This window comes from Juglans microcarpa x Juglans regia, chromosome 5D (assembly GCF_004785595.1).
Source record: "Juglans microcarpa x Juglans regia isolate MS1-56 chromosome 5D, Jm3101_v1.0, whole genome shotgun sequence".
Classification (NCBI taxonomy): domain Eukaryota; kingdom Viridiplantae; phylum Streptophyta; class Magnoliopsida; order Fagales; family Juglandaceae; genus Juglans; species Juglans microcarpa x Juglans regia.
In genome coordinates this window covers 13,445,522-13,517,610 of record NC_054602.1, presented here as the reverse complement: position 1 = coordinate 13,517,610, position 72,089 = coordinate 13,445,522, and the positions used below count along the sequence as shown (strand labels likewise).

The 72,089-nt window shown below is 40.1% G+C and overlaps 3 protein-coding genes and 1 pseudogene across 22 annotated transcripts in view; 3 read left to right on the top strand and 1 right to left on the bottom strand.

The window, feature by feature from the left end:
- Nucleotides 1-10,607, top strand: part of LOC121265699 — a 10,972-nt pseudogene extending 365 nt beyond the window's left edge.
- A 27,859-nt stretch (nt 10,608-38,466) lies between these two features.
- LOC121264570 (alpha,alpha-trehalose-phosphate synthase [UDP-forming] 1-like) lies at nt 38,467-61,342 on the top strand. 13 transcript variants are annotated; one of them, XM_041167812.1, is made up of 21 exons: nt 38,471-38,835; nt 39,316-39,495; nt 39,650-40,043; nt 40,225-40,322; nt 40,454-40,842; nt 42,643-42,757; nt 42,923-43,024; nt 43,698-43,848; nt 45,697-45,785; nt 46,851-46,899; nt 53,282-53,382; nt 54,297-54,484; nt 54,569-54,673; nt 55,274-55,391; nt 58,160-58,333; nt 58,411-58,533; nt 58,640-58,727; nt 58,856-58,986; nt 59,074-59,172; nt 60,423-61,095; nt 61,246-61,342. In XM_041167812.1, the coding sequence occupies exons 3-20, from the start codon at nt 39,659-39,661 to the stop codon at nt 60,810-60,812; spliced, it is 2,895 nt and encodes a 964-aa protein (XP_041023746.1). In that variant the 5' UTR covers nt 38,471-38,835; nt 39,316-39,495; nt 39,650-39,658; the 3' UTR covers nt 60,813-61,095; nt 61,246-61,342. The 13 variants fall into 13 exon arrangements, with proteins under 13 accessions (XP_041023753.1, XP_041023752.1, XP_041023754.1 ...); XM_041167815.1 differs by having other exon boundaries at nt 39,638-40,043; XM_041167816.1 differs by having other exon boundaries at nt 39,316-39,557.
- Nucleotides 61,343-64,246: 2,904 nt separating this feature from the next.
- On the top strand, nt 64,247-69,587 carry LOC121265698 (subtilisin-like protease SBT5.6). Its single transcript, XM_041169386.1, has 9 exons — nt 64,247-64,315; nt 64,458-64,650; nt 64,782-64,970; nt 65,215-65,326; nt 66,808-67,369; nt 67,593-67,690; nt 67,818-68,175; nt 68,351-68,564; nt 68,800-69,587. Exons 1-9 carry the CDS (start codon nt 64,247-64,249, stop codon nt 69,339-69,341), a joined length of 2,337 nt encoding a protein of 778 aa, XP_041025320.1. The 3' UTR covers nt 69,342-69,587.
- Nucleotides 69,588-71,139: 1,552 nt separating this feature from the next.
- The window catches only part of LOC121265527 (pentatricopeptide repeat-containing protein At4g18975, chloroplastic), an 8,021-nt gene continuing 7,071 nt past the window's right edge, over nt 71,140-72,089 (bottom strand). For all 8 annotated transcript variants that reach the window (XM_041169190.1, XM_041169187.1, XM_041169185.1 and 5 more), the window contains exons 8-9: nt 71,882-72,089; nt 71,140-71,719 (exon numbers count right to left, since the gene is read on the bottom strand). The exon at nt 71,882-72,089 is cut by the window's right edge and continues 5 nt beyond it. In XM_041169190.1, the coding sequence (XP_041025124.1) occupies nt 71,519-71,719; nt 71,882-72,089 (409 nt within the window). In that variant the 3' untranslated portion in view covers nt 71,140-71,518. The remainder of the gene's footprint in view (nt 71,720-71,881) is intronic.

The window sequence follows — 72,089 nt, the reverse complement described above, 5'->3', positions numbered from 1 at the left end:
CTACAACAACTTTGAAGGTATTCTTAGTCTTATTTGAAACAATTTACATAGATAAGGCTATTGATTTAGTAGACATGTTTTCTGATCGTACTTTGAAGGTATACTTATATATTCTTATATGAGTCAATTACATCGATACCATTATTGATTTAGTATACATGTCTATGATCATCTCTGATTGAACAATTAATTTCAATTTGAAGTACAAAATACTTTGTTCAAAATATATTGAAACTAGAAGATTTCAACAAGTCTAGTAACAAAATCGCAAGAGGACCCAGAAACATTCATAGCTATTTGTGACACCTCCATGGTATAATTTGAACTGGGAGAGGTGCAAGAATTCAACCTGAAATGTGCCAGCCCAGCCCCATGATATCATGAGGCCATGGTTATTTTCTTACTGCTAATGAGTATTCTAGGTTCATTATATCTTCTTTATCATCTTGAATAGAAAATACCAATGACTATTCATATTGTGACAAGTTTAATACCAAATCAAATTGGTAATCTGCAAAATCTAGAGGCTTTCGAAATTGGAATCAATGATTTTTTTGGCACAATTCCATTTGGGATCTTCAATATCTCAACAATAAGATCGATTGGAATGGGGGTAAATAACCTATCAGGCCATCTTCCATCAAATATGGGTCTCTTCCTTCCAAATCTTCAACAACTTTTGCTTGGGGGAAATAAATTAAGCGGAACAATTCCCAACTCTATCTCTAATGCTTCACAGCTCGCTCTCGTAGACTTATCTTGGAACTCATTCTCGGGCTTAATTCCAAAATCGCTAGGAAATTTAAGATTCCTCCAAGTGCTTGACCTAGAATTCAATGATTTGACAGTTGAATCTCAAGAATTGAGTATTTTCTCCTATTTGTCCAATTGTATAAATCTCGTTTATTTAGCTTTGAGCAAAAATCACTTGAATGGCTTCCTTCCCAAGTCCATTGGAAACCTCTCTCTTTCTCTTCAAACACTTCACCTAGATAATTGCAAACTTAAGGGTAGCATTCCAATAGAGATCGGGAATTTAAGTGGTTTGACTACGTTGAACTTATCCAGCAATGAATTGAGAGGACTTGTTCCAACCACAATAGGAAGTTTGCGCATGCTTCAAAGTTTGGGCCTTGATGGTAATAGAAGACTAAAAGGAACCATACCACCAGAACTATGTTATCTAAGGAGCTTGTTTGAATTATTTTTAGTTGGTAATGATCTATCTGGACGCATTCCTAGATGCATAGATAATATGACTTCGCTAAGAGCTCTCTACTTAGCCTTCAATCGATTAACTTCTGTGATTCCATTGAGCTTGTGGAGGCTTACAGATCTCTTGGAGGTTGACTTCTCATCCAATTCTTTAAGTGGCTCTCTTTCATCTGAGATTGAGAAAATGAAGGTCTTGAGGATATTGAATTTGTCAAGAAATCAACTATCAGGTGATATCCCCAAAACAATTGGTGCTCTCAAAGATTTGACAAATCTCTCCTTGGCAATAAATCAACTAGAAGGCTCAATTCCTATATCTTTTGGTGAATTGGTAAGTTTAGAGTTCTTGGATCTTTCTGATAACAAATTATCTGGAGAGATTCCCAAGTCCTTAGAAGGACTCTATTACCTCAAATATCTAAATCTCTCATTCAATAAACTACAAGGAGAAATTCCTACAAGAGGATCATTTCTAAACTTCTCAGCTGCATCATTTATGTCAAACAATGCACTTTGTGGTGCAGCTCGATTGAAAGTTCCCCCATGTAAAGAAGGTGATCCTCGCAAAAATAAGACAACATGGCCACATATGCTAAGGTATGTATTGCCAGCAATTGGGTTTATAATGCTTGCAGTGACCCTTGCATTTGCTTGGAAAAGATGGAAAAAGAGGAATCCAAAATCTCCTGCAGCAGACTTGTACCCTCTAGTTACATGGAGAAGAATTTCTTACCAACAACTTGTACAAGCAACGAATGGATTCAGCTCTAATAATTTACTTGGTGAAGGGAGTTTTGGGTCGGTATATACCAAGGAACACTTTCAGATGGGATGGATATTGCAATAAAAATTATGAACTTGCAAGTTAAAGGGGCATTTAAAAGTTTTGATGTAGAGTGTGAGGTTCTACGAAATATTCGTCACCGAAATCTTGTCAAAATCATCAGCATTTGCAATAATATTGACTTCAAAGCCCTAGTATTGGAATACATGCCTAATGGAAACTTAGAGAAATGGTTGCACTCTCAAGATCACTATCTAAATATCTTACGAAGGCTAAATATAATGATTGATATCGCATCAGCATTAGAATACCTTCATCATGGTTATTCAACAACAATTATTCATTGTGACCTAAAACCTAGTAATGTCTTATTAGATGAAGAAATGGTTGCACATGTTGCCGATTTTGGCATGGCTAAACTCTTAGATGATAGCGACTCTGTGATGCATACCATGACTCTTGCTACTTTCGGGTACATGGCACCAGGTAAATTTTCAAACTTTTCCATTTCAAATTGCATGTTCATCGTTCTACTCATTCACATGCAATTAAATGTCTTTTGAGTTCGGAGCAATATATATATATATATATATATATATATATATATATATATCCTTCTTTATTTTTGAGTTTGATCTACAAGTAGTTTTTTTTCAAATTTGTTTGTTCACTATTATAAAATAAGAAAGTATATATGATGAGTTAGAATGTTATCCACAGAGTATGGATTAGAAGGAGTTGTTTCTACAAGAGGCGATGTGTATAGTTATGGCATTCTACTAATGGAAACTTTTACAAGAAAGAAGCCTACGGATGGAATGTTTATTGGAGAAATGACCTTGAAACATTGGGTAGATGAATCACTACTCACTTCAATACTCAATATTGTTGATGCCAATTTGTTGAGAAATGAAAAAGAACATGCTGCCATGGAGGACTGCATATCTTCAGTTATGAGATTGGCTTTGGATTGTTGTGCAGAGTCACCTACACAAAGAATTGACATAAAAAATGTTTCAGCGACACTGAATAAGGTCAAATTAAAGTTTGTACTAGATAGTAGTAGAAGCTAAGTTGAGTGTCAAGTTTGATTACAACTCCCTCATGTTTGTGCCTCTTATGTTTGGGATTTAGGCGTTATGCTTCATTGTTTTTAGACAAAATTACAATTTACACCTTAAAGTATTAGTTCTTTTGCAATATTATCGTGGGACTATCCAAGTTGTCATTTTATCCTCAAACTACAACTTCTGCCAATTAATGTTATGAATGTATCATATCACCTATTTCTCGTATGTATAGGTGCTAGACAAACTAGATCAGAATATACAAAGGAAACGATATTACCTCGTCGGCAAATCGTAGATCTAGTGCAGTTGTTTTACAAACTTCTCCATCGTAGTTGTTCACCTGAAATCGTCATCATCGATGGTGAAACGTGTCACGTGGTAAAACCAGAACAACACTCACATATTTCACTGCCCAAATACCGTGATTAGAGAGATACACACATTTGAGAGAGATTCTATTTGTATCAATCATCTAAGGGGAGAAAGGCCTCCATTACACTAGGCAGCCAAGTCTTAAAAATGGTACAAACCCAAAAATTCTAATTTCTCCTCTATTAGTGGAGGTCACGCATGGCCTTAAGCATCAGATCTTCACTAGACTGATGTTTGGCATTGGGGTTGGATTTGGAACAACCATTTATCCTTCCATAAAGCTAGTTTAAACATAAATTAACCTCATACATACACGGCCGGCCTCAGTGATGGAGATACATTTTTACACAATAAAGCTACTTTAAACGTAATTTCGGCTTCATTATCATCAACCTGAAACGCCGACCTATCATTAATAATCTTCATCAAGTTTCTAGCTAGTTTGTTGCAATAATGTAAATGTTCCTAGCAATAGTTGAAGCATGGGCAATAGATGCGATAAATAGTTTGGATCAAACTGGATAAAAATTCGTACTCATCTAAAACATAAATAAAGTCGACACTTAGGCCTAGTTTAGACACTTATAATATTTCAAAATATCTCTAAATAGTAGTAAAATTGTTTATAAATAGTAATTAATTGGTCTGAGTTAAGATGTTGGGAAGGGAGAAAAAATTTTGAAAAAAAATAATATAAAATTAAAATATTTTTTTAATATTATTATTGTTTTGAAATTTGAAAAAACAATATTTCATTTTGTATTTTGTTTGAAAGTTTTTTAAAATTGTAATGATTAGGTAATGATTAGATGAAAAAGTTAAAAATTTGAAATTAAAAAGTATTTTACATTTGAGTGATGTTTGAGAGCAAATATTTGAGAATACATGTGTTCCCAAACTAGCTCTTAGCATAGTCTTATAATAGTGAGGGATTTTTTCCAATGCACTCTTACACATTTATACAGTCTTTCGTAAACTAGTTTGGATTATTTTTTTTGTTACCAAGTTTTTTTGTTATGAAAAATACTTGATTTATAAGAAAATCTTATAACACTATAAAATTTTATAAAATGAAATAGTTTATATAATATGTTATATTATAAAATATTGTGTATTATAAAATAGATATGACATATCACATTAAACCAGATAAATAAATTTCTTTATAGATCTAACACTCTTGGTATTATACCCTCCATCTTGTAGTTGTGTCTCTTTCATGTAGCAATCTCAGTAGTCTGTCGTTGCTTAAATCCTCTACTTTCTAATTTTTATGGTCTTTTTCCTTTCAGAAGAATAGAATGTGTTCTCTCCTTTCATTGGTTGGGCTTTATTACACTTATCTGGGCTTCAAAAATCTCGCATTGAGTTGCGGTCATTATTTGGCCCAATCCATCCTCAATATAGTCATTTTGGGTTAGCTAGAGGGAGACCGACGAAATTCTCCTTCTCGCTCTCCAAAAATCTATATTTTGAAAGTTTTTCCTCCTCTTTTAAATGAGAGAGTACATCTTTCATGTGTTAGACAAAATTTCTTATAAATAAAAATCTCTTTTATCGCATTTCATGCGCCAACAAAAACATAATAATGTCAAAAATAGTGAACTTTTTAGTGAGCCACGAGTGTCTTTTCAACTTTGATCAAAGTAATGATTTCGTCACTATTCTATTAGTCAACTGTAAAAAGCATCGTATCAACACCAATAAATGTTTGACACCAGTGCATCATATTGCTAGTCAGAGAATGACTCACTGGAACCTATCTTAAAAGAAAAAATCTATACAATCTTTTACTGTTTACGTAATCTCCACATACCATATTTTTTTTAATTTTTATTATTTTTTTCTTTTATCAATAATAAATAGAATAATTGAATTTATTTACCTAAAAACTTTTACTATTAAATTGAATTATTTAATATATGAACTGAAACAGATGCATGTAGACTTACTTAGAAACTTCCCATGCAAGTTTATTTAAATTGGTATACTCTCTTCTTTAATTTGTGATTAATTTGTCATGTTTGGTTAAAAGGCTTCCCATGCAAGCTTTATTTCCCATTTCATTTGGTAAGTAAACTCATTTCAACTTATCATTATTATTTTTTTAAATCTCAACACAAAATATAATAAATAATTTAACTTTTTCAAATTTCAAAATAATAATAATATTAAAAAATATTATTCTAACAATATTTTATCATCTCAACTAAACTCAACTCAATTCAACATCCAAACTCAACTTGTTGAGAAAGCACTGATAATTTACTGTCCAATTTTGTTACGTGTTTGTAATTGACAAAGAGTTTTGTCAAAATTTGTATTTATTTGCTAACTTTGGAGGGTTGGGTGCAAAATTAAAAGAAAAAGTCAAGGGCAAAAGTAAATTTATACAAAATTTTCTTTATAGAAATACCTCAATAAGTTTTTCCTATAAGTTTGAAAAAGTGTTTGGTGATATTTGAGAATTTCGGCAATATGTTTGAGATTAGCTTTTGGGAAAGAATGGATCAGAAAGTTTTGAATAAAAGTATGTTTTAAAATATTTATTGTATTAAAGTTTGTGAGAATGTTTGAATATAACTCTTTAAGATTATTTTTTGTTTTAGAATTTATAAAAGTTATAATGTTTTTTTTTGTTTGAGTAATAATTAGATAAAAAATTAAAATTTATAAATAGAAAACTTTTTTGTGTTGGAACAATATTTGGAAATGATGTTACGAGAAAAGTTAAGAAATGTTAAAAAATACTTGGTTGCCAAACAATGCGAAACCACAAACACCACAGGCGAAACCAACCAACTCGAAACCCACAACATAATACAGTTAGTCGGTCAGCACTCACAAGAAAAGTTTTATATATATATATATATATATATATATAGGTGCGGATGTTTATGGCGGGCGAGAGTTTATAAAACTTGCATTATGAGATCCCATTCACTATCAAGTAGTGTGCCTCGAACAGATCATGATGTGGCTTTAATTTCCCTCGAAACGTTGAATTTTCTTAAAACGTTATTAATGATATCAGAATTAATTGTGCCACGTATATAAAAATTATGCGTGTTGATATCGTGTTTCGCAAGCCTAGATAACTTCACACCTCGGTATCCGAGCGCTTGCCTGCATAGCAACAATGGGGGGACCTCGGGATCCGTTAATCCTCCGATGCCTAAGTCAGTATAGTGAAGAAGATAATAAACTAAAGCAAAATAATAATGTGTATGGAGGGTGTTAGATTTTTCTCATTACCTTATTTGCTGCTGGTTGACCCTTATTTATAGTTACCGACCAGGATCCCACCGTAGTGGCCTGTTGCGTAGCATAAGATAATACGCTCGTTCTCGCAATTGATTCACCGTGTAGCTTCTATGTCATCATCTTGCCGAACAGCGATGGTCTCAGGCCTTTTCTGTGCACTGCTCAGGTCTTGGGCCACATTGAATGCAACACACTCTACGCTAAGGGGCGCATTGAATGCAGCATGGCCTCTATTCTAGACCGCATTGAATGCGACGTGGCCTCTGTTCTGGGCCGCATTAAATGTAGTGTGCTTCCTATCCCGTATCCCTTCCATCTGGTGATATACGTCACGTCTCCCCCCCTCCCCTTTTCCTAGTCTTCACCCAAATCTTTTGTCCCGTTATCAAAGCCCGACCCGAGTTCCCTATCCGTACCCTGATCTGGGCATTTACCTTTCTTGCCCAGACTTAGGTGATAGGGATGGGCCTTACTTTCGGCCCAACTCCCCACAATGTATTCTTCCTGCAACCCGGGCCTAATGTAATAGATTTTCTCCCATCACAGTACCCAGCGAATTTTTAGCACACTTGTGGGTTGGAAATTCAAAAACTCTCTCTTTCTTCTCTTTTTTTTTTTTTTTTTTTTTTTTTTTTTTTTTTTTACCGTAATCGTAAGTGCCGATTCATTAATGAACGGGGCTTTATGGCATGCCAACATCACTCGGCATCGGTTCGTTCCGTGTGCGCGTGCAGTAGGTAAATGTCGCACCGTCTTTCCACTATCAAGGCGTCTCTTCGAATCTCGTGCCATCACTTTAATTGGGTGACTGTTTTATCACGCCGTCCTCACTTATACTCGCTTTTCGTTTCTTCCTTTTTCTCCTTCTCTGCTGCCTTCATCTTTCTCTTCCCACCGTCCTGAATTCCTGACTATCCTTCCGGTTTCTCCTATTCGCTCTTCATCATGACTAAGCAGAGTGCTAACGAAGCTCGCTTCAACTATTTTGCAAGACATTGATGGACGTTGACCATGACTAAAACAGAACTCCGTGCTTTTTGCAGGGAGTTAAAGGGACCTCAGTTGAAGTCCCTTCATCTCGCGTCACTATGGTGGACGAGCAAGGCCTGGCGACGGCCGTGGCGCTTTACCTCCATATGTTTTCCATTGGGCTACGTTTTCTATTCTGTTGCCCAATACGCGACGTCCTAGACTTTCTAAAGTTTGCCCCTACACAACTCAACCCCAATGCCTGGCGCTTACTCCTGGCCAGTTGCGTGGCCTTTCGAGTTGTTCTGAGCGGTTCTAAAGACTACCCAGACCTGACTGCCCGCAAGTTTCTAAGTGTGTACCAAATCAATCGGCTTGACAGGAGTTGCTGTAGCTTCCAGTCTTATACTGCCGAAAGACGATTTGCCACCTTGGAGAGGCGCTATTCTTCAATAAAGGAATGGCACCGGCGATTCTTCTTCGTAAGCGGTTCCAGTTGAGAATGTCCCGAGGGGGAGAAGGACTACAGCGAGTTCCCAGTCCGATCCGTTTGGGGTAAAGTCCCGACCACCAAATCTCTCGCAATCACATTATCGGAGAGGGAGGAATTTTGAGTTGCTTCTGTAGTATCCTGGGTACTGGCACATCCCGACCTATCTGAGACTGACGCATTATTGAACGACGACTTCATTCGTCGTTACCTCGTTCTCCAGCCCCACAATCATGTATTGGGTCGGGATTTCTTGTCGGGTCCACTTTCCTCAACAAGGAAAAAACGTCGCACAACTTCCCCTCCCGAAGGGAACTGTCCCAAGCGCTCGCGCATGAAGAAGGAGGTGCCTACTCCCCCTCGGTCCATCCCCGCCGAGGAAGTCCCAACCGCCTTGCCACGCACCTCTAAACCTGAGGCTGTTCGGCGAGGGGGGAAAGACTCTCAGCGAGTGGTCCCCGAAGGCGAGTCTAGCCGGGTTGCTCCCAAGGATGACTTGGTCAGAATCGCTCCTAGAGACGGCTTCCACTGAGCCGTTAGCAAGGATAGCTCTCACCGTGCCGCAGAGAGATCCCATCGATCCATTCAAGATGTCGGTCCTTCCAGTGGTAAACCATTGCGAATTTTCAAGTTTTTTCCTTTTGCTTAAATCTGTTTGAGTCGTGGGTGATGGCGTTTATCCTTCCCGAACAGGCCCTGCGGTGGAAGGAGATGCAGAAACTGTTGTTGCCTCTCTTTTTGCTTCGGCTTTTGAAGGCTCAGAGCCTTGGGGGTCAGCGCATGTACCGAGCGCCTTTACCTCTTTTGAGGAGGCTCTTCTCGAGGAAGAAGACCTTTTGCGCAAGCGGCCAACCTCCTTTAAGGAGATGCTTGCCAAGTACGAAGCATCTTTTGAGGGGTGTTTTCCTTATCCCCCATGCTAACTTCGGAGCCTACTAGCTCAGCTCATTCTAGTGGCTCCCCGATCCCCATTCCTGCAATCCTAACTTTGGATGCAAAAGTTTCATCCAGCGTAGGGCCAGATTTCCCAAAGGCTACGGAGCTGCGCCCCGAAGGGGTTGCCCATAGGTCGGAGGCCATGGAGCCACGCTCCCCGGGGATTACAGATTCCATTCCTCCTGAGATCTCGGTACCTATACCAGTATCGTATCCACTTGCCGAGCCAGGCCCCTCGACGACCCCAGGACAAACTCTTCCTTCGGAGTAGGTCGTTTAGGTATTTGTTCTCCCTTTTCTGTTTTTGTTCTTGTTGTATGTTTTTTTTTTTTTTTTTTTTTGTCTTACCTCATGCTAGGTCGAGTGTTCGACTTAGGAGTGACAAGTTCCTCAAGCTATGACCTCTCCTCCACAACAAGGCGTCACTATAGTGGAGGTGGAGGATGATGCTTCCCCGAGCTGCAGCCCCCTCCGCTCGGGCGCTCTACAGGGTGAGAGCTTGGCCCAAGCCGGGGGTTCGCCAGGCTCTTAATTCATCCCTCCACGAAGATCCCCCCATTGAGGTTTCTTTTCTAAGTAAGGGGGAAAAAGCTCCACCTCCTACACATCAAGAGATTATTCTACCATTGATGCATGCCGAGCCCTCTTCTTCTTCTGAGCCAGAGGTATCACAGGGCCCCGGGTCCGATCACGGGAAGGCCCAAGCAGCTTCTTTTGAATCATACTCCCAGAGGTTCAAACCCCTTTTTGCCAATGTAAGTGTTCTTCCGTACAGCCATTTCTCTTTCCATTCTACTTTCCCCCTCCGTTTTTTTCCTAACAAAATGGGTTGATGTTGATTTCCCAGGCTGCCGAGCAGTTTACCGATCTGGTCTCCAGAGAGCAAGAGGCTCTGGAAGAGGATCTCAAGACTCAGAGGGCGTTAAACAAGTTGCTGAATCTCCACGGGGAGAAGTTGTTGAGTGAGAAATAGTCTCTAGAAATGAAGAACGACTCCCTGAGAGAGAGCAACGCGCTCCGTCTTGAGAAGATCCGCGACCAGAGGAAGCTAAATAAGGAGATGGGAGAGTTGATGAAGATCATGGGCCTGGAGCATGATCTTAAGCGCAAGGAGCTCCAGCTGAAGGGCTTAGAGATAGACACACTCCAGGCTAAAATGGCCTCAGCGGTCGCAGATTTGGAGTCTGCACAAAAGGATCTTGAAGTCCTTCGAGCCCGATCTTGTCTCCTTTTGGCTAAGGGGGAGAGTGCCCGTGTCAAGATTCAGAGGCTGGAGCGTGAGCTAGAGTCTGCTCAGGAAGCTCTGGAAAGGAGCATTGGAGTTGCCGATGCCTTGGCGGATGAAGAAAGACGCGCAGCCGAGCTAGAGCGTGACTTGGAGTTCTCTCAGGAGGCGTTAAAGCAAAGTGAGGGAACAATACGCTGGCGGCTCAGAAGAAGCGCTCTACCCAGATTCGGGTTCGCATGTTCCATCGGTACATGGGACTTGTCAAATATGTGGACGTAACCAAGGCTTTACCCCGTGCCTCTGTTTCCCGCATGGAGTCCTCTTTGAAGGCAGCTCGGGACCGTGCAAACCAGCTGGAATCCCAACTCAGGAGGGCCCTCGCCCTCCGTAACCAGGCCTGGATCAACGGGCACATGGAAGGCCTTGAGAGCCTCCGGGGACTGCTCTTTCAGAACCCCGAGACCGATCTTAGTACTTTGAATCTTCGGGAGATTGCGCCGAATGTGAAAGCCTATGAGAAGATGTTGACATGGGGCGTAAAGGAGATGCCATTGGCTTTTCACAACACTCCCCCTTAGTTCCTCTTTTTTTTTTTTTTTTTTTTTTTTCCTTAAACATCCACGTGTAAATCTGCCTATAGTAATGAAAATGATCCCTTTATTCTGGCCTGCCCCTTTCATTTATTTTTGTACTGCGCATCGCAATCCATTGATATTGAGCCCTATCAAACCGAGTAGAGAGCAAGGCTCTCCTAGGCGGGTAAGCACCCCACAGGACAATCACCGAGCCGTGGTCTTTCGCAACGATCTTGATGGCGTGGGTGTTACCTCACCGTTTTTAACCCCATATGAGACCTTCGGCGTAGTTCTGTCTACTTGACACAAAGTAATGCACCCCTAGCTCTACTCGGGTCTGACTAGCCTCTAACTTTGGCGTAATCCAAACCACCCCACCTTCTCCGCGCGGCAGCCCTTCGCGGCGTACCGCACATGTACCGTGGTGTAGTTGCTCACTTGGAGGGCACTTCCACATTTCGGTCTAACTTTCCATTGCGTTTTTGCGTAAGCGTGGGTGCATGACGTCAACTCGTATTCTGTGGTTCTTTAAATGTGAACCCTGCCCGGGGGTTCTATCTTGCAACAACCATATTTGTCCAAGTGCTCACTGAGCCATACGTCATAATATTCAAGCACGTCAGCATCTTGACTTACTGTCGATCTCATGTTTATCCTAGAGCTGTTTTTTACCGACACCTCTTCCTTCCTTGTTTGATCTGAGTGTCGTTCCGCTTCTGTCAGTCGTGCCAGCTGTCATTATCATACCCGTGACTTAAGTCTTGCATTTAACCTTTTCCTTAGTCGCCCTTTAAACTCCCTTTTATGTGTCGGCTGGGATTTCCCACAATCAATTCTCCTTATTAACTGCACCCCGGGATCTGTGTAGCACGCCTGTCGAGGCTCCCCGTAATCAATTTCACTATTAACTGCATTATCATGAGGGACGCGTGGACAACCTAGGAGGCCCTACGGACACATGGGAGCCGAGGGAGCTCTTAGGAGTCGTGGAGCCCTGGGGACGCCCCGAGTCGTTCCCACCTATAAAAAGGGACTTTTCCATCTTCCACTGGAATGTATCCGGCCCCACCTTCTCTCTTCTTTCTCAACTTTGCCAACCTTCCATTGCCTTTTTCTTCCCTCCTGTAGTTTACGGGAGATGGACGCCTTCTGTCTCGGTGCTCAGGATGCCGTCGGTTGTGGTTTGGATGTTGCGAGTGCGACAAACTTCACACATCTCTTGTCCTTGCCCTCTTGCTTATGATGCCTCACTTGTTCTTGCCCCTTGCTTACGGAGGTCAACCTCTGTGAGCATTTGAACCAGAACTTGCATCCCACAAGTTATGGACGGTGCTCGATTGAGATAGTGGCACGGCACCCACGGCTGAGAAGGGTGGGAACAGTCAATCCAGGGGGGCAATTAAATCTTAGTAGTTGCTTACCCATCGATCTTCTGTTACCCGAGACGCTGACGCCTCCTGGCCCAACCTTGAATCCCAGTTCGCCACTCGAAGATTCTTGGCAGGGTGCCGCCGGACTTCTCGCCTGCAGAAAGAGCGATATGTGTTGTTAAATCTTCGGGGCGTCCATCTTTACTTGGGGAGGTTTTAGTCGTTTTCCTTATTTCGCCTAGCCAGGGCGGGGCTTCCACTCAACGTCTTCCAGCCTGATAGAGAAAAAAAAAAGGGGGGCCCATCTTTCCCCAGTGCCGCCGTTCTACCTTTGTAGTAGCTTTATATACTTTTTTTTTTTGTACTGCTCTTCGCCTTTATCCCACCCTGGTCGTTGTAAAATTTTCCTTATTGCTCTGCTTGTAACCCCGTTCGGGATATAAAGGATTTTGTTTATCTTCTTTTCTGTGGACTTTCTATATTGTATTTTGATCTCGCTTTCGCTCTGAGGATAGCTGCTAGCAGGTCAGAGCTCATGGCTCGGTTCCTGTGCTTTATACTTCATGGATTGACACTTATAGCTTGGTAGAGCCCGAGGGCCCTGCTCCCTCACCAATGTGTTCCTTTCTTTCTTTTTGCACGAAGCTCGGCAAGTCATTTAGACTGCGTTGAGAATAGCTATCAGCAGGTCTGAGCTCATGGCTCGGTTCTTGTACTATATACTACATGGATTGACACTTATAGGTTGGCAGAACCTAAGGGCCCTGGTCCCTCACCAATGTGTTCCTTTCTTTCTTTTTGCACGAAGCTCGGCAAGTCATTTAAACTGCGTTGAGAATAACTGTTAACAGGTCAGAGCTCATGGCTCGGTTCCTGTGCTTTATACTTCGTGGCCGATCTTGAGACCGGGCTTATTTGATTTAGGCTGTTTCAAGGAGACATAGTAACGCAACATTCGAAATTAGTTCATAAAATTTTAACCAGCAATAGTCTTACATTCGTTCGAGCTCGGCTCGGATTTTTTTTATACAAAATAATTTATTAAGTGTTCCGCGTTCCATGGGTGTGGCAGCTAGTTCCCTTCGTGGTCCTTCAGCCGGTACGAGCCAGGCCTTCCGGTCGCTGTTACTAGGTACGACCCTTCCCACTTGGGACCCAGTTTGCCTTCATCCTGAGTTATAACTCCTGTTTGCTTCAGGACCATATCTCCTACTTTGAAGTTACGAGGTCGGACTCGTTTGTTAAAGTACAGTTCAACTCTCCGTTTGTTGGTTGTCGTTCGGCTTACAGCTTCCTCCCTTCTTTCTTCCAGGAAGTCTAGACTCTCTCTCAACCGCTCGCTATTCTGATCCGGGTCATATTGTTGCACCCTATACGTGGGTATGGCAACTTCTGCTGGTATCACGACTTCAGCTCCATAGACCAGGGAGAAAGGAGTTTCCACAGTTGGGGTTCTTACTGACATCCGATATGCCCACAGCCTGCTTGGATGTTCTTCAGCCCATTCCCCTTTCTGCGTCCCCAACTTCTTCTTTAAGATGTTGAGTAATGTCTTATTGGTTGCTTCTACTTGACCGTTGGCTTGCGGGTGTCCTGGAGAAGAGTACTTAGCTTTGATCCTGAGCTCTGAGCACCACTCTCGATAATGAGAACAATCGAATTGTCTCTCATTATCAGAGATGAGGCTTTGGGGAATCTCAAAACGGCAGATTATGGATTTCCAAAGGAAATTTGTTATTGCCCGAGCTGTGATTGTTGCAGAGATTCCACCTATACCCATTTGGTAAAATAATCTACTGCTATCACGACAAATTTTACCCCTCCTTTGCCTACTAGGAGGGGACCAATGAGATCCAACCTCCATTGTGCGAAGGGCCACGGGGAAGTGACAGAAGTGAGTTTTTCGCCGGGGGGGGGGGGGGGGGGGGGGGGGGGCGATGAGGTATAGAGGCATTTTTCTAGCATTTATGACATTTTCGGGCGAACTCATCGGCAGGCATCCCTGTGAGCATTAGGTCAGTAGTATCCTGCCCGAGCAGTTCATAATGCTAATGCCGCACTCGCATGATTCCTATAAACTCCTTCATAGATTTCCGCCAATACGTACTCAGCCTGCTCAGAAGAGATGCACCTTAATAAAGGCTTGGCGTAGCCTCTTTTGTACAAAACTCCCTCCACCAAAGTGAACCTGGCCGCTCGATTTCTAATCTTTTGCGCTTCCTCCCGATCTTCCGGAAGGATTCCCTCTTGAAGGAATTTCAAAATATCTGTGGCCCATTCTGGGGGCTATAGAACCTCGATAGCTAACACCCGAATTCCCACCACAGCCATGTCAATAGTTTGGACAACCACATGGTCTGGGAGAGGGACCTCTTCTTACCCTGAGGCTGCCTTGGCTAGCCGATCCGCTTCCTGGTTTTCTCCTCTAGGAATCTGATGGATGGTAGAATACTGGAAGAGATCCTGCTCTTCTCCAACCCATTGAAGGTATTTTTTCAGATTTTCTCCCTTCGTGAGGAATTGTTTGGTTACCTGTCCCACCACTATCTGAAAGTCGGCTTTCACTTCAACTTCAGTTGCACCAAAGGACCTGGCAATCGTTAGACCTGACAAGAGCACCTCATACTCGGCTTCGTTGTTGGTGACTTTGAATCCAAATTTGAGCGCATAGTCAAGTTTTTCACCTGAGTCCGTTACTATGTGCACTCCCACTCCACCCCCCATCCGACAGGACGAGCCGTCGATGTAGATCTGTCACCGCTTGCCTTGGGGAGTGACGATCATTTCTTCCGGGAAGTTTGAGAATTCAACTACAAAGTCTGCTAGTACTTGTCCTTTTATTGACGTCCATGGAAGATATTCGACCTCAAACTCACTTAGCTCGATCGCCCAGTTAGTCATCCGACCCGAAGTGTCAGGTTTCTACAATATTTTCCTCAGGGGGACATCGGTTTGGACCTTTATTGGGTGAGCCTGAAAGTAATGCCTCAACCACCTGGCAGTGATTACTAACGCGAAAGCCAGCATTTCCGTTCAGGGATATCTGGCTTCTGCGCCTCGACAAGCTCTGCTCAAGTAATAAACTGGGCGTTAAACTCCCACCTCCATTCGGGTTTACACAGAGGACACAACATTGGGTGACATTGCCAGGTATACGGTCAGGTCTTCTCCGGGCGTGGTTTGGCCGAGTAGTGATGGGTGAGCCAAATACTCCATCAGCTCGTCAAAAGCTCTACCACAATCTTCATCCCATTCTCGAGCTTTTTGGACGACGCCGAAGAAAGGGAGAGGCACCGGTCAATTGACCTTGCGATGAAGCGACCCAGGGTGGCTATCCTTCTTGTCAGCTTCTGGACATCGTTGATATTCCTCGACAGAGGCATAACCATGATGGCCTTAATCTTTTCAGGATTAGCCTCAATTCCTCTTTTAGAGACCATGAAACCCAGGAACTTCTCCGATTCCACCCCAAAGGCACATTTTTGCGGGTTGAGCTTCATTTTGTATTTTCTCAGTACCGTGAAGGTTTCGCGGAGGTCGTCAAGATGCTATTCAGTCTTCTTGCTCTTAACCAGCAGATCGTCTACATAGACTTCCATGTTTTTTCCGATCTAGTTCTTGAACATTCGGTTAACCAGGCTCTGGTATGTTGCTCCCGCATTCTTGAGACCGAACGGCATTGCCGTATAGCAATAAAGTCCTCGATCGGTGATAAATTTCATTTTCGCTTCGTCATCGGGACTTATTCTGATCTGATTGTAGCCAGAGTATGCGTCCATGAAGCTGAGTAAGGGATGCCCGGCCGTTGAATCTACAAGTCAATCCTTGGAAGAGGAAAACTATCTTTAGGACAAGCTTTGTTTAAGTCGGTGAAGTCGACACACATCCTTCATTTCCCACTCGCATTCTTGACTAGTACAACGTTAGAGAGCCATTCGGGATAGTAAACTTCCTGAATGAAACCCGCAGCGAGGAGGCGTTCCACTGCTTCAGCAATAGCCGCGTACTTCTCTGCACTAAAACTGTAGCATTTTTGCTTGACCCTTTTGGCCTCAAGATTTACACTGAGTTGGTGCTCTATTACTGATCCATTGATACCTGGCATTTCTTCATGGCACCAAGCAAAGACATCACGATGCTCCAGGAGTAGCTGCTTCATGGACTGGCTTAGATCGTCGGACATTTTGGATCCCATTCGTACAATCCGCTCTAGGTTTCTAGGATCTATTGGTACCAAGAGTAGGGGTTCGTCGGGTTCTGCCTGCCTTAGCGCTTCTTCATCCCTTACTTCGTGGTCTAGCTCGGTCACTGCGGGAGGTGGAGGCAGGGCTGCCTTTTCAAGTCTCGCCTGTCTTGGCACCCCTTCGTTTCTCACTTCATGCTCTGGTTCGGTCCAAGTAGGAGGTGTAGGTTCGGCAGCCTCCTCATGGTTCCGCTCTAGAGTCTCTATGGTTATCGCCTTTGACTTCATCTGCCTGGTGTAGCAGTCTTTCGCGGTCTGCTGTTCACCCAGCATTTCTCCCATCCCGAATGTGGTTGGGAATTTTACTTTTAGGTGATACGTGGAAGTCACAGTCTTCATTTGGTTCAAGGATGTTCGCCTAAGTATCACATTGTACGAAGAAGGGGCCTTGACCACCAAGAAGTCTACCACGAGGGATGTGGTTCTGGGAGCCATGCCTACAAGTACAGACAGAGCGATCGCACCAACTGGTTGGATGGTATCCCCTATGAAGCCTTTAAGGGGCGTTGGTGCTGGTCGTAACCTGTCGGGAGCAATCCTCATTCTACTGAAAGCTTCCCAAAAAAGGATGTCTGCAAAACTATCGTTGTCAATCAATACCCTTATGGTCCGACAGTTGGCTATTCGTGCTGTTACTACCAGCACATCGTCATGAGGTCGTAACAATCCCTCCCCATCTTCATCACTAAACGTTACCAGATGTTCCCTGGAAGGGTCCTTACGGTATGGCCGTTGGGTGGAGAATACTTCTTCGTACCTGGTCTTCCTTGCATGGGCCTTTCAAGCTGAGAAAGTCGCTCCCCCTGCATATCTCCCAACTATGGTATTGATTTCCCCTATGGGGGGTTCTTCCCTTCTCGAGTTTCCCTAGTGCAGGTTCTCTTTATGAGGGTTTGTAGTTCTTCTTCTTTCGGGGCTTACATTATTCCTCCGAGCATAGCCCTGGTCATTATAAATTGGGCTATAGCTTCTGCGGACTGGATCCTGACTTCTCCAAATGGGACTTCGGTCCCGGCCCCTCCGAACGGGGCTTCGGTCTTAGTTTCTTCGAACAGGGCTCCTGTCTTGGTTTCTGCAGGAGTAGGGGCAGTATTCTCGCCGTGACTTACTTCTTTCATTATTGTGTCAGTCGGTTCGGGTCTCCGGGTAGTTAGATCTTCCCCATTTCGTATAGCAATCTTGGGTGTTGTGCCCGCTGCTCTTGTGAAAGGAACAATATTTGGGTCACGACGAACCCTGTCTCCGTTCTCCTTGTCAACTCAGGTCCTCTTCGACTTCTACTGCCAAGCTAGAGTGCAAGTGTGGACCATGCTTTCCCTTGCCTTTGACTTCGTAAGCCCCTTTCTGGCGGGCTCCTCGGTCTGACCCTTGATGTCATTCTGTCGTTTTCTTGTCTGCCCGTTCCAAGTCACGCTTCCTAGGTGCTGTTAATGCCTGAAGCGTGTCCTCTCCATTTATGTAACCGTATGCCTTGTTCATAAACTCCCTCAAAGTTGATGGTGTCTTGCTGGCGATTTCTATCATAAAGGGATTGCGAGGCCAGACTCCTCCTAATAGTGCCGCCAATGTGATATTTTCGTCTTGGTCGTCCGTCGTCATTCGTTCCTTGTTAAAGCGGGAGAGGTATGACTTAAGGCTCTTGTCATCCCTCTGCTTAACAGTTAGTAGATAGGCGGCCGGCCTTCTCCTCGTCCGGCTGGCCATGAACTGCATCAAGAACCGACATGCCAGTTCGTTGAAGCTGTCTACAATTCCGAGTCGTAAGGAAACAAACCACACGCATTGCCCCTTTTAAGGTGAGGGGGACCGCCCTACATGCTATCTCACTGGGGAAGCCGTGGAGAGTCATGTGGGCTTTGAAGGTCTCCAAATACTCAAACGGGTCCTTTGTCTCGTCGTACGCTTCCATCTGAGGGACCTTAAACCTTGGAGGTATTGGTACCGCTAGAATCCCCGTGTTGTATGGTAGTTCAGCGTTGGTGAGCAGCTGATCCACCATGGTAGGTTGACCCATCTGCTTTGCTACTTCCATCTGGATTTGCAGGTTGATTTTACGTCGTTCTTCCTCTGCGGTGACTACGTTAGGTTAGGGGTGGTCCCCAGAATGATGGCTCAATTGATTTGCTTCAGTTTCTTCGACATTCCTCCGTAACATAATGTTCTCCCGTCGGAGAGTCTCCATATCTGCCATGAGCTTCTGTATTGCCTCGTTTTGCTGGTTAAACCTTGCTTCGACTGCTTCGGACTGCATCCTTTCACGCTGTGAATGCAGGGAGCAGGTTGTTGCCAGCATACGAAGGACACGCTAGTTATGGGACAACAAGCATCCCACAGATGGTGCCACTGTTGATGTCGTGTTTCGCGGGCTTGGGCAACTTCACACCCCCGGTATCCGAGCGCTTGCCTGCACAGTAACAATGGGGGGGACCTCGGGGTCCGTTGATCCTCCGATGCTTAAGTCAGTATAGTGAAGAAGATAATAAACAGAAGCAAAACAATAATGTGTATGGAGGGTGATAGATTTTTCTCATTACCTTATTTGCTGCTGGTTGAAACTTATTTACAGTTACCGACCAGGATCCCACCATAGTGGGGTGTTGCGTAGCATGGGATAATACGCTCGTTCTCGTAATTGATTCACCAAGTAGCTTTTATGTCGTCATCTTGCCTAACAGCGATGGTCTCAGGCCTTTTCTGTGCACTGCTCAGGTCTTGGGCCGTATTGGCTTTGCTCCCTCACCAACGCGTTCCTTTCTTTCTTTTTGAACGAAGCTCAGCAAGTCATTTAGACTGCATTGAGAATAGCTGTTAGCAGGTCAGAGCTCATGGCTCGGTTCCTGTGCTTTATACTTCGTGGATTGGCACTTATAGATTGGCAGAGCCCGAGGGCCCTGCTCCCTCACCACCGCATTCCTTTCGTTTTCGCTCTGCCAACCTATAAGTCCACAGGAACCGAGCCATGAGTTCTGACCTGCTAACAACTATCCTCAGAGCGAAAACGAGAGCAAAATACAGTACAGAAAGTCCACAGAAAAGAAGATAAACAAAATCCTTTATATCCCGAACAGGGTTACAAGCAGAGCAACAAGGAAAATTTTACAACAACCAGGGTGGGACAATGGCGAAGAGCAGTACAAAAAAAAAAGTATATAAAGCAACTACAAAGGTAGAACGGCGGCACTGGGGAAAGATGCCCCCCCCCCCTTTTTTTTTCTCTATCAGGCTGGAAGACGTTGAGTGGAAGCCCCGGCCTGGCTAGGCGAAATAAGGAAAACAACTAAAACCTCCCCAAGTAAAGATGGACGCCTCGAAGATTCAGCAACACATATCTCTCTTTCCGCGGGCGAGAGGTCCGGCTGTACCCTGCCAAGAATCTCCGAGTGGCGAACTGGGATTCAAGGTTGAGCCAAGAGGCGGTAGCGTCTCGGGTAACAGAAGATCGATGGGTAAGCAACTACTAAGATTTAATCGCCCCCCTAGATTGACTGTTCCCACCCTCCTCAGCCGTGGGTGCCGCGCCACTATCTCGATCGAGCACCGTCCAGAACCTGTGGGATGCAAGTTCTGGTTCAAATGCTCACAGCGGTTGACCCCCTTAAGCAAAAGGGCAAGAACAAGTGAGGCATCATAAAAAAGAGGGCAAGGACAAGAGATGTGTGAGGTTTGTCACGTTCGTAACATCCAAACCACAACCGACGGCATCCCGAGCACCGAGACAGAAGGCGTCCATCTCCCGTAAACTACAGGAGGGAAGAAAAAGGCCATGGAAGGTCGGCAAAGTTGAGAAAAAAGAGAGAAGGCGGGGCTGGATACATTCCAGTGGAAGATGGAAAAGTCTCTTTTTATAGGCGGGAACAACTCGGGGCGTCCCCAGGGCTCCACGACTCCAAAGAGCTCCCTCGGCTCCAACGTGTCCGTAGGGCCTCCTGGGTTGTCCACGCGTCCCTCATGATAATGCAGTTAATAGTGAAATTGATTACGGGAAGCCTCGACAAGTGTGTTACACAGATCCCTGGGTGCAGTTAATAAGGAGAATTGATTGTGGGAAATCCCAGCCAACACATTAAACAGAGTTTAAAGGGCGACTGAGGAAAAGGTTAAACGCAAGACTTAAGTCACGGGTACGATAATGACAGCTCGCAGGACTGACAAAAGCGGAACGACACTCAGATCAAACAAGGAAGGAAGAGGTGTCAGTAAAAAGCAGCTTTAGGATAAACATGAGATCGACAGTAAGTCAAGACGCCCACGTGCTTGAATATTATGACGTATGGCTCGGTGAGCACTTGGACAAATATGGTTGTTGCACAATAGAATCCCCGGGCAGGGTTCACATTTAAAGAACCACAGAATACGAGTTGACGTCATGCATCCACGCTTACGCAAAAACACAACGGAAAGTTAGACCGAAATGTGGAAGTGCCCTCCAAGCGAGCAACGACACCACAGTACCTGTGCGGTACATCGCAAAGGGCTGCCGCGCGGAGAAGGGGGTGGTTTGGATTACGCCAAAGTTAAAGGCCAGTCAGACCTGAGCAAAGTTAGGGGTGCATTACTTTGTGTCAAGTAGACAGAACTACGCCGAAGGTCTCATATGGGGTTAAAAACGGTGAGGTAACACCCACGCCATCAAGATCGTTGCGAAAGACCACGGCTCGGTGATTGTCCTGTGGGGTGCTTACCCGCCTAGGAGAGCCTTGCACTCTACTAGGTTCGATAGGGCTCAATATCAATGGATTACGATGCGCGGTACAAAAATAAATGAAAGGGGCAAGCCAAAATAAAGGGATCATTTTCATTACTATAGGCAGATTTACACGTGGATGTTTAAGAAAAAAAAAACAACAACAAAAAAGGAGGAACTAAGGGGGAGTGTCGTGGAAAGCTAATGGCATCTCTTTTACGCCCCATGTCAACATCTTCTCATAGGCTTTCACATTCGGCGCAATATCCCGAAGATTCAGAGTACTAAGATCGGTCTCAGGGTTCTGAAAGAGCAGTCCCTGGAGGCGCTCAAGGTCTTCCATATACCCATTGATCCAGGCCTGGTTGCAAAGGGCAAGGGCCCTCCTGAGTTGGGATTCCAGCTGGTTTGCACGGTCCCGAGCTGCCTTCAAAGAGGACTCCATGCGGGAAATGGAGGCACGGGCTAAAGCCTTGGTTACGTCCACAGATTTGACAAGTCCCCTGTACCGATGGAACATGCGAATCCGAATCTGGGAAGAGCGCTTCTTCTGAGCTGCCAGCATCTCAATTGTTCCCTCACTTTGCTTTAACGCCTTTTGAGCAAACTCCAACTCACGCTCTAGCTCGGCTGCGCGTCTTTCTTCATCAGCCAAGGCATTAGCAACTCCAACGCTCCTTTCCAGAGCTTCCTGAGCAGACTCTGGCTCACGCTCCAGCCTCTGAATCTCGGCTCGAGCACTCTCCCCCTCAGCCAAAAGGAGACCAGATCGGGCTCGAAGGACCTCGAGATCCTTTTGTGCAGACTCCAGATCTGCGACTGCTGAGGCCATTTTAGCCTGGAGTGTGTCTATCTCTAAGCCCTTCAGCTGAAGCTCCTTGCGCTTAAGATCAAATTCCAGGCCCATGATCTTAATCAACTCTCCTATCTCCTTATTCAGCTTCCTCATCTCTCGGGAGACCAGATCGGCAAACTGCTCGGAAGCCTGGAAAATCAACATCAACCCATTTCGTTAGCAAAAAAATGGAGGGGGAGAGTAGAATGGAAAGAGAAACGGCTGTACGGAAGAACACTTACATTGGCAAAAAGGGGTTTAAACCTCTGGGAGTATGATTCGAAAGAAGCTGCCCGGGCCTTCACTTGACCAGACCTAGAACCCTGTGATACCTCTGGCTCAGAAGAAGAATAGAGCTCGGCATGCATTAGTGGTAGAATAACCTCTTGATGTGCGGGAGGTGGAGTTTTTTCCCCCTCACTTAGAAAAGAAACCTCAATGGGGGGATCCCGCGGAAGGACGAATTGAGAGCCTGGCGAACCCTCGACTTGGGCCGAGCTCTCACCCTACACAGCGCCCGAGCGGAATGGGCTGCAGCTTGGGGAAGGATCATCCTCCACCTCCAGTATAGTGATGCCTTGTTGCAGAGGAGAGGGCATAGCTTGAGGAACTTGGCACTCCTGAGTCAAACACCCGGCCCGACATGAGGTAAGACAACAACAAAAAAAACAAACAACAACAACAAAAACAGAGAAGGGAGAACAAATACCTGAGCGACCTCCGCAGAAGGAAGAGTTTGTTCTGGGATCATCGAGGGGCCTGGCTCGGCAAGTGGAGCCGATACTGGTATAGGTACCTGGATCTTAGGAGGAATGGGATCTATAATCCCTGGGGAGTGTGGCTCTATGGCCTTCGACCTATGGGCAACCCCTTCGGGGCGCGGCTCTGTAGCCTTTGGGAAACCTGTCCCCACGCCGGATGAAACTTCCGCCTCCAAAGGTAGGATTGCAAGAATAAGGATCGGGGAGCCACCAGAATGAGCCGAGCTAGCGGGCTCCGAAGCTGGGATGGGGGGATAAGGAAAACACCCCTCAAAAAATGCTTCGTACTCAGCAAGCATCTCCTCAAAGGAGGTTGGCCGCCTGCGTAGAAGGTCTTCTTCCTTGAGAAGTGCCTCCTCAAAAGAGGTAAAGGCGCTCGGTACCTGCGCTGACCCCCAAGGCTCTGGGCCTTCAAAAGCTAAAGCAAAAAGAGAGGCAACAACAGCTTCTGCATCTCCTTCCACCGCAGGGCCTGTTCGAGAAGGATAAACGCCATCAACCACTACTCAAACAGATTTAAGCAAAAGGAAAAAACTTGAAAATTCGCAATGGTTTACCTCCGAAAGGACCGACTTCTTGAACGGATCGACGAGATCTCTCCGCGGCATGGTGAGAGCTATCCTTGCAAACGGCTCAGTGGGAGCCATCTCTAGGAGTGATTCTGACCAAGTCATCCCTGGGAGCAACCTGACCGGACTCACCTTCGGGGACCACTCGCTGAGAGTTTTTCCCCCTTCGCTGAACATCGACAAGTTTAAAGGGGCGTGGCAAGGCAGCTGGGACTTCCTCGCGGGGATGGACCGAGGGGGAGTAGGCACCTCCTTCTTCATGCGCGAGCGCATGGGGCGGTCCCCTTTGGGAGGGGAAGTTGCGTGACGTTTTTTCCTTGTTCGGGAAAGTGGACCCGACAAGAAATCCCGACCCAATACATGATTGTGGGGCGGGAGAACGAGGTAACGACGAATGAAGTCATCGTTCAATAATGCATCGGTCTCGGATAGGTCAGGATGTGCCAGTATCCAGGATACTACAGAAGCAACGTGGAATTCCTCCCTCTCCGATAACGTGATTGCGAGAGATTTGGTGGTCAAGACTTTACCCCAAACAGATCGGACTGGAAACTCGCCGTAGTCCCTCTCCCCCTCAGGACATTCCCAATCAGAACCCCTTACAAAGAAGAATCACAGATGCCATTCCTTTATTGAAGAATAGGGCCTCTCCAAGGTGGCAAAGCATCTTTCGGCAGTATATGACTGGAAGCTACAGCAGTTCCCGTCAAGCCGATTGATTCGGTACACACTTAGAAACTCACGGGCAGTTAGGTCGGGGTAGTCTTCCGAACCGCTTAGAACAACTCGAAACGCCACGCAACTGGCCAGGAGTAAGCGCCAAGCAATTGGGTTAAGTTGCGCAGGGGCAAGCTTTAGAAAGTCCAGACATTGCGTATTGGGCAGCACAATAGAAAATGTAGCCCAATGGAAAACATATGGGGGTAAAGCGCCACGGCCGTCACCAGGCCTTGCCCGTCCACCATAGTGATGCGAGATGAAGGGACTTCAACCGAGGTCCCGTCAGCAAGAGGAAACTCCTTGCAAAAAGCACGGAGTTTTGTTTTAGCCATGGTCGACGTCCATCGATGTTCTGCAAAATAGTTGAAGTGAGCTTCGTTGGCACTCTACTTAGTCATGACGAAGAGCCAATAGGAGAAACCGGAAGGATAGTCAGGAATTCAGGACGGTGGGAAGAGCAAGATGAAGGCAGCAGAGAAGGAGAAAAATGAAGAAACGAAAAGCAAGTACGGCGTGATAAAACGGTCACCTAATTAAAGCGACGGCATGGGATTCGAAGATACGCCTCGATAGTGGAAAGACGACGCGACATTTACCTACTGCACGCGCACGCAGAACGAACCGACGCCGAGTGATGTTGGCATGCCATAAAGCCTCGTTCATTAATGAACCAGTACTTACGATTACGGTTAAAAAAAAAAAAAGATAGAAGAAAGAGAGAGTTTTTGAATTTTCAGCCCACAAGTGTGCTAAAAATTCGCAGGGTACTGTGATGGGAGAAAATCTATTACATTAGGCCCGGGTTGCAGGAAGAATACATTGCGGGGAGTTGGGCTGAAAGTAAGGCCCAGCCCTGTCACCTAAGTCTAGGCAAGAAAGGTAAATGCCAAGATCAGGGTACAGATAGGGAACTCGGGTCGGGCTTTGATAACGGGACAAAAGATTTGGGTGAAGACTGTGAAAAAGGGGGGGGGGGGGACGTGACATATATCACCAGATGGAAGAGACACAAAACAGGAAGCACACTGCATTTAATGTTGCCCAGAACAAAGGCCACGTCGCATTCAATGAGGCCCAGAATAGAGGTCATGCTGCATTCAATGTGCCCCAGAGCGTAGTGTGTTGCATTCAATGCGGCCCAAGACCTGAGGAGTGCACAGAAAAGGCCTGAGACCATCACTGCTCGGCAAGATGACGACATAGAAGCTGCTCGGTGAATCAATTGCGAGAATGAGCGTATTATCCCATGCTACGTGACACCCCACTACAGTGGGATCCTGGTCGGTAACTATAAATAAGGGTCAACCAGCAGCAAATAAGGTAATGAGAAAAATCTACCACCCTCCATACACATTATTGTTTTGCTTTTGTTTATTATCTTCTTCACTATACTGACTTAAGTATCGGAGGATCAATAGACCCCGAGGTCCCCCCATTGTTATTGTGCAGGCAAGCGCTCGGATACCAGGGGTGTGAAGTTGCTCAGGCCCACGATCTTCACACCCCCGGTATCCGAGCGCTTGCCTACACAGTAACAATGGGGGGACCTTGGGGTCCGTTGATCCTCCAATGCTTAAGTCAATATAGTGAAGAAGATAATAAACAGAAGCAAAACAATAATGTGTGTTCAAAGCCAAAGCCACAGTCGCACAAAGCCAAAGGCCGTGAGGGTGTCAGAAATTTAAGGCAACAAAGAGATTGTGATGTCGATATTCCTTGTATTGAGTTCAATGGAATTAGGGCTGGTTTGATTAACTCATAAAAGAGATAATTTTAGATGAAATATGAAAATTAAAAAAATATTGTTAGAATATTATTATTTATTATTATTATTATTATTATTATTATTTTGCGATATGAAAAAGTTGTGTGGGGGAATAAAATGCCACAGCTCATAATTGGGCCCAGCCCACCAGGCCAACAATAGGGACACGGGGGAAAACATGCAAGTGTCGGGAGATGGGAACGTGCAAGTGTCAGAGGGGACATGGGAGCATGCAACTGTCAGGGGGTCAGGAGTAGGCGAGGGGCTGCCAGGGGGTCAGGAGGAAAGGAAGGGGCTGTCAGGGGGTCAGGAGGTATTGGGGTAGGGGGTGCAGTCAAATAAATAGAGGGATCTTTTTCTTCAAGGAGTCGACTTCATCTTCTTCCCCTTCTTCTTCCTCCCGTAAAAGGAGTGCACCAGTAAGATTTCCTTCTCCGACAAGAAGATCTTCAATTTTCTTTGTATAGTGAGATGTGAGGAACCATGAGTAAACAAATATTTTATAGTGGAAACTCCCCTCCCCAAACTCCTGTGGACGTAGGCCTAGCGCCGAACCACGTAAATCTTTGTGTCTCTCTCTTTACTTTCCCTATACTTATCTTCTCTAGACATACGCACCGTCACCATACAGCCGCACCGAAACTCTGCCAGGGGCACCAAGCAACAAGCAATCGAGGCCCAATCGACCAAGTGGGCCAGGAATGACTCTATCACTCCTTCCGACATGTTGTAAGATTTTTTTAGCATCAACATTAGCGTCGTCTGTGGGATTCGTTTCACTTTCTAAACCAGAAGTGGGAGAATGACTATTTTACGGCATGCTGAATAATTACCTGACAAGTAGATGACATCCTCCCATATGAGTATTCTTAGCTTTTTAAATTTTTACATTTATGAAAAAAATTTGTTACTGGAGAAAATAGGGCAAGTAAATCTTTTTTCGCCCAAGTGAGTAACCGAGCTCTTCACCACTACACTCAGTTCACTCTAATGAACTATGCAAAAAGTTACGCTGCCCGAACCTTAGCAGGTGAATACTGTGCACTTAAGTGCATAGTAACACGCAAGCATTGCGCCCCGCGTGCACAGTGCCATGCATGCATGCACGACCACCATGCACTCGCAGTGCATAGCGAGGTGCGCCATGCACTGAGCCTAGTTAACCCGCCGGCAGATTCTGACCCCACAACTATGGCCCCTATCATGGGGGTCGTGATTAGTATGCCACGTGCGCACAGAGATCATGGCACAGCCCAACCGTGACGCGATAAGAGAGGCCACCGGCGCCCACCATGTGGTTAGCTGGGATTGTCTGTCTCCGCCGATGCATCATCGGCTGCCCCTACCAATGAAGCATCTCCAACGAGAGGACCACATACCGTGGTCTTGCATAGTCTAAAGGCCTCACAACCCAAGACCACCGTGGCGTGACAGGAACAACGGCAGCCACCAGGTGGTCCGTGACCACCTCTGTTTCCACCTGAGGGGCCACCTCTTGTGGTGGCCGCATGCAAGCATCTGTGCGGGGGCACGATCCTATGCACCCAAGATTGTCACGAACCCACGACCAAAGGATGACCACATGGGGGATGGTCGACCGCCACGAGGGTAGTCGGCACTATCTGCCACAGCCAGGTGGTCACCTCCTCAGCAGTTGCTCACCAGCACGAGGCCCATCTGCCAGGAGGCCATGCACTAGATCGGGAACCACCTGCTCGGGAAGGATCAGCTCGGCAGCCCAACAGCTCGGCCCCCACCGCTCAGACACCACTCACGGACCAGGCTCCCACCGTCCGAACACCGCTCACATGGGAACTTCCCTTAGATCACCAGCCCAGCAAGGCTCTCAACTTCATGGTCCAGAACACTCGCCATGGTCGGCACCCAGGACTCAGCCAGTGTGCGTGCATGGGCTTGGACCAGACCAGTCACACGGGAGTCGAACACACTTGACATAGTCGCACTGAGGTCTCCACTTCCATTGAACTCGGATAGTCTCCACTTCCATGGGACTCAGACACCATTGGTCAGGCACGGATAGTCTTCATTTGCATGAGACTCGAACGCCATGGGTTGGGCCTAGACAATCTCCACTTGCATGAGACTCGGACACCATGGGTTGGGCTCAGACAATGCCCAATTGCAGGGCTCTCCTCTGTTGCGCTGCTCTGTTCTGCTCCTCTACTCTGATCCTATGCTCTGATGCTCTGCATTGCTCTGTTCTGCTCCTCTACTCTGCTCCTATGCTCTGTGTTGCTATTCTATTGCGCTGCTCTGCTCTGCTCCTCTATTATGCTCCCTGGCACAAGGCTCTTCACTACTCCCTTGTAGGCCCTCCTCGGCTGACTCTCCCCAGTGGGCTTACTCGGCAGACTCTCCCAGTGGGCTTTCCCTAGCGGGCTCACCCAACGGACTCTCCCAGTGGGCTCCCCCCAACAGGCTCTTTCAGCAGACTCTCCCAAAGAGATCACCCAGCGAACTCCCTCAATGGGCATGCACGGACTTTCCCCAGCAGGCACATCCAGACTCTACACAGTAGGCACATCTAGACTATTTTAGTTGAGCCCCAACAGTGATACATCTCCGACCTTCGTTGCTCTCCGGCAGAGTAACTTAGCATGGACGAGCACCTTGCTAGAACAAGTTGAACACAAGTCTCTTGCTTGCCTACCTTCGTGCACCATAAGCCCAGTCTCTCAGCTGGCCACGATGCATTGGCTAAGGGCTAGGGCCTCCCGAGCTCTGCCCCTTCACAGCCAATCGGACACAAGTCACTTGATTCGCCGACCTACGTGCAATGCATGGTCGTGATGCATTGATTAAGGGCCAAAGTCTCTCAAGCTTTCCCCTTCACAACTAGTCGGACGTAGGTCTCTTGACTTACCGACCTTCGTACACCACAAGCCAGTCCCTTGGCTATCAACGATGTATTAGCTAAGGGTTAGAGCCTCCTGAGCTCTCTCCCTTCATAGCCAGTCTAGCATAAATCCCTCGACTTGTCGACCTTCGTGCTACAAGCTGAGTCTCTAGACTTACTATGATGCATAACTGCTACCAGCTAGTTACCTTCAGCAACGAGCATTCGGAGTTAACAGGCATCCGAGCTCCACAACCGCCTAGCGCGGGTTACCTTTGGGAATGAGCTGACGGGCTCAGCAACCACCTAAAGTGAAGCCAAGGGGTCGATAAGCCCTCTGACTGCTTTGCATGGGTTACTTCACACAAAATCCAACACTAACAACAAAACAAAGGCATCAAACGAACATTCACTTTACAAATAACGACAAACATCCGAGCTCGGCGCTCACACCATACGCGGTCGAACTGATCTCTCGCCACATTCAAGCTCCAAGCTCGCATCATACGCGGTCGAATACATCCCACCTAAACTCGCCCCAGGAGGCATTTATTACTTAACATAAGCAGATTATTTTGTTTTATTGTTGACAACTTTTGTGGCATATTTTATCTTGAAAATTCTCAAGAACTTTTGTTAGAACAAATTGTTCTTAAGAATCGTGGGCTTCTGTTGGGGGGGATAAAATGTCATAGCCCATAATTGGGCCCAACCCACCAAGCCAACACTAGGGACAAGGGGAAAACATGCAAGTGTCAGGAGGTGGGAACATGCAACTGTCAGGGGGACATGGGAGCATGCAAACTGTCAAGGGGTCAGGAGGTAGGGGAGGGGCTGGCATGGGGTCAGGAGGTATTGAGGGGGGGGGGGGGTTATTGGGGGTGCAGTCAGATAAATAGAGGGATTTTGTTCTTCAAGGAGTCGACTTCATCTTCTTCCTCCTGTGAAAGGAGTGCACCAATGAGATTTTCTTCTTCAAGCAACCTACGATCGAGGCTCAGTTCGCCCAGTGGGTCGGAAATGACTCTTTCTCTTCTTTTGACATGTTGTGCGATTTTTTCAACATCAACAAGTTCAATTGAGATTTGAGAAAGTTGAATTATTTATTATATTTTGTGTGAAAATTTGATAAAGTTGTAGAGATGAGATGAGATGAGATAAAATATTTTCTGAATCCAAAGAGGGACTGCGTTTGAATGTTAAATTGAGTTGAATTAAGATGATAAAATATTGTTAGAATATTATTTTTTAATATTATTATTATTTTAGAATTTGAAAAATTAAATTGTTTATTATATTTTGTGTTAGAATTTAAAAAAATTATAATGATAAGTTGAGATGAGTTAAAATAGATTGAAGAACCAAATGATTAATCCTTTTGAAAATATCTCATATTTGACTTTGACTCTTTTAAGACGTAAAACAGATTTGAAAAGTGACTTTGAGAGATTATTATTTTCGTATAAAAGAGTTTTTTTTTTTCTTTTCAATATTTATCCATGATCTCCAAAATAATAGGCAAAAGAATCTGCTCGTTATCCCGGTAGACGGGGATTGAGACTAATACTGTGTTTGGTAAGTAAAATAATCGATTTCATTACTATTTATAAATAATTTATTACTATTTATAAATAGTTTACTACTTTTTCTTTACTATTTACTACTAATTATAAATTCTTTGAGATAATTTCAGTATTCAAATGTAACCTAAGATTACGTGAGTGTGAAACTTAAAATAAATCGAGTTATAAAATGACAATGCGGAAATATAATTTAAGATGATAAATTTGGCTTGGAAAAAAAATTACTTTAATTTCTTTAACAATTTATTAAATAATATGTAAAAAATTTCCATTTAATATATTTAAATGAGAATGTTGTCTTCATAATTGATAATATTTAATATTTGTAGAAATTTTGAATTAAATAAATTTGGGGAGAAAAATGTAGAAAATTAATTTTTAAATGTATTGGGGGAATTTCCTCATAATCTTTGTTATTTATTAGTAAAACATATAAATAAAATAATTTTTCCATTGCTACGACAACAAACTGATTATTAGTGGGATCTACCACTTTTTCAATTTTTCATAAAAAATTAAACATATTTTAATTTACTTTATATAACATATATGAACAAGACTAACATTCTTATATAAAACCTAGATAATACTACTCTCCTCCTTACCCTCAATGCAATTTTTTTTTTTTAATTTTTAAATTTGAAAAAGAAGCGCGCTTTAAACAAAACACACTTTTCAAAGCTTTTCAAAAACATTTACGCTATGAACAAAGTGCATGGCACGTTTACTCTATCCGGAATGTGCGTCCCTAGTCCTTGAAACGGGCCAAGGACGACACACCAGCCTGTTGGCAACCCCACACAAACTGGTTGGCTTTGTTAGTTTGGATCTCAAATTTATCTTAATTCATTTTAACTTATTTTATTTAATTATTATAATTTTTTTAAATTTTAATATAAAATATAATAAACAATTCAACTTTTCTATATTTTAAAATAATAATAATAATAAAATAATAATATTTTATTTAATTTTTAACTTTCATCTCAACTTAATTCAACATTCAAACACAACTAGTTAGGTAGCATCTCAGCTACAAAATTGTTTCTTGGACCACAAAATTGTATGTTTGGCAAGTAAGATGAGACACAAAAATTTCATCTCATCTCATCTCATCATTATAATTTTTTCACATTTTCATATAAAATATAATAAACAATTCAACTTTTTCAAATTTCAAAACAATAATAATATTACAAAATAATATTTTAAACTTTCATCTAAAACTAAAGTTTGCTTCTCACACCATACGCGATCGAGCTGATCTCTCGCCACATTCAAGTTCCAAACTCGTATCATACGCAGTCGAATACACCCCACCTAAACTCGCCCCAGGAGGCATTTATTACTTAACATAAGCGGATTATTTTGTTTTCTTGTTGACGACTTTTGTGGCATATTTTATCTTGAAGATTCTTAAGAACTTTTGTTAAAACAAGTTGTCTTTAAGAATCGTGGGCTTCTATTGGGGAGATAAAATGCCATAGCCCATAATTGGGCCCAACCCACCAGGCCAACACTAGGGACAAGGGGAAAACATGCAAGTGTCAGGAGGTGGGAACGTGCAAGTGTTAGGGGGATATGGGAGCATGCAAATTGTCAAGGGGTTAGGAGGTAAGGGAGGGGCTGTAAGGGGCCACGGGGTCAGGAGGTAGGGGAGGGGCTGCCCCAAGGGGTCAGGAGGTATTTTTTGGGGGGGGGGGGAGGGGGGTGTCAGATAAATTGTGACGCCCCGACTCCCACGTACAAAAAAAAAACACGGGAATCGTGACGTCGGGATTATGACAACACCGGTCACGCATTCCAACGATAGTGCCAAGTGTGTGCAACATGTAAAAATGCACAATAAAAATCGCAACGGATAATATAAATAAGTCATCTAAGTACCAGAAATTTAAATACAAATATTCAAAACAAATTACCTTTAAAAAAGTTATACAATCATCCTAAAATATAACAAAGGGCAAATACGTAACAAGTAGGAAAATAAATCTCGATACACGAGAGCAATCCCAGATCGCTCCTCCAACGAAGCCCAAGCCTAAGGCTCGTCATCCTCATCTGCAATAAAATATGTGATACCATGGTATCACAGGTAGGTATAAACCAAACAACTCTCAGGATAAAAACATATTAATGCAACCAACATGAATTCATATGACAAAATACACTTAGCCATAAAATACTATTTTTTCCAGAAAAATGATTATTTCAAACACACGCCAAAATTTCATTTTGGCCCAAAAACACAGTCTGTCATTTTCCCAAAAAATGATATACACAAAATCCAAAATACCATTTATCGGTCACTGTAGGCAGGATTATACCACCATCCCTACCGCGTGCACCGTAGGCGGGAATCACAGGCGAGACACAACCACCATCCCTGCTTACCACCATCCCTATCGCGTGCACCGTAGGCTGGAATCACAGGCGGGACTATACCACCATCCCTATAGTTCATTTTCACACAATGAATATTTATCACACACAATGAATACTTATCAGAGCACTGTAGGCGGGACTATACCACCATCCCTGCTTACCACCATCCCTACCGCGTGCACCGTAGGCGGGAATTGCAGGCGGGACTCTACCACCATCCCTACAGTCTCTTTTCCTTTTTCTCAAACATGTCAATCTAGTCGTTTCAAACACACTCAGAATCATTTCACATGAAAATCTAATTTTCAAACAAACACATAAAAACTCAGTTTTCAATAAACACATGAACATGAATGTATGTACACGAAAACTCAGTTTCATTTACAAACATGATCATGCGTGCAATATGCCATGTACATGAACAACACCATACCAACAACCAACAATACAAACCAAACACACAACAACTCTGTCCGCAATCCATCCGACCCCCGAACTCCTCTGACTCAGTCTGGCATAATCAACCAGTTCACAGATAAAACGAGTTAGTGCAAAAATACATTTAAATCACGAAAGTTCTTTGGAAAAATACTTACAGTGCTATCTAATAATTTTCGGAGGATCACAGAGGTGCAAGAGACAACAACAGAACAGTGCCAAATGCACTGTGGCCGTGGGTCTCAAAAACTCACTTTTGAATGGGAACAAACCAAGACCCGAAATTGATAGGGTAAGGCTTAGGGATGTCGGTGAAGCTAGTGGTGGTGGTGGTTTGCCGTGGGTGGTAGCACAAAGGGTGGTTTTAGGCCAAAAATGTCGAAATCGGAGATGGAGATAAATAGGCTTCATCAGTGACGGATCGGAGCTGGTGTTGGGTCCATTGGGTTGCTAGGAGGTCGATGATAAAGTGGTGAAGAAATGGTGGCCGGAGGTGGTGCGACGGTGGCGCTGGAACGAAGAGAAGGCCGCGACTTTGGGTGGTTCGTGGAGGCTAATGACGGCGAGAGAGAGGCTGGGATTTACGGGGAATGGTCGCCGGCCAGTGGGGGAGCGAACGGGAGGGGCGGTGTGGGTCACGGTGGCGCAGCGGCAGTGGCTGGGTAGAGAAGGAGAAATCACACGGGAAAGAGAGGGAGGGGGAGTGCGTCGCGCGCGGGAAAGAAAAAAAAAACAGCGGAAGAAAGGAAAGAAAGAGGAAAGAAAAAGAGAAAAAGAAAAGTGGGGAAAAGAAATGAGGTCCAATCCTTACCTCTTGGGTCACAAAAAATGATCCAATGAAAATGATTTTAAAACAGCAATTCAATTAAAATAATTTAAACGTAATGATACAATGAAAATAAATCCAACAGTAAATTAATTTAGAATAAAGAGAAATTTAAATGCATAACACTAATTAATAATAAGAAAGCACTTCAAAATAATTTTCACAAAATTAAAAATCATAAAAATAAACTAACTAAAAATCCAACAATTTTAAAATGAGAGAATAAATTTTTGAATAAATAAAAATAATCCTTCAATAAAATACACTAAAATACGGGGTGTTACATAAATAGAGGGATCTTCTTCTTCAAGGAGTTGACTTCATCTTCTTGCTCTTCTTCTTCCTCCCTTGAAAGGAGTGCACCAATGAGATTTTCTTCTCCAAGCAACACACGATCGAGGCTCAGTTGGCCCAGTAGGTCGGAAATGACTCTTTCTCTTCTTTTGGCATGTTGTGTGATTTTTTCAGCATCAACAAGTTCAATTGAGATTTGAGAAAATTGAATTATTTATTATATTTTGTATGAAAATTTGATAAAGTTGTAGAGATGAGATGAGATAAAACACTTTCTGAATCCAAAGAGGGAAGACTGCATTTGGATGTTGAATTGAGTTGAGTTAAGATGCTAAAATATTGTTAGAATATTATTTTTTAATATTATTATTATTTTAGAATTTGAAAAAGTTAAATTTTTTAATATATTTTGTGTTAGAATTTGAAAAATTGTAATGATAAGTTGAGATGAGTTGAAATGAATTGAGGAGTCAAACGATTAATCCTTTTGAAAAGAGTTTTGCTATGTACAAGCAAGTTTGCGTACCAATCTGCGTACTAATATTATTGTTTTCATATTCTAAATTCAAATTAGCACTGTTTTCAATAAAATCTACTTTCTGATTATTCATATTGAATGAGTGCACATATTAGTACGCAGAATTGCTTACAATTAGATTTTTCCATTTTTACAACAACAAACCGATTATTGATGGGATCCACTACTTTTTTAATTTCTCATAAAAATTTAAACATATTTTAATTTACTTTATATATACAAACATATATCAACAAGACGAATATTCTTATATAAAACCTATTCAAATATCTTGAGATAATATTACTCTCCTCCCTACCCCCTAATGCAATTTTTTTTTAATTTTGTTTTGTTCCTGATCAGACAGAATCTCCTGTCACTGTTATAATCCACACGGTCCTCGGACTTATCTTTTCTCGGCTTTGAAAATAACATACACACACATGTGTATCAAAATGGTCCTTATAAATTCCATTGAAATTATATATGTTGATTCATTAATAATGGAAATTGCTGATATATATGCACGCGTCACATATATAGTTATCTTAAAAGTAAGATATATATATATATATATATTATATATATTCTGTGATGAAAAAAGTATTTCAGACTGTGGTCCATGTGGAAGGGTCATCTTATCTGGTTTGCTCCCAAATGGATGGAACTTGTTTTTTTTTTTGTTACTATCCTCTAAAACCACATATATATTATATTATACATAAAGCCCAAATTGTCATGGTCATGGACATGGACATATATATATATGTATATTATATAGAGAAGGACAGGAACTACTTCTCATGATTTTCAAACACTCGATCACATATATTTCAGATTTTTCTTACTTAAAAGAAAAATTCTTGCTATAATTAATATTATTTAATTCCGAAATAAAAACAAAAGGCATGCAGTACGTAGTACGTACCATACGTACTTTCTTTGATGGTAACTAGATTTTTTCACAACAGTAGCAGTAGTCCTAATCGGTATTATATATATATAATAATTTTATTCATTATTTTTATCTTCTTCTTATTATTTTATGATGCGATATTAAATAATTATAGATTATTTATCATATTATGAGATAATAAGAGGATAATGAGAAAATAGATAATGAATAGATTTTTTCATATATATATATATAAATAATGCAACACATGATAGATAAGTCTTGCATAAGTTCATTATAAAAATGTGAATTTTATAAAAAGATAATTTTTTCTTTTTTTTTAAGGTATAGTCTATTTTTTTTAAGGATATGCACAAAATTTATTTATTTAAAATTTGTATAAATTATTATTTTTTTTATATATATATATATATTTATAGAGGTGAAGATCGATGAAAAGGGGATGACGATGACCCTAAATTATAAGATGTCTCACTTTCACGGCGTCTTCATGAACGTCAAAATCGTTACGGTACTGTTGTATGCCTAGCTAGCTAAATCGCGTGAAAGCAGGTAAGCTTCGTTTTCAGGAGTAGTACTGCTACTGGCTCGATTAATGGCGATACAGTAGCAAGCAAGCCATGAAGTGGCGAACCCAGATTTATTTGTATTATTATATGAATTGTGATGCGGCTGTACGGAAATTATTTATTATATTTTATTTATAAATATATCATATGAGATGATGAGAAAAAAGATCATAAATAAATTTATTCATTTGAGTGAGTAATGATACTTATGATAATTTTGATTCTCATCATCCTCTCATTATCTCATAATGTGGTATTAGATGATTTGAAACTATTCATTATATTTCATTTATGAACTTATTATCTAATACCACATCATAAAATGATGAAAAAAATGATCTAATTTTTGTCATCATTTGGATACGTGGTTCAGTTGAGATAAAATGAGATGTTTTGTTGAAAGTTGAATAAAATATTATTATAATATTATTTTTATTTTGAGATTTAAAAAAATTAAATTATACATCATTTACATGATATAATTTAATTTATAAGATTTAAATTTTAAAATTTATCTTTTAAATAAAAGTATGTCACTTGAATAATGTGTATAAGAGGTTATTTGATTTGTCCTTTTGGCAACAACATCGAAACAGAATGTTTTTATTAGGATAGTAAATTACAATTAAGCATAGGTTTAAGTCATATTTAACGACGTAGTCTGATCAGTCAAGCTCAATAGGGTAATTGGTGATAAAAAGTTTTACTCATTTAATTTTTATTTGAATGGAAAACTTGATCATCAGCGTGTCACTGAATTTTTATTCGTTTAATTTTTGTAAACAAGTTATTTTTCTGAAAACCCCAATGCTATTGGTAAACATGGGAACGTACAATCCAAGAGACAAATGACATGATTAATAAACAGAACTGCCATTTTTATCGAATATTAAATTACAACTGATAAAATAACATTTAATATGCAGAATTTATATTTATCTAGTAAAAGGAAACTTATCATTTTATTTTTTCTTTTCTTGTTGCTAATTTAGGCTTTTCAGAAAATATCTCATTTTATCTAATCATTATAATTTTTTTAATTTTTAATATAAAATAAAATAAACAATTCAACTTTTTTAAATTCCTAAACAAAAATAATATTAAAAAATATATTCTAACAACACTTTATTCAACTTTTTAACTTTAATCTCAACTCATCTCATCTTATGTGTGAAAACAAATGAACTTTTATAAAGAAATTCATTTAAGGTTTGTTTGGATATATAAAGAATTATCAAAACTTATTATAATTTTATTTTTCTAAACATCACTAAAATATAAAATATTTTTCAATTTTCAATTTTCAATTTTTAACTTTTAACTTTTTTCATTTAATCATTATTAAAAAACTCAATACAATTTTTATAAAATTCAAAACAAAACACAATTTTTTTTTATGTCGGGGAACCTCTACAAGGCAGGACCCTTCGGATCCACCCCTGCAGAGTAAACCATGGTCCTGTGCACCGCATTCTCGAAAGTTTTCATACATGGAATTGAAATCGTTGGCTTTTTACCGGGAGGTGTTTGCACTCATGAGATATTGAACCTTGGACCTTGAAGTGATTGATATCCCAAGATCAAGACCTTTACCACTTGGGTCTACCCCTTGGGGTTAAACACAAAAATTAATACAATTTTTACAAATTTCACAATAAAAATAATGTTAAAAAATTATATTCAAACAATATTTTAACTTTATCATATTTTTATTTAATTTTTTCTCTTTCTTTTATCAAAATCTAATAAAACATCTTTATTCAAATTATTTTATTATCATGCACAAAATTTTGAGATACTGTCCAAACATGCCCTTCCTTTTTCGTACTTATGAACCTATATTAAACCAATAATGTTACATACAGTTATGGATTGTGTAAATATCGCATATTCATTTTGAAAAAGAATAGGGTCAATAATTAAAAAATTAATTTTATTATGTCAGTATGATATTTACTCACTTTTTTTAAAATGAGTGTGCAGAACTTTCACACTGTATGATTGTAAATATCATTTCTCATATTAAAAACACGACATCAATGCGGATATTTTACACGGATTTAGGCATAATATCACTCGATCAAATTCGCTCAAACAAAATTGTTACACTCAATTTGTGTAAAAATTCAAAGTTGGTAATTATAAATTTGTACTTTTTTAGGGTTTCAAAATTGAAGATGGTAGGTAGATTCTGTACATAATATATTTTGGTGGGTTCTCCATATGCAAACGTTGGCATGGTTGCCTGGTTTCGCTATTTAAGGACCAAATCTTTGGGATTTGCATTATTTATTTTTTGGGTTTCAGTTTGCATGGCCAGAAACAAAAGCTTTGTCCACCCACCGAAAGTCTATATCCTGATAATCATCGTCGTCGCTGCATATATTCATATATATTCTGAATTGGAGATTTTTCTCCAAATTTCGTGACCACAGCCTAAAATATCGGTTGGCCAACTTGCTCGCTCGTCTCCATATGGCCAGGCTAGCTTTGCGCTTTCAATGTGTGAGCTTTACAATAGCAGGGTCAGTGTCACATTTTGTTGATGCACCGTGAACGAGGATTCTTCTCAAGAGATCCGCATTGTGCAGGATAATCCGGTGAGAACAACCGTTACCAGGTTTTTTTTGTTTCTTTGATTTCTTTACTTCTTTCCGGCCATTCTTGTTTATGTGCACCGTTGTGGAATGGGTTCTTGATGTTGTGTTTGTCGTTGGCTCTTGGGGTGTGGTGTTTTCTTGGTTCGTAGAGATTACAAGCCATTTCAATTGTTCTTGAATGTTTACCCTTGATATATTCTTGAATATTTCAACTGGCTGTTTAAATGTAAAGCCCAGATGTTTATAATCACGCTCAAGCTTGAACGAAGTTATTTGCCATTTCTTGCATCAAGAAATGTGTTATTTTCCATTTCTTGTATTGAATAGAAGTTCTTTGCTATTTTTTGTAGCTCCATTACTGTATTCGGTGGTTTATAAAATTATATATGGATTGTTACAGCTTCCCCCTGCTGTGAATGAGGTTTTTACTTGGTTGAAAAGGTTAAATACATGCGTAAGACATTTTTTTTTATCTCTTAGGAAAACCAAACAAATGATATGATTAGCGCGTACCATTGCTGGAAAAATAGTGGGTGTTAGTCCTCTTGCTTCAAGTGGTTAAGCATGGAAGATATGCGGAAGTATATGAACTAGAAGAGCAAATCACCATCTGAATGTATATGCGCGATCTCTTGGTTTGGTCCAGGTCACTTTGTGAAGGTGAAGAATTCGAGTGGTTAAAGCATGCTCAATATATTGAGTCCTAACAATTTGTTGGACAAGTTCGTAGTCCTGGAGTCAATCTTCCATTTAAACGTAATATGTACCCTTTAGCCATGACTTGGAAATTTGCAAATTGAAGTTTTTCTTGCAGAACATAGTTATGCGAGGGAACAAGTATGACTCCAGTCCCGTGACACCCAGAACTAGATTGGAAAGGCTTCTGAGGGAAAGAGAGCTAAGAAAATCTAGCCGTTTTTCCCATCCTAGTGCAGAGGCAACAGATGTTAACAAAGAGGCAGAGCTCCCTGCCAATGACCCATGTTCAGCTGAGGGTGATCATTCAGGTCTACCTAATGAGGAAGAGCTCTTGGAAGGGGTTGCAGCTGCAAGAGCTTTTGCCGATGGATGTCAAAAGCAAGATGTTCGGCCTACTAAACAACGTTTATTGGTGGTTGCCAATAGGTTACCGGTCTCTGCTACCAGAAGGGGCGAGGGCTTGTGGCAACTTGAGATGAGTGTTGGGGGGTTAGTCAGTGCCCTTTTGGGTAAGTAATTGGTTAAACCTAGTTTATCATACTTATATGTACCATTTTTTCTATTCATCAGCTTGCAGGGCTAACAATTATGACGATATTACTTTTTTTCCTCCCTCACAAATTATTCTAAAAGCATATTTTTTATCTTCACTGAGTGAAGTCTAAATGAAGCCTTGAAATTATTTTGAAGGACTGAAGGAGTTTGATGCCAGATGGATTGGTTGGGCTGGTGTAAATGTACCCGATGATGTTGGACGAAGAACACTTACTAATGCCTTGGCTCAAAAGGTTAGCAAATCTTGGTTACATGTTGAAGTTCCCATACAACTTAAGAACTAATAAAATATCATGTATAGTCTTGGATAACATAAATCATGAGCAGGTTTTCCCTTCTCCTAACTTTGCTTTATTGCCTGCAGAGGTGCATCCCAGTATTTCTTGATGAGGCGATGGTTCATCAATATTACAATGGTTATTGTAACAACATCTTATGGCCTCTTTTTCATTATCTTGGGCTTCCACAGGAAGACCGCCTTGCGACCACCCGTAGTTTCCAATCTCAATTTGATGCATATAAGAAGGCAAACCAAATGTTTGCTGAAGTGGTGAACCAACATTATGAGGAGGGAGATGTTGTTTGGTGCCATGATTATCACCTAATGTTTCTTCCAAAATGTCTAAAAGAATATAACAACAACATGAAAGTTGGTTGGTTTCTTCATACTCCCTTTCCCTCCTCTGAAATACATAGGACACTGCCTTCTCGATCAGAGCTGTTGAGATCTGTTCTTGTTGCAGATTTAGTTGGGTAAGATATTTATTTGGCTGCATATAATTTGGGCATGCAGGATTCTTTATTTTTATTTTTGCTTCATCACATTCCTTAGGATTGGACTTGTAGTTGGATGGAACTCATAGTTCTCATGCCTAGGAAGGCCTTCAAGTGTCGTTGACATTGGTCATAGACTTTGGGCTTGCGGTAAATCCGGTTGTGGTCTTATCCTGTGTCTTTTTTTATGTCTGCCAAAGTGCTGGAAAATTATCTACACCTTTTCTTTGATTACCTACCAAAAGAAGAATGTTCATTTAATGAGAAACATCCCATCTGTCGTACACTTGTTTGGAAGTCCTGGCATTAGATGCTGTCTGTCTATCCCTCCCTCCCTCTTTTTTTTTTTTTTTTTTCAGATTTTATTTTACATTAGAATTACTATATTTTGAAAAGCACTTATTTACTGCCTGTGATGCCAATGCTTCATTTGACACCATGATAGTGACTGATATTTCTACTGCTCCTTAAAATATTGGGAGATTCATAAACTTCTGTAGTAGTTGAATAAGAAACAAATGCCAAGCTATTCACTGTTTGTAGATTGTGCTGATTTCCTCAATTTGTTTTCGGGCAAGTGCTTATGAAAAGAAATTTTGGGTATGTGATCATGAAAGAAAAAAATTACGAATAAATCATTGAAAATCATGTAAGTTTGTTTTAGCATCACATTTAAAGATATGTGCCTGGGGTTTCCTTTGTGGGAAGTATGATGAAATTGGAAATATGTTACATGTGAAACAAACATCAAAGTACCTAGATGTGTCTTTAACTAGATTTGTTCCAGGTAATCATGTTGGGAGCAGGCTTTCTTTGGTTGTAAGAACTTTATGGACAGACTGAATGACACCATGTTGTGCAAATCACTGATAAAAAAAAAAAAAAAATGACATCATGTGGTGGTAATCGTAGCTGGTTTTTCATTGGAAAGTTGTTAAAGTATGATGCGCAGCATTGGTAGGGAACCTGACTAGAACATGAAATGCATTATGCTCCTTGAAGAAGCTCAGTAGATGCCATGATCCATTTTGGAGCATTTTTTGGTGACCATATTGCATAGCCTGTTTTCCTCATTAATGTCCTCCATCGTGCTAAATTAAGTTCCACCTTGTTGGAAGATGATTCTAGTTGTGGAGTTAGGAATTGTTAAACATTGCCCTAAGAAGCATTGAATACAATGGAATTTACCCTAGAAGTTAAGAATGTTGGGAATCTAGGATTCTGGCAAGTCACAAGTGAGAGGCAAAAGAAAGAGCTCTCTCATCCTGCGGTTGCACCCGGAAATGGAACATACAATTTCTCCCTTTTATGTTAAGTAAAAATATCAGGGTAACAAGCATTTCTAGCCCTTTTATATCAAGTTCATTCTTCAGAGAACATGCCATCTGTGCTCATATAGATAATTAATATATGTTAATGTGTTTTTCTATATTTCTCTAGGGGTTAGAGTATTTGGGACCATTTCTCCCCAAGCATGCAGAGAATTACATAGCATGTTGTATCATCACATACTGTAATCTAAAATTAAGCTACAGGCAACCTTTTCTTAGTGCTTAAGTTTTTAGAAAAATAAAACCAACTTCTGATGTGACCTCTGGCTATAGTTATTACTATCTGTTTTTTGTGACACCTATATCAGTTATATGTTATGTGGTAATTACATTTACAATCTAAATGCCCTTTGCTATTTCATCGTGAAATCAATTATTTGGTTAGAAAGTTTTATCTCAAGTTCTAAGGTCCGATAATGTTTTAATTGATGAATCTTTTACCTTCCAGTTTCCACACGTATGATTATGCAAGGCATTTTGTAAGTGCCTGCACTCGCATTCTTGGGCTTGAGGGTACACCTGAAGGAGTAGAGGATCAAGGAAAGCTTACACGTGTAGCTGCGGTACATATTAGCTGAACATTCTCTCTTTTTGTTTTATGTGTCCTGCAAAATCTGTGTTTCATTCTTCATATTCCATAGCTTTTTCAGCATCAAATATGATTATCTGTATCAAATCCTCTTGAATTATTCCTTATAATGCCCAAGTTTTTGTCTTCTTGACAACAGTTTCCTATTGGGATAGATTCTGAACGATTTATTCGAGCTCTTGAACTGCCTCAAGTTAAGGATCACATGAAAGAACTGAAACAAAGATTTGCTGGCCGAAAGGCAAGAGCTAATTATTTCAATTTTTTGAAGCATCATATCACTTATCTTATTTATTTTTGAGTAAAGTGCAATTTTTTTTAATGAGCGAGTAAAGTGTTAGAAGTGATTCAGTATGTCTAAACTCTTGTATATACTTTTTATGAAAATAATTGTAAAGTTCTGCCTTTATTACACACCTTTTTCCTTGTGTGACTTAATAGCAATTTTGCTAGTTTTAATATCCTTTATAACTTTTTTTTTTTTTTTTTCTCTCATTAACAAATCATACTGAAGGCATTAGATAAAAAGTTTGATTTTTGACTATTCAAGCTAAGAATTTGTCTTCCTTTCTTGTGATAAAAAACTATTAAGTCTTCACCACAAGATACCTTTTTGATTCTCTAGATCTTGTTTTATATGGGAATATTCTCTCTTATATTTTATATTTAGATCGAAGACTCCAAATATTAAATTACTCTCTTCTTCAGTAGATCTAGGCACCATAATGTTGTTACTATTTGACCATTGGTCTGGGTGGTCACATTTGCTGTTGGTTGTGATACTCATGGTCATAGCGGTTCCATTCTTGCTTAAATTTGAGTCCGGGTCTTCATTCCTGAATTTTCAGTCTTGTTCGATAGACTTACTGCAATCAGTTTATTATCTCTTCTTGTTGTTGTTCTTTGATGGATAGGTAATGTTGGGGGTTGATCGTCTCGATATGATTAAAGGAATTCCCCAAAAGATTTTGGCTTTTGAAAAGTTTCTTGAAGAAAATCCACACTGGCGTGATCGGGTAGTTTTGTTGCAGATCGCAGTGCCAACAAGGACAGATGTTCCAGAGTGTATTTTCCTTCTTTACATGTTCCCTCCATTTAAATTCATATGACTTGAATGTTGTCTGCTCTATTTGAGTCCTAAATACACAGTAGGAATTAAGTTAGGTTGGTGGATGGATCATTGTTAAAGTGTAGATTTAGGTACCTAAAGTTGCATGAGACTTTGTATTTAAGCAGACCTCATCACTTCCAATCACAATTTTTTTGTAACATCATTTCAATTTGTCCCACCACTTTCACAAACACCTAAATTTTTCTCTAAAATATCAAAATACTTCTTATGAAAAGATGCTGCTATTTCTCATAATATCCTATTGTAAAATATCCCAAATTCTGTGTATTGATAATCACAATATGAAAAATAGATAAGTAAATTAACTTCATTTTGTTGTATGCTGTTAAGTTGTTATCACTATAATTAAGTAGTTTTACTTGATAAAAAAAATGCTTTAAATCCTCTGCCTGTTGTATTTTCGTGTGATTTTATTATCAAATTTTTCACTCTATCATCACAATCTTTAACATCAATGGAGTTTCCATTTTTCTTCGTATTGCAATTTATTATGTCATATTGTTTCTACTCTATAGATGCGGACATGGGTTATCTAGTAATGCAATTAGAAATTACCAGAGTTTGGAAAAAAATTCAAAAAGGGCAAATAATGTAATCGACTAAAAAGTAGATCTTTGAATATGCACCGTACAAGTAGCGTGTACAAATGATTGGAAAGTCCATGTAAAGCAGCATCTGTTTAGGTGTTTGGGCATGAATGTTGATAAGCGCCACTTGAAAATGTAATAAGTGTAGGACATAGTCTGTGAACTTTAAGTGCACTCTACAAAAGAATTGTGTTGTATCCTGAAAGGTTTCTGGAAAATCATCCTGGTCTTCACTCAAATGTGAGAGAGAGGAAGTGAGTTTAGTGACATGATTGACATAAAAACTGCTCAGGTCTGACATCAAATGACTTTGGGACACAACTATCAGTCTATTGATATATAATAAGACTAAAACTTGTTAAAAAGAAGTTATACTAAACGTTTTACTATGATTGTGATATTATAAGTTATAAGTAATGACAACAGAGTTTAACCAGAATGGGAGAAAGGAAGAGGGTGGGAGATGAAAATCCTCAGTAAAGCAGATGGAGGAGGATTACTTCTTTATCTATACTCCTGTTTTCTCAACCTAACATGACCTTTATTTGAAATACTTGATGTTGGTTAAATAAACCATGATTTTCCACTCCATTCCATTCACAGCCTTAGTTTTTAGATACTTGGGGTTGGTTACTTGTGTACTCATTTCTATTCAACTTAAGAGAGCCCTAACTTTAATTACTCATGGTTGTCTACCTGAATATATTTTAATTATGCAACCCTCTATACCTCTACAATATATCTTTCTACGCATGGAGGATTTCAAACAAAGTCCAGCTTTATCTGAAGCTAAGTTTGATCACTTCTGAGTCCAATCAACTATCTTGTATAGCAAAAGAAAAGGTACTTAATGCTTGTATCAGATTCAAAATATATTTATTAAGAGTCTACAATCCTTCTTTGTATTTGCCACCCCTTCTTTCATGAAAAACTTTGCCCAGCTTACATGCTCTTAGTTGCTCGATTAATATTCATTGCAGAAATTATATTGCAGTAACATGAGTTTGTCTTGGATGACTGCTTTAAAATGTTCTTAACCATCACTATCCATTTTTTCATGGTTACCTTGCCTTAGAATTAGTGTCATGAATACTACATGGCATGGTTATTTAAATAAAAGTAACATTAATTTAATTATGATCTTTATGGTATCATCGTGGAGAAACCATTATCAATACCTTGTTACTTTGATAGATCAAAAGCTTACAAGCCAGGTTCATGAGATTGTTGGACGCATTAATGGAAGATTTGGAACTCTGACTGCAGTTCCAATACATCATCTGGTTTGTCTTTACCTTTTCAACTTTTACTTCTATCAAACATTATAAAATTACATATAGAGACTAAACAATAGCTTCCTTTAGCGGTTAAGATTATAATTCCATAGTTTTGATTTCGTATTTGTATCACAAAACAGACATGCTTCTCAGGGTGTGCACTCATGTGTGTGGACATATGGGCTGGGAGTATAGATATACATCCATGTGCTTAAGGAACACCTTGGTTATGCGAATTGTAACTGATAAATCCATTTTCTCCTCCAGCATTCCACCTATGTGGGATTTGCATGTGAAAATTTGTCACAATTTGGGAGGTCTTGGGATTTGAACACAATCTCGCACTTTGAGGCTCTTATGGATTATCATTTATCCCAAAAAATTCTAGGAAGTGGCGAATGAGTTTATTTATTTAAAAAACAACTTCAAAACTTTCTTATCTTGTATATTCTGTTTACTTTCACACTAGTTCACGCCAATAAAGAACTATGAGGACATGTTCATGCTCCGTATACTCTCACACTAGTTCACACCAATAAAGTGCTCTAATTATGGTTAATCAAGAAACCTTCTGCCCCATGACTAGATGAGCTTGGGCAAGAGTTCGGGATGTTTATGGTAGAAAGGTTAAAGTTATGTCTAAATGGCACTTGATGTATGGTTTCTTGTGCAAGGAACTCAAGCTTTTTAATTAAAAATAAAAACTCAAGGAATAAAGATTAACCATTGAATGCAATCCTTGTTTGTCAACCATGTCAATCTTAACCAATAAAATATCAGTTGTTCTCTAGCAAATATGTGTTCTTCCATCTTATTTTTAATTGTAAAGGTAATTTAAAATTATAAAAGAGATGTACTTTTTCATAGTCGTGCATTTTTTGGCATGTATAGACTATGCAGAAGCTGAAAATTAGGTAACTATTATCGCATTTAAGCTCTTCCTTGCTTCAATTTTATTTTTCTTTTTATTATTTACACCGCAATAAATATTTTAGCTATCCTATTACTATGCATTTTTCTCATGCAACTATTCTTGTTGACTGCTAATCTGAAGACATTCTATTCTTGCAGGATCGATCTCTTGACTTTCATGCATTATGCGCACTCTATGCTGTTACTGGTACTCATTTTTGTGCTGTAATGATAATCTTCATATCATTATTGTCTTTGTTGCTTGATGATTTGCCTTAAGTACCGTCAATTGTGGTGAAAATTAGGGGCTCCTGTACCACAAATTTAAGATGGCTTAGTTGTTGAAATAGTAAAAGGAAACAAATCAAACACTAAAAATGCCAATCAATATATTGAACACACCAGTTATTTACCACAAAAATGTACTGTTAAATGAAGAATCAAATCTCCTGGTTAGCTTATGCCTATGTTCTTTATTGTATTTTTGTTCTTGTTACTTAACATCTTTTAAATGTACCCTGCCTTCCAGTTTGGAGTAGAATGTTCTTTCTCTTGTCCCTAATAAATCAATCATTTTTGTAGAAATTGGCAACAAATATCTTAGTTCTTTGTGGTACATTAACAACCTTTGTTACATGTTCACAAACATTCAAGAATGTTTGTGAACTGAAATCCCAGCATGTGATCCATGAATAGGGAGATGAAATTAACGTATCAATTTTTTTTTTTTTTTGATACGTAAGAGATAAATTTTATTAATGAAAAGGCCTAAGCCATGTACACAGGAAGTATACCACAGAACACCTAAATACATTCTAAGAGCGATGAACTAAAGACAAGAAGTCATGAATATTATCCCCAACTAAAACAATAGCAGAAAACCAAAGCAATAAAGTATTTAAAAAGAAATTCTTCAGCTCCACCACTGTACGTTCCTTGTCTTCAAAACAACGCTCATTCCTTTCCATCCAAGTGTACCACATGATACACAACGGAATCATCTTCCATACTGCTGCCACTTGACGACAGCCCTGCAAATTCCTCCAACAGCCCATCAAATCCACCACCCTCAAAGGCATTACCCATGCGACACCAACCCTCCGAAAGATCTCATCCCACAACACCCTTGTTATCTCATAATGTAGTAAGAGATGATCCACCGATTCTCCATTCTTTTTGCACGTGTAGCACCAATCCATCCAACACATCCTCTCTTCCTCAAATTGTCGGTGGTCAAGATCTTCCCAAGGGTGGCGTTCCAAACAAAGAAAATAACTTTGGAAGGCACACGAGATCTCCAGATGTTCTTCCAAGGGAATGGAGTATGGTCCTGTGTTATCAAAAGGTTATAATACACCTTAACAATACATAACTTATGATCCTTAGACCTCCACTTCAAACTATTATGTTGTGCCCTAGTAGTCCCCGGTGAATGTAATAGGCTGAAAAATTCAGTAACCATATCTAGTTCCCAATCATGAAAATCCCTATTAAACAGAATATTCCACTGATGCGAACCATGAGAAAATAACCGCACATCAGCCACTGAAACCTCCCTATTAGCTGCAATACGATATAAAGTCGGAAAAATCCTTTCCAAAGTCTGATCTCCACACCACACATCCTGCCAAAAACGGATTCGGTTACCCTCACCGACTTCAAAGCGAATATGATTTTTAAAACATATCCACCCCTTCCTTATATACTTCCATAACCCCACTCCATACTCCCCCCCTCACTTCGTTGGAACACCATCCGCCCCATGCAACACCATATCTCGTGTCTACAGTTTCCTTCCACGGGGCTCCCCCCTCCCGATGATATCTCCAAAGCCATTTCCCCAATAGTGCTTTATTAAAGGTTCTCAAGTTGCAAACACCCAACCCACCATTCACAATTGGGGCACATACCATCTTTCAGCTAACTAGGTGGAATTTCTTCTCCTCCCCTAAGCCTCCCCATAAGAATGCCCTAAAAATTTTCTTAATCTTATTCGCCACCCCTGCATGCATAGGAAAAAGAGATAAGAAATATGTGGGTAGGTTAGTGAGTGTGCTCTTAATAAGAATAAGACGCCCCCCTTTTGATAAATACACCATTTTCCATCCCGCCAGCCTTTTATCTATCTTCTCCACCACCCCATCCCAAATAGCTCTACTCTTGAAAGATGCTCCTAACGGAAGGCCCAAATATTTCATAGGAAAAGAGGACACCCTGCAATCCAAAAGACTTGCAAGATTGCAAATATTATGAACCTCACCCACCGGTACCATCTCAGATTTGCTAAGGTTCACCTTAAGCCCTGACACTGTTTCGAAGCAAAGTAGGTTAGTGAGTGTGCTCTTAATAAGAATAAGACGCCCCTCTTTTGATAAATACACCCTTTTCCATCCCGCCAGCCTTTTCTCTATCTTCTCCACCACCCCATCCCAAATAGCTCTCCTCTTGAAAGATGCTCCTAACGGAAGGCCCAAATATTTCATAGGAAAAGAGGACACCCTGCAATCCAAAAGACTTGCAAGATTGCAAATATTATGAACCTCACCCACCGGTACCATCTCAGATTTGCTAAGGTTCACCTTAAGCCCTGACACTGTTTCGAAGCAAAGTAACAATGCTCTTAGAGTTTGGACCTGACTACTATCCGCTTCGCAGAATGCCAGAGTGTCATCTGCAAAAAGAAGATGTGAGATGATAAAAGGGCCACCAGAGCCATTTCCCACCTTAAAACCCGATAAAAAACCCCCATCAACAGTAGCCTGCACCATCCTATTCAATGCCTCCATAACGATGACAAATAGAAGAGGAGATAACGGATCTCCCTGTTGCAAACCCCTCGAGCTATCAAAAAAACCAGCAGGAGTGCTATTAACTAAAATTGAGAATCGGGCAGTTGAAATACAATGCCTCATCCAAGAAATCCACCTATTTCCAAAGCCACACCTCTCAAGCAGGTACAAGAGGAATTCCCAATTCACATGATCATAAGCCTTCTCCATGTTCAGCTTGCATAGAATACTTGGACTTCCCTCCTGCAATCTAGTATCTAGGCTCTCATTTGCTATGAGCACCGAATCAAGAATATGTCTCTCACGAATAAAAGCATTCTGAGGCTTGGATATAATATTTTCCAACATTGGACTAAGCCGGTTAGCAAGAACCTTCGAAATAATATTGTAAACACTACTAACCAAACTTATTGGATGAAAATCCTCAATAATTGAAGCCCCGTGTTTCTTGGGGATGTGGGCAATAAAAGTCGCATTAAGGGATTTTTCAAACTTCTGAAAAGCATGGAATTCACTGAACACCTGCAAAATATCACCTTTCACAACATCCCAACAAGTTTGGAAGAAACCCATTGAGAAACCATCTGGGCCTGCGCTTTATCCTTAGCCATACCAGTGATGACCTTGAAAATCTCTTCTTCATCGAACGGTCTCTCCATAACACTCACATATTGCAGATCAATTGCTTCAAAAGACAAAGCATCAAGCTTCGGCCTCCAATTTGCCGATTCGGTGAGAAGATTCTCATAATAATGTACAATATGATTTTCTAATTCTGGAGGAGAGCATAACACCTGAGTACCAGAATGAAGCGACTCAATAGTATTGTTTCGACGATGTGAATTAGCCACTTTGTGAAAGAACTTTGTACACCTATCTCCTTCTTTCAACCAAAGAGCCCTGGATTTTTTACGCCATGATATCTCCTCTAACAACAAAACCCTCTCCAACTTTGCCACCACCGTGCCCTTCCTCACTAATACCTCATCTGAGGCATCTCCCAATAATTCCCTACCCTCTATCTCCTGCAATTCCTCCAACAAAGTAGACTTCTGATTGTCTATATGACCAAAAACTTCCAAGTTCCATTTTTTCAGATATTATTTTAGAGCCTTAAGCTTGGCTGCTAAAATGAAGCTTGGTGTGCCACTAAACTGATACGATGCCCACCAGGCACGCACCGTGTCTACAAACCCATTCGCTGTTAGCCACATGTTCTTAAACTAGAAGTATCGGTGGCCCCTATGAATGCCCCCACTAAAATGATCTGAACTGACTCGAGCTAATCTTTTTTGACTTACTTCTGGATAGTGAGCTTCCCATGACGGAGAGACAAGGAATTCCAACTTCGACCAAGCCCAGCCGTTAGACCATGTGTACTCACCCCCCACCAAGGGAAGGTCCATAAGATCCAGATAAAAAATGAACTCAGAAAATTCTTCCATGGCCCTAGAATGCTGATGATGCCTTGAACGTTCAGTAGGAAAGCGGGTAATATTGAAATCACCTCCCATACACCACGGCACATCCCAAAATGAGTATATACTCGCCAATTTCTCCCACAACCTTCGCCTATCACAGTCCCTGTTTGGACCATAACACCCTACAAAAGCCCATTCCCATCCATCACACACATTTTTGAATAAAATCGAAACAGAGAACTCACCAACACACTCCTCGATCGCCTCAACCACTCTTCTATCCTACATTAATAAAACACCACCTGAAGCTCCCAATGAGGCCAAATAAGACCAACCCACATGCGAGCATCCCCATAAGCTACGCACAATATTTCTATCTATTAGACGCAGCTTTGTTTCCTGTAGACATACCACATCACCCTTCCACATCCTCAATAAGGTTTTGATAAGAAGACGTTTATTACTATCATTGAGTCCCCGTATGTTCCAAGATAAAATCTTGGGCTTCATAAAAAGCTTAACTTGCCCCTCCCTTTCGGTCTATCCCTTCCATTACTCCCTTCCTTAACGTCATAATTGATGGAACACGTTAAACGTTTAAGTTCTCTATCCTGTTTTGTGGCGGATTTTGATTGGCTAGCTTCAATAGCCATTACCAGAGCCATAAATTGCTCTTCATAGCCTCCAAAAGAAACCCCAAAAATATCTTGAAGCTTCTCTACCTTTTTAAAAATCCAATTAGACGAGCAACTCCCATGGTTAGAACTAGGAGGAAGTGTACAAAGAGGAGTAGCTGCCCCTTCCTTGCCTACACTGTCCTTAGGAAGCAAAGACAGTTCTGAGCCCTCCACATGACTTGGTTCATTTCTAGTAACCACATTTTCAGAGAAAAAATTTTCCCTTGATTTATGCCCATGAGACACATCCATTTCCAGTTCCGAGCTCCCCACATCTACCGGAACCTCCAAACTCGATGATCCAAAAACTAGCGAAACAGCCTGCACCGACATGGCATCTTGGGCTACAACCTCCACACACGGCTCAATCTGGCCACTCCTCAGCCCCACCTCAAGAGACGGCGACGGTTCAACCTCACTCGAAGTCTCCACCGTGTCTAGCTCCATCGCAATCCCTCCATCCTCCAGCCCCTCCCATCGGAATAGCTCAACCGGCACACCAAGGTGGTCAACGAAGGCCGGCGAAATTTTCTATGCTGGTGGTGGTGCCAGCAAACTATGTATCGGCTCCCCAGAAGCCTGTTTTGATTCCTGGCCCGATATTTCGGTGGGAGCCCGAGTTAAGACCCTCCAGTCCTTGGTTTGACCAGCGCCCTGGTCCAAACCTGGGCCCCACGAACCTGAGTTATACGGCCCATTCTTATGGCCCGTTACCCGACCCAGATTAGACTGCATCTCTGCCTTACCCTTAACGCAGTGTTTCAAATAACCAATTTCCTCTAACACTGCACCCACTTTTTCCTCTAGGCCAACCAGCATCCTCAGAATAGTTTCCTCATTCAACCCCCACAGCCCACTGCCATCTCCCTCATGTCTCTATACAACCTCTGAGATGGACACATCTGACACCCCAGCACTAACGGCTTGAGGCACTGCCTTCAGCACCTCACTGTACGACCTTTCACCTCCTGCCTTCAACGATGGAGCAACACCACCATCTCCTCTGTTCATCCTCAAGTTACCTGCTTGAACAACAGGAAATGCTCTGGTTCTCTTACCCGAAACAGAGGATGCATGGAGTTCCATTAATGTATCACCAAAATTTTTCCACCCCTCCCCCTTCCTCCGTTCCGGCACAACAATCAAACTTCTCCTCTTATCACGACTAAACTCTGAAAGAGAAATGAAACTGCCATTGTGATTATGTCCCTTCCGCACCATTAGCACCGTGTCTCCTTTTCTACGAGTTCTCAAAAACTCATGAGCACCCCTAGACACTGCACATTCCCTCACCATAGAACCCAGCCACCCCATAGCTTCATTATCTAAAGCTATGTATTTCACAACACAATGACTACTTTCTATGATTTTCCACCACCTATCATTTTCCTTCCTGAACTCGAAAAGCTTCTGGTCAATGAAAACCTCATTGCAACGCCCCATCTATTTCAACCCACAATGAAAACCCAAAGCTACAATGATACGTTAATCTTCGCAAATAGCAAAAGCCATTAACGAATCACCACCAACATCAAGAAAAACCAAAAGAAAAAAAGAAGACAAAAAAAAAAGGGAAAACTTGTACGGAGAGAAAATATTTCGGAGAGAGAAAATAAAATCATAAAGTTCTCTCTGTTTAACGTATCATTTCTTCTGCACTTTTGTATGAAAGGCAATGCCCATCGTGACTCTTTCTTGTTTAGATGTAGCACTTGTAACATCTTTAAGGGATGGAATGAACCTTGTCAGCTACGAGTTTGTTGCGTGCCAAGCATCCAAGAAAGGAGTTCTCATTCTGAGTGAGGTAATTAAAGCTTTTTACTTATTTGGTTCTGTTAGATCAGCAATTGTCCCAAAACTTTAAGCTTATGGTAAGAGATGAATTTAAATTTTCAATTAAACTAATAATACTACTACTCACATGTGGTCGAGACTCCTCATCATAATTGTACCCCAAGGTGGAGTGTGGAGTCAGGGATGTTCATTTTAAGGGTTTGTTTTTGACTTCTTGTTTTCTGCCCCTTATTGGAATTTTCTTTCTTTTTTTCTTTTTCTTTTAATTTTTTTCATGTTACACATGGAAGATTCATGATATTGTATGTGTGATACCCTATACTAATGATGAGTGTAGTTGGTATATGGGATCCCACATTATTTGGGAGGAAGAAGTTCCTCCCTTAGGGTATTACAAATGGTATCAAAGTTTATCACAACCAGAAGTGTGGAACTTGAGAAATGCCACCTAAGCTGGAATGGCCCAACGAGCACATTGGGAATTTAAGGGGGGTGATATTGTGATACCCCATACTAATAATGAGTGTAGGTGGTGGATATGATCCCACATTGATTGAGAGGGAGAAGTTCTTGCTCTTTCCAATTGTACCGTTGATTAGTCCTTTTGGAGTATGGTACAATTGGAAAGAACAAGATGTGATTTGGGGTGCGGTAACATAAATAGGATGAAACATTATTATAACACAGCCCTGTGCACTTATTGGTACATTTGACAATTGTACCATTGATTAGTCCCTTCGGAGTATGCAAGATGTGATTTGGGGAATGATATTTCACTTATTTGAGGACTTTCTGGATATGATGGAAAAAGAAAAAGAGCACTGTTGCATTTGATTTGTCAAATGCAAATCATCAAATTCACTAGTTTGGGTAAGAGATATTCCTGAACTGAGTTGTGTTCAAATCATACTTTTTTGTTCCTAGTTTGCAGGTGCAGCACAGTCTCTTGGAGCTGGGGCTATTTTGGTAAACCCATGGAACATCACTGAAGTTGCATCTTCCATTAGCTATGCTTTAGATATGCCAGCAGACGAAAGAGAAAAAAGGCATCAGCATAACTTTAAGCATGTGACAACTCACACATCTCAAGAATGGGCTGCAACCTTTGTAAGGTGTTGATCATATCATAGTGCTGCAATTTACTCTTATTGCATGGACTAACACTGGCCCATTTTATGAATTTGTATCTTTGGCAGTAATTTAGATCAACTTTTGCTACAACTGAGGTCTTACAGGATTAGTTACCAAAAAAAAAAAAAAAAAGAATTTTTCCCCTTTTGTGGTCCTCTGTTGATGAGAAGGTGTGCACTATTGTTTTCAAATGTTAATTTCTCACCAATATGGTGAACAAAGTTGTTAGGATCTGTCTTGTGCAATCTTGGTTTAGGGTGAAGTCACATGGATGTAGGAAAGAGGATACTGTTATTTAAATCTTTACATAGCCTCACAACTATGCGATAGAATTAGAATAAAGATGAAGTGTGAGTAATTACTTTTTTCCACAATAACTTGTATTAATATTGGCTGAAAGTGAAATGATTTGGAAGTAGCTAGAGAAGGGGGAGGAGGGGGGAGGGAAACTTAAAAGAAAAACAGGAGCGATTGAAAGAAATGCCCTTTCAAAGCACATATTGGTGGTTGGTTCACGAGGGTTCTAATATTGTATTGTATGTAATGTTGTGCCATCTATTATATTTTTTACCCATAAAAAAAATATTGTTTGTCTGTAAGTTCAAAAGATTGTATACGAAAATGAAGATTAACATGGATATATGGGTTGCTTCCTATTTTGTCATTCATGAGAATAGAACTTTCTACACAACATGTGCACCTTTGTTTTCTTTCTTCCTTAAATTTTCTTTCACACTTTATCTTTATTCTGAAGCTCTCCTGCTATGCAGTGAACTCAATGATACCATTGTTGAAGCTCAACTTAGGACAAGACAGGTTCCACCATTACTTCCAATGAAAGATGCAGTAGATTGTTACTCGAAATCCAATAATAGATTGCTAATACTAGTAAGCTTATTTTATCTGTTTTTTTTCGTTGTATAAGTTTGATGTTTCAAGCTTATGTGCTCTTGTGCTTTGAATAGTAACTTAACTATCAATTTTTGAAGATTTATTGAATCACTTATAGAAAGATCTAAACACCAAGCTTGTACTGGTTTCCTTAGTATATAATCAGGAATACCTCTTTTTTATGCATATAGATAGATGTGTGTGTACACTTTTATATGTACATAATTTGCATAGGTGAACTGTGAATATATATATATATATAGCAAAAAACAAAAAAGAATACACACACACACACTATTCTTTGTTCTCTTATGTTTGGTAAGCCCTGATTAAAAACTGTTAATGAGAGAAAAACATGCGTACTCCCTCTCAATATTCTATCATGTATGGTACAGACAAGCAACACAATTGACCAGTAGACCCTTGTCTTGTGTACTTCATTATATTGGTGCCTTTTATCATTTATTACGAGCATACTGCTTCCTTAACACCACTTCAAGTTGGAGGGCATATATATCAGAACCTTATTTTGAACAAGTAACCATCAAAATCAATATGTTTGGGCCATTCATGAAAAAAATGAATTGATAAAATATGCCAAAAAAAAAAATTTATTATCATAAGATAATGGAAAGTGTTGAAGCAAGAAACCAATCTAGAAAGTTACAATATCCAGTAGTAGATTAGCTATCTGAAAAACCTCTACAATTGACATCTATATTGCCTTTCACTTGTGCCCACTCGATCCATACTGTTATCTGAGACAAAGAGGTATCTTAATATATCCAACAATTGGAGTAACATCTCAATGTGGGACCATAGGATCTTCCAAGAACTGACTCATTACAGTCATAACATACAAGATATGCGATCTAGAGATAGTAAGGCAATTAATTGCTTAACTAGTATGTGAATCTGGTAAGATCTCCAAATTAACTCTCCCATATCCTTCAAGTGTTAGTGATTTGGATTCATGGCAACGTCAATGGGTTGAGCACCTAACATGCTTGTTTCCTTTGACAAAATAAGTACACACTTCCATGGATCACAGGGGACTGGGCACCCTTTTGTCCCCGAGGAGGTGTTGCAATCAGCCTTGTGTAGCTCATAGAGCATTAGTATTTTTCTCACTTTCCCCGACTTAAGTCAAAGGTCACTGACAAATGTACACCAAACCTTTGAAGGATGAGTTTCTAATTCGCCATTCCTATCATTACAGGCTTCCAGTCTTCTTCCCCTTTTTATGATGTGGAACCTCACTAATGCAGGGCTCTTCAGATCAACCTTTGGAGACTAAATTCAGATAAACGACCCACTAGAACTGTGTGTGAGGTAAGCTAGGGGAACTCCTAGTGTGGAATTAAACCTAGGATGTCTGAGTCTAAGGCTCATTCCAAGCCCACCCTTTGAACATTAGGCTACACTCTAAAAGATTAGTCTTCTTGCTTCTATCCCAACAGAAGAGCATACTCGGCTTCTGTGATTGGGTGAGGGAACTAAAAGGACCTGTAAACTGCATGGGTGGGATTTTGAGTACACAGAAAGGGAAATTGATTGGGTGTGCCTTTCATGTAGAGCTAGAGATGGGGTCACCATAGTGGCTGACTATTACCCATTGGAACCACGGCAACCAAGGTGCATGTAAACATATGGAATCACTCCAAGCACAGTGATTCTTACTATCTGAAATGTTTTCTATATGATAGGAAACATGGTCCACTAATAGGTGCAAGAAAATCATAGTTATCACTTGGGAAAGAGAGGACTTAGTGCTCTACATTGAATCAATGAACACTAAAGATTGCCAGCTGCCACCCTTGACCCTGCAAAAAGTAAAGATCTGCTCTTCAACCTTACCCTTGTACAGTCCCCATTGGATCAGTGTTTTGCGGATCACCATCCAATGGGTCAATTCCATTTTCATTGGTTTTCAGAGTACTGCCCATCTAAGCTGCTCTTGTTGTTGCTATGTGAAGGGTTAGAGTGGGGTTTTTGAACCAAGTGTTGGTGCTTTTGTAGTGAGAGATAATACCACGGCAGCAATAGAGCCTAGGGTTGTATTGTTTGGGAGACCCTAGGTGAAAAGAGGTTCAAAGAGTGTGGGTTTGAGATCAAAGCTGGAGGGTTAGTGGTTATTTGAGGTTTCAATTGGTAAGAGATAATGGAGTTTCTAGAGAGCTAGAGACATGTAAGAGGAAGGAGGAATGAGTAGGAAGAGCTTGGGGCGGCAATGAGAAGAGATGAATAAGAAAGAAGAAGTGAGGTGCTTTGGAAGGAAGGATAAAATAAGAAAAATATGGAAATAGGTGAGTCAGGAGGATACGAAGCCTGGATTAGTTACTGTGTGCTTATTGTTCTCTGCTTGTTTCCTCCGTGTTTTCAGAGGTGTATGTTTTCTGTTTCTGAAAACATTTGCTACTGTATTGTTTTGGGTTTCTAAATGTGTTTTAATAAACTTCGTTGCCCAAATACCTATTTTATTAAGAAACCAGCTTTTTTTTAATCATTTTAAAACCAGTTACTAAACAGGATCGATGGTTTTTGGTTCTTCAAAGAGGGAAAAGGGAGGATGGCACATTTATGTGGTCCTCTTCCTGTGTTAATGCCCTAATGTACTTGGTAACCTTTTCAGTGTACAATCTGTTTGTGTTTAGTAACCTTGCACTGCATTTTTTCACTCCACTACAGTGACTACAGTGTACAATCTATTATTCTGTATTAGATATAATAGGCAGATTCTAATCACTGTTATTTCCATTTCTCAGGGATTCAATTCTACCTTAACTGAATCAGTGGATGCTCTTGGGAGAAATGGTCAATTAAAAGAAATCGAGCTTAAACTGCACCCATATATAAAAGAGCCTTTAAAGAAGCTTTGTGATGACCCAAAGACAACAATTGTTGTCCTTAGCGGAAGTGACAGAACTATCTTGGATGATGTATGGCATTTTTCTCCAATTACACAAAATATTTTTCTCTTCAAAATTATGGTTAGGACTAATAACTTCTTGTGTAGAACTTCAATGAATACAACATGTGGTTGGCAGCAGAAAATGGTATATTTTTGCGTCCTACAATGGGAGAATGGATGACAACAATGCCTGAAAATTTATACATGGATTGGGTTGAGAGTGTAAAGGTTCGTAGATTAATTACATTTTTCTTTTGTTTTTTTTATTTAGAATATTAAATGAGATTGTTTTTGCTTTAAACCTATGACTTCTGATGATTGTGTATGTTATCAGCATGTTTTTGAGTATTTTACTGAAAGAACACCTCGATCTCATTTTGAGCTTCGAGAAACTTCCCTTGTATGGAACTACAAGTACTCAGGTACCAGACAATATAATCGATGTTTTCTTCTTCTTCAATTAGTTTATTTTTTTTAAGTTGTTTTAAATTATGCTGTATTGTTTTGTTCGTCCATTGATCAATATTTGTATGCATAACTAAAACATTAGATGTTGAGTTCGGAAGGATTCAAGCAAGGGATATGTTGCAGCATCTTTGGACAGGTCCCATCTCTAATGCATCAGTTGATGTTGTCCAAGGCAGCCGGTCTGTTGAGGTCCGAGCAGTTGGTGTTACGAAGGTACATGCATTTCGATATGCTGGTCTTTCATGAATGTTCCATGTCTATGATATTACAGGTTAATCATAATATTCCATATGCATACAGGGTGCAGCTATTGATCGTATCTTAGGAGAAATAGTTCGATATAAAGGCATGAAGTCACCCATTGATTATGTCCTGTGTGTTGGGGACTTTCTAACAAAGGTTTGTCGATATTAACTCGAGCAGCTTTCCTGTTACTGCAAAATATTGTTTTATTGGAATATATTTATTTGGAGAAGAGTAATTGTATTTTGCTGGACCTTCATTCCAGTTGGAGTTACTTGTATTATAATGTGTTATATATCAAAAGAAGTCTGAAATATGCTAGTAACCAGATCATTTTTGTTTTATTTTGTCCCAACTTGGGCTGCATAGCTGTGGTTTCACAATGAGTGCCAGTTTTAAAGATGAAGTAAAACCTTTTCTTAAAAGATGTAATGGGTACAAAGTGCATTCTAGCAAAGCCAATTTGTTTTTTAACAAAATAGAATATCCTCATAAGCATGGTCTGGAGGGTGATGTCATGGGTTCAGTAAGCATTTAGATAATGCGTAATATGGCTTATATTTTCAGTATTTTTACTACATTATTATAGTATATTAGTTAGAGCATTTAAATACCAATATGATTCAGATTGACTGGATGTATGATGCTTCTATTTGGTTTCATAGAATTTCAGATGAATTTGGGCGAGTTAGTGATGCTGGCTCTAAAGCTAGACCACTTAATTATAAAAAATGTGAAAGGAAAAAGAGAAAAAAAAATGAAGAAAGAAAAGTTGATAATGGGAATGCACTTGACGTATGTGATGATTCATCAACTGTAATTTAGTTGACATGGAAGCTAAATTTGTTAGACAATTATATTTTTGATATTTTAGTAACTCCACAGAATTCTGTGCCATTTTACACAATCTTGTCAATTGATAGAGTTATCATCTCTTCCTCTGGTGATGAGGAATTATGAATGAGTTTCTTTCTGGGTCACAGTAAGCCTTGAAGCATCTGCAGCTTGTGCAGTTCTTTTATCCATAATGGTGTACTATTAAATTGATATCTGGCTTACTTGGGAGAAAGTTGACAGATCCTTTTATTCCCAGTAGCTACAACTCTCATAACCTGTTGGGGTTCCTATATTTATAAGGTTAATCATGATTCCTTGGTTGTTTATAGCGTTGTAAATTCATAATACGTAGCTGTTAATCCGAGCATATGACATTTTTATAAACTGTTGTCTCTTGTAAACCATCCTTTGTGGCTAAAGGCCGACTTGTTCTATTGAATCTTGTTCATAGTAATAGTAACATTGTAAAGATATTTCTAGGATGGAGGTACCTGATACAAAAATATTTGTATTTGCAATAAAATGTAAGATGCAAATCCAAAGTATCACATCTGTGTTTTCTGCTTCAGGATGAAGATGTTTATACATTTTTTGAGCCTGAGCTTCCTTCTGAATCGCCACCCGCAGCAAGAGGCATGCTAGCCAGCCTTGTCAGGGCATCTGTGCCAAAGATTCCAGCCAGTAAAAGTGTATCCAAGTCATCTCGCCTCAAGAAACAGCGTTCAATGTCTACTTTAGAAAAGAGAGCAATCAGTCACGGAAATGAGATTGTTTTGCAGCCTATAAAGCAAGATAGAAAGTCAATGCGTGAGGGTTCTTCAGTACTTGATCTCAAAGGTGACAATTACTTCTCTTGCGCTGTTGGGCGAAAGAGATCAAATGCTCGTTATCTCCTTGGATCAGCCGATGATGTTGTGACTCTCCTAAAGGAACTGGTGCAGTGTCCACCATCTAGCTGATCACATTGTGCCGACTGCAATTATTGCTGTGAATCTGAAGGTTGAGATGCTTGGGCATGGTTATGTTGTGGTGGTTGCCTGATTTCCTCATACATGTGCATATATCAATCTCTTCGTCTACGGTGTCTAAGCTGCTATATATTTTTTCTTGGTCCACATAAGTTCAAGTTTTACTAAGTATAGGAGCATCAAGATGAGCTTGAACAAATTACATTGATACAAGAAATATTCAGACGATTTTTTTCATACAACACAAGAAACAAGAAAAGAAGAGAGGTTACAGGTAAGATCTTCCAATGCTTACTTTGTAACATTGACCCCAATAGGACATTAGATTCTGATTTACAACTTTCTTCAATCAAATTGTTGTGATAAATAAATTTAACATGTATTCAAATGATCATTCTTTTTTCTTTCTATGGCTGCAAGCCAGGCTTGGTCACCACTTTCCATGCATAGAGAACATTCTGTGCCTAAACATCGAACCCCCCCCCCCCCCCCCCCCCCTTTTTTTTTTTGGTCTTGGAGATCAAAATAAGTAGAGTTAGTATTCAGAGAGCACCCCACCAGGTTTGACTGTACTGAAACAGACCATGTTGTTGTTCTGGTGCACCAAGACATTCTCGTCTTTTCCCCTATATCCATCTATAGGGCAGGCACCTAAAGATTGAGTCTGCAAAATAAGAAGATCTTACTGCATGTCATTGCTGATGAAAGCTACATAGCTGGAAAGATGGTCCTTTAAAGAACAGACAAACAAACTTGGAAATGAAGATTGTTGACAAGCAAGTGAAGTGATGGATGCCAAGAAGTGTGGGTAATTAGATAAAACGAGAGGCTCCGCTCATGCCTTTTGGCGGAAAGGCAAATGCCAAGAATATGGTGGGCGGGGGGGGGGGGGGGGGGGGGGGGGGGGGGGGGGGGGGGGGGGGGGGGGGTGTTGTACCAGAAGTTGACGTTAGTGGGAATTGCGCGCACATACACTCCGAGAGAGATGGTTTGGGGATAAGTTGAATTGCAAGTAGCACAGGGCATGCAAATGTCAACAATAAAATATGGCATAGATTGGCACAAAGTAGGCAATTTTTTTGACTTAGCTTATTACCACATACACAAAGCATGAAAGGAGTTATATTTATTATCTTTGCTTGAATAATATTCCCTTCCGCATGCCTTTGGAATTGGATTTGGTGGTCCTTTTGAGGCCATACCATTGGATTTAGACCTCCACTTGAGAGGTTAAAAAAAACTCCATTCCTCGCCATCTATGCACTCTACTCTACTCTACGCTACTCTATTGTGTAATAATATCCATTTAATATTTATAGTATAAACTCAATTTGAATTCAACTCAGTTTAGTCTAATTTTAAACTAAATCTAATATCCAACCATTCAACTCTCAAATCACTAAACTCATAACTCAAAACCTCTTTATATGTGGGATTCTCAACTTTTTTCAATTCAGCCCTTCTTTACATGTGGGACCCACAATATTTTTTAATTTCCTATAAATACATCTAAACTCATCTTAACATCCAAATACATTTGGGTACGTTTGGTTAACAAACTCATCTTAATTTATTATTACAATTTTTTTAAATTTCAATATAAAATATAATAAATAATTCAACTTTTTCAAATCTCAAAATAATAATATTATTAAAAATAATATTTTAATAATATTTTATCATTTCAACTCAACTCAGTTTAATATTCAAACGTAGCCTAAACTCATCTTAGGTGGACCCCATAAGACTCACTCTACCATCTCAACTCACTACTATTTATAAAGAACTCAACTCAGCTCAACATCCAAACGCAACCTAAAATAAATTTACTATGTGTGGTTTATTTAATGTTTGACTTATAACATAAAACTATCCTTATAGTCTATAGAGAATTAGGTTTGGTTTGGCTTTACAAACTTTTGAAACCATCTTATCTCATCTCAACATCTAAACATTATTCAAACACAAACATCTTTCAATTTCAAATTTTTGAATTTTCAATTTCAAACTTCTAAACACAAAGATTTCTTATAATAAATAGAGTCATTTTGAATTAAAATATTGAAATCATAAATGAGAGTGGGCAAAAGTATTTATTAAAATTTCTCAAAATTTGTGCCATAAAGATCTCGTTTGGATTCGAAGATGAGTTGAGATGAGTTGTGAATAGTAGTCAGATGGGTTATAAATAGTAGTCAGATTTGTGAGTTAAAATTGATGAATAATAATGAATAATAGTGAGATGAGTTGAGATGGGTTGTGAATCTAACCCATCTATGTACATGCTCTAGACCACTGTCACGCCTTTCTGGACTAAGTCTTATCCTGCAACTCTATTTTCATAAATATTCTGGCCTTAAAATTATTAGATCGAGTCGTTACATACATATATATATTATATATAAACGTAATGGAGTCAAATTCTATCGTTAGAAACTGATGTATATACGTACATAGTTATTAATTTGTAACGGATTCAAATCATTGAGCAAAAGAAAGCGTGAGACCATGAAAGTCTGTACGTACGTCGTTTATTTAACGATATCCGGAAACTAATTTTGAAAAATTACTTCAGATGGAAAATAATTAATGAATGGAAATTACTAGAATTATTTATAAAATCCAGTCAAAATCTGGATTCTTTAATTTCCTTCTATTTAAATTAAATTTAGGAAAATCTTTCCATTCAGATCATGGAAAATATTGGGTTATTGATTATATGACATATATGCTTAAAAAACTGGAAAATTGCATGGTACAAACAGAAGAGCATCGGTTTTATTATTTGGACTTCGAATAACTCTATTCAAAAACCTTTATACCTCATACGTACTATATATGATCTACTTGGCATGTATAATTTGATTTGAACGAAAAAATTTTAAATTTGAAACTTACCATTAATTAAATTATGCCATGGGAATAGTATTTGGTGTAAAGCCCTTTAAATAACTTTTGAATTAACTTCCATTCTTATGAAGTACTCTCTAGAGAAAATTAAAATCAAAACAAATCGAATACAAAAAACTCGAGGAAGTGATCAATTACTACTCAAGTTGGATCGTGCAGAATTCATAAGATCGGGCTAACAGCTGGCTATAGGCCGAGATATAGATCAGATTTAATTTATTTTTATATATCGAGTTCTTCTGCTAAGCAGTTGTACACCACACACTTACTAAAAAAATAAAAAGTAAAATAAAAAAAGAAAAAATCATTATTAGAGACGTACTTCATCTACAACTACTATAAATCGGGGATAGTTAGCATATATCCAGGTCCCTGATCTACAAAAATGGGACCCTTTTTGATTTGGATATTACTACTGCTTCCTTAAGACTCACTAAACTGATATAAATATCCCGTTATGATCCTCCGAACGGTACACTACATTGTCATTAGCATTTTAGACTTTAGTTCCAATCATGAGATTCTCCATTATCTCTATCCTCCTCCTCCTCCTCCCTTTCCTCGCCTCATGTGTACAAAAACAGGTTTTTCTCTCTTCTTAAGAATTTCATGTATTCGAGTTTTCATCATTTTCTCATGATTAAGGTTTATTCTACAGAAAGTTTTGTCATTACACCATATTTTTTTTCCGTTTCTCATGTGTTTTTTGTTTTTGGGCCTCCACAGGTTTACATAGTGTACTTTGGAGACCACAATGGAGAAAAAGCATTGCATGAGATTGAAGAAACGCATCATTCATATCTGCTCTCTGTGAAAAACACTGAGGAAGAAGCCAGAGCTTCTCTCCTTTACAGCTACAAGCACAGCATCAATGGCTTCGCAGCAGTGCTCACACCCGAAGAAGCCACAAAGCTATCCGGTAAATTACCAAAACCGTCACACGCGGATTTGTTTTCAGTACTCTCTCGCTCTCTCTCTCTCTCTCTCTCTCTCTCTCTATATATATATATATATATTTGTAGTATTAAAACAATGCATGGTTTTGAACAGATTTGGAAGAAGTGGTATCGGTTTCCCGGAGCGACCCAAAAAAGTATTCTTTGCACACCACAAGGTCATGGGAGTTCGTAGGATTAGAAGAGGGAGAAAGAAAGCAGTCGTGGTGGAAGGGATCAGGAGCTCGCTTATTGTCCAAGGCCAGATATGGACAAGATGTCATAGTTGGGGTCCTGGATAGTGGTAACAATTTCGATACAAACTTGATCATATAGTAATTTTGGCCCAATGATTGTTATGACATGCATGTGATTGTACGTATAACGTACGTACTCTCATCTAATTTGTAATTTAGCAACTATACATATATACATACATAGATACCAGTAGGTACTACTGTATGATCATGTTATAATTGCATGTAGATGAGGGCAAATATGCACTACATGTGATCTGCATATGCATGATGAGTAGTGTTTTGATTCAGGAGTTTGGCCAGAATCAAAGAGTTTCAGTGATGAAGGGATGGGCTCCATACCAAAATCATGGAAGGGAATCTGTCAGACTGGTGTTGCTTTTAACTCATCCCATTGTAATAGGTGAGCTTGCTTAATCTCATCTCTACTGCATGCATGCTGCTTTTTGTTGATCAATGGCTGTTTTCCAGTTTTAATAATTGTGAAAAATGATTCTTCCTTGCCCTACTCATATATGGAATTATTTCTTGTGGGTGACCCATGAGTAACTTTCTGAATCAAGGTCCCTTATTCTACACTTATATGTCTCTTTCAAAGGGTTAGCTAATCATCACCATCATCATGTACATTTGCTTAATTATTAGATTGTTAGTTGGCGTTTGTATCATGGGCATTTTCCAAGACATACGAGGTGTTCAGATCATCACGGCATGCCTGCATGCGTTAACATATGTGTCCTATACCGTGTCGATTAACATGAGATTCAAATATATATATATATGTAAAATATTTTAGATATAAAAGAATTACATAAAAATAAATTTATAAATTGATATGGTTTGATATCGTATGTCATATTATAAAATTATTTTTATTATAAAATAAATTTAATAAATTTCATAAAATCATATCAGTTTATAAATTTATTTTATATAATCTCTTTGTATTTATAATCGTTTTTAATTTTATAACAGTTTTATTAAAAGTTTGATTATTAATTGCAGGGTACAGATGATATATTAAAATTGTCAAAATTTGTTTACAGCTAGCTAGCTTTGTACTGCTATCAATCCGTAGCTAGATAGCTAGCTAGCTTGTCCCTTTCAAACAAACAGATAAGTAATTACTTAAAATTGTTTTTGGCATCTTCTCATGATTCCCATGCATCTTGTGATCAGCTTCAATAATCAGCCGCCCCAATGCCTCGGCCCCGTGCATTTTCAAATTATCCTATTTGGATTCTTCTTCTTGTTCTATGTCAGTTGGTCAATATAAAGGAAGTGACCCTCAATCAAAAGCATATATAAAATAGTACTACATTTCTGCCCTTTGGCATACGTATAAATTGATGAGAGGTACGTAATATTAATTATGGCGAAAAGGAGATGTTATTTGGTGAAAGCTGGATGTTGCCAGTCCTTTCGTTTATTGTCTACGTGCAGTACTCTAATGGAGGTTCTGGGAATTATTTCCATTTCTTAAATAAATTGAGGAGCTTAGAAAAGAACATGCACGGAAGAAGAAAGGATTAGTGGTCATACCATCTTCAAAAATAAGAAGTGTGTAAAAATTAACTTTGGTTGAATTTTCTTAACTTCAATGCTGCACCAGGCATCCGTAGCCTCCCCCGTAAGAGGATCATCATGTCATCACTTTGAAGCACTTTGAGAGACAGAGATCAGAGAGAGGTAGAGGTAGTGGTAGAGGTAGAGGTAGAGGTAGAGGGGCTTCGAAAATTTCTATATATATATATATGGATTGTCCAACATCGGCTAGTAGCACTCCTGCTAATAGTTTTATATATTTTATATATATATATATATATTTATATAATTTCGTTCTTCTCACAATTGAAATTTATTTCACTATTGGCATTTTCCTAGGAAACTCATTGGAGCTCGGTACTATCTCAAGGCTTATGAGATATACTCGGGCCCTCTAAACACCACCGAGGATTACCGGTCAGCCCGCGACAAAGATGGCCACGGGACACACACTGCCTCAACAGTTGGAGGCCGAATGGTCCCCAATGCCTCGGCCATTGGCGGCTTCGCTCTTGGCACTGCCTCCGGCGGAGCACCACTCGTCCGCCTCGCCATATACAAAGCCTGTTGGCCAGTACCAGGCCACTCGAAAGCAGACGGGAACACATGCTATGAGGTAGACATGTTAGCGGCCATTGACGATGCCATTGGTGATGGTGTCAATGTTCTAAGCATTTCCATCGGGACAAATAAACCTGTTAACTATACGGATGATTACATTGCAATTGGAGCCCTCCATGCCACGAAGAGAAACATAGTAGTTTCATGTAGTGCTGGGAACTCGGGCCCTACACCTTCAACTTTATCAAACATTGCTCCATGGATCATCACCGTTGGTGCTAGTAGCGTGGACCGCGAGTTTGTCTCTCCTGTTGTGTTAGGAAATGGTCTGAGAATTGAGGTAAAGAGTTGTAAAAAGTTTCAAAATAGTTTACACGTCTCTTTTGAATTTAGTTAGAATCATTTTTGAGAAATTTTTCTGTATAAATTAAGGAGAACAATTAACAAAACTGTACTACTAAATTGCAAATCAAACATGCAATAATGTTTTTTGTTTTTCCTCTTGAAATATTGATCATGTGCCTTGCCTTGGTTTGTTTCACTTTTTGTTGACTAATTACTAGGGGCAAGCTGTGGCTCCGTCTAAGCTGGACAACAAGTTGTACCCATTAGTATACGCAGCAGATATTTCTAATCCAAATATGACCAAAGACGCTCTAGGGTAATTTCCCTCTCTCTCTCTCTCTCTCTCTCTCTCTCTCTCTAATTTGACTCTTGCTTTCAGTGATCAAAACAAAGACTTTGGCTAATTTGACCTGCTTAATGATTTGGACTAATCATTGCTGCAGACAATGCCTCCCCGACTCTCTTTCACCTGAGAAGGCCAAGGGAAAGATAGTGTTGTGCATGAGAGGTCTTGGGACAAGAGTTGGAAAAGGCTTCGAAGTGAAGAGGGCTGGTGGTGCTGGTCTTATCCTTGGAAACATTCAGGCTGCCGGCGGCGAGTTACCATGTGATGCTCACGTGCTTCCTGCCTCTGCAGTGACTTATAATGATGCAGTTAGAATCCTTGGATACATCAACTCTACAGAGAATCCAAAGGCGACCATCATACCAGGAAGGACAGTGCTGCATACCAAGCCAGCACCATTCATGGCTGCCTTCACTAGTAGAGGTCCAAATGTCATTGACCCTAATATTCTCAAGGTAATTAAACTTTCTGCATGCAGGTCTATTTTCATGCATTTATGATACGAGTTTTCTTTTCGATCTTTTTTCTAGCCACACGAATTCAACAAAACTAAACTCCATAATCCATATGTTACGGCCTTGAACATTTGATTAATTTTACTTTCAATTGTATGTTTGGTTTACTTTACAGCCTGACATCACAGCTCCAGGACTGAATATACTGGCAGCATGGAGCGAGGGCGATGCTCCTACAAAGTTGGCAGAAGATAAACGAATTGTCAAGTACAATATTTTGTCTGGGACATCAATGGCATGCCCTCATGTGGCTGGTGCAGCTGCACTTCTCAAAGCCATCCACCCTACTTGGAGCAGCGCTGCAATAAGATCAGCCCTTATGACCACAGGTACTTGTGAATATTTTTTTACTAGCTCCTTTCATACATATCGAGTTAGGTAAAGTGGAAGTGATACCCTTTAAGATCTATTGGAGGTAGGAAGTATTTTATTTTCTCCCTTGTATATTAAGCTCTAGATATAAGTATTCTAGTACTTTCAAACGTTGTGATGTTAATACCATGTCTTTGCTTGCCATGGCCATGCAACATGTTCTAAAGTTCAACAATATTTCTGCCTTTGCAGCCAAGTTGACGAACAACATAGGATTGCCATTAAGCGATCACTCCGGCAATCATGCTACTCCCTTTGCATATGGCTCCGGTCACTTCAGCCCCACAAAAGCAGCAGACCCTGGCCTAGTGTACAATGCCTCGCACTCCGATTACCTTCACTACCTCTGCACCTATGGGTCAATCAGCAAAATTTATCCAAAATTCAAGTGTCCCAAATCGCCATTAGCCGCAATGAACCTCAACTACCCGTCCCTAGCGATCCCCAATCTCGATGGCGCCGTGACCGTTACAAGAACCGTCACAAACGTTGGCGGAAGTAAGAGCGTATACTTCTTTACTGCAAGACCGCCATTGGGATTCTCCATAAGGGCCTCCCCAAGTATTTTGTTCTTTGATCATGTTGGCCAGAAGAAGAGCTTCACCATCACAGTTAAAGTAAGAAGCGAGATGCTAAGCACGCTTAACATGAAGGATGAGTATGCTTTTGGGTGGTATACTTGGACCGACGGACTCCATGTTGTGAGAAGTCCAATGGCAGTATCTTTAGCATAGTTATTATAATTTCATGGTGATTTATGTTCCTTTGTGCTTTATACAGTTCAAAGATTTATATTGGGCCAGATTATAGGGATGCAGATAGAAGAAATAAGGCAATTATTCATATAGTTCAAGTACAGTTCTCGGCCAAGCATTAAGGCTTGGTTTTAAATTTTCTAGGATTAAAAACATGACATTGGGTTTATTTTAAGTTTTTTTTTTTTTTTTTGTTGGCTTCTTCGAAGCGAGCTAATAATGAAATTAGTGATCATCACTTTGGATGGATGCACAACGTGATCATCATTGACTTGTTTCCTTTCATGGATGAATGAACATTCCAATGCTGCACTGTAAAATACTTGAACGTAATATGAATTCTTTAAGCATGAAAATCGTGCCTTCAATTTCAGGAGAGATGTCTGCTCACAACGATTGAATTTATTTGTGAAACAGCCGACAACTTAGAAGTTTCCTTTCCTCGATGAGCTTTCTCAACGCTCATCTTCAGTCTATTCTCCAATTTATCATTCCTTTATTGACCAATTTGTGATGGCATGTGAGGGGATTGACTTCGTGGCTGCATGGATCATCGACGGTAAGGCTGAGCTGGAAGATGAGATCCGAGTATTACCGTCTTTTGTGGTCCAAGCTCCTCGAGAGGTCACCAAGGTGGATTATTAATAGATTGTATTTGTTAGTCAGCTCGTACGGATATGGTAGTGTTCATACTTGATTTATAAATGTGATATCTGCTTGTTAGATGATTGAAGAAAAAAACTCCACGATCGAGAGGACCTTCACCAATAATGTGGATTGAGATTATCGATCTAATCCAAAATGAAAGAAAAGTCATATCGTATGTTGATGGTCATATCATTAAATTTGAGAGGTCATGTACTGATTAATTAAGAAGGCAGTCGACATGAAGATGTCCATTGACTTGAAAAATCAGCACCAGTAGTACTAAAGCATGTTTTCTATGACTCAACGATATTTAGGAAATCTCTTGAAAACTGTTGGGATTTATAAGTGTATAAACAAATTGAATTCGTACATACATGATTAGACTTTAGGAGTGAAGTATGATCTAATTTTATTCAAACACGACTTAAGTTTACTTGTTGTACATCATTCATAACCTTATAAAAACATCATTCAAGAGTTTGAAATTAAAAAAAAATAGAAAAAAAAAAAAAGCTTTTACAATTTATACAACCTCCTTCGCATAATAAACCATTTTTGTGAAGACTACATATTCTATCAATTGACAAAATCCTTCACAGCCACTACCGAGGATGGATGTTGTTTTTTATGATCATATAATTTCATTCTGTCATGTTAATTATATTTTGTTTTTGAATTTTGCACCAGCTTACACATCAACATTATTACCTAGCCTGCCTCTAGTATTTTATGTGAACACATAATTAATATATATATATATATATAATGCAATGAGTGGATGATTGTCAATTATGATATAATATAAAAAATCATATAAAAATTATTTTATACAATATAAAAAATTAAATATATATATATAGATATGAACCAGTCCGATATTAGAAAAAAGATAACTGGAACCGAACAGATTTTGATCTGTTTTGAGAAAAATAAAACCGGTACCGGACCAAACCCACCGGTTTACTGGTTCACCGGTATTTTTTTTCACCCCTAGAGAGATCTAACTGCCATCTGCAATTCCTCTTCCTTGTTCACTACCACATCTCCATCTCCATCTCCTCATAACCGTTCCTGCATTGTCGCTAATTCAATTTTATTACTTCCACTGCATGCAGAGAAAGGTATTTGATTCCCCAAAAAATCCAATAAAATTGGATCTTCTCTACTTCAAATTGATTAAGGTTACAAGACATTAATCCTATGGAAACAGATAAATATGAAATCCTTCTATATTGTTACAACAGCAAAACTATCCTTTGTTTGTAATTACAGGGGATCTTGCCATTTATCTGTACATATTTCCATCAACAGGTCACTCCAGATTTGGATGCAGACAAAAGTCCACCCATAAGTCGTCACTTTGGACCCTAAAGGAAAGTTCAAGCGGATATTACCGGTCTAGCTGCAAGATCCATAAAATCTTGAATGGTGCTCCTCTAATTAGCAAGGTTTAACACGGAAAGCCAATGATGTGGGCCTTAATCCCGAAAGGTTCCGCTTCAATAGACTCATGCCTCATCTTCATCCCACACATCCGTTCTCACTCTGACCCTTTCCCCTTTGAAGTGGATATACTTCCATTTAGATTTGTATCTTTTGAGAACCAATTTCTTCTTATCTTCTTGACCGAGTTTCTCAAAGGCATGTGCCACTCTTCTGACAGTATCTTGATCTGGTTTTACACTCAACTCCTCCATGTCTGCAAAAATCTGAATGTTTCATAAAGAAAATGGATAGTTTAGTAGCGTCATGACCTTCTTAAGTATCTTCAATACTTTTCAAAAACATCAAGTATAAAAACAGCAAGGAAACAGAAGAAGCAGTTTCTTGCATAGAATGTAAGCAAAGTAATAAGATGGTAATACTTATACCTCTATTATCTTATCTTGCAAGCTGTGATGATCATACAAAGAGATCATCCTAGAAAACAATTGCTTTGAGATCGAACGTGTATGTACATGCAAAATCATGTTCCACAATGATTCAGCCTCATCTACTCTCTGATCCATATCAAATGCCAGTAGAAGGGTGTCATATGTTCCCATTGTTGCTCCTTGACCTTTGCTTAACATCCACTTG

Excerpts from the sequence above, each read along its gene's own strand:
- LOC121264570 (XM_041167813.1), top strand. The coding sequence starts at position 39,659 with ATGCGAGGGAACAAGTATGACTCCAGTCCCGTGACACCCAGAACTAGA. Across the intron at positions 58,534-58,639 it reads ATTGGGTTGAGAGTGTAAAG|CATGTTTTTGAGTATTTTAC; the intron begins GTTCGTAGATTA and ends GTATGTTATCAG. Across the intron at positions 58,987-59,073 it reads GAGCAGTTGGTGTTACGAAG|GGTGCAGCTATTGATCGTAT; the intron begins GTACATGCATTT and ends ATATGCATACAG.
- LOC121265698 (XM_041169386.1), top strand. The coding sequence starts at position 64,247 with ATGAGATTCTCCATTATCTCTATCCTCCTCCTCCTCCTCCCTTTCCTC. Across the intron at positions 64,316-64,457 it reads CCTCATGTGTACAAAAACAG|GTTTACATAGTGTACTTTGG; the intron begins GTTTTTCTCTCT and ends GGGCCTCCACAG. Across the intron at positions 65,327-66,807 it reads AACTCATCCCATTGTAATAG|GAAACTCATTGGAGCTCGGT; the intron begins GTGAGCTTGCTT and ends GCATTTTCCTAG.